Genomic DNA, 68,387 nt, shown 5'->3' with positions numbered 1-68,387 from the left:
TCAATGCTCAAACAAAAGCCGTGAACATACATCCCAAGAGTTGGATTCTAAGACGTCTGTAAAGACACAGAATGAAGAAAGTAAAAGGGTTTTTATGGAGGCACCAGCTATGATCCTGCATCGTATGTAAAGTTTATGGCTTTGAATTGCTGCCAAGTCAAAAGAACACAAGGAAAACTAAGTGACATGGACAACCCTACCTTCTCTTTGCATGTTTAGCCTCTGCCTCCGCCTCTACCCCTACCTCTACCTCTGCCTTTCTGCCTCTGCCTGTGCCTCTACCCCTACCCTTACCTCTGCCTGTCTGCCTCTACAGTACCTCTGCATCTACCTCTGCCTCTACCCCTAACCCTATCTCTACATCTCTGCCTCTACCTCTGCCTCTACCTCTGCCTCTGCCTCTACCTCTACCCTTACCTCTGCCTGTCTGCCTCTACCCCTGCCCTTACCTCTACCTGTCTGCCTCTACCTCTGCCTCTCTTCCTCTACATCTGCCTCTCTTCCTCTTCCTCTGCCTCTACTGTACCTCTGCTTCTGCCTCTGCCTCTACCTCTACCTCTCTGCCTCTGCCTCTACCTCTGCCTCTGCCTTTGCCTGTGCCTCTACCCCTACCCTTACCTCTGCCTGTCTGCTTCTACAGTACCGCTGCCTCTACCTCACCTAACCCTATCTCTGCATCTCTGCCTCTGCCTTTACCTCTGCCTCTACCCCTGCCTCTCTGCCTCTACAGTACGTCTGCCTCTGCCTCTCTCTCTACCCCTGCCTCTGCCTCTGCCTGTGCCTGTGCCTGTGCCTCTACCTCTGCCTCTGCCTCTGCCTCTACCCCTGCCTCTGCCTCTGCCTCTGACTGTGCCTCTACCTCTGCCTGTGCCTCTGCCTCTACCCCTGCCTCTCTGCCTCTGCCTTTGCCTTTGCCTGTACCTGTACCTGTACCTCTGCCTATTTTTGTTTCTGTTCTTCTAAATAAGAGCAAACTGATTAATTAATTAATTTACTTTTTAATATATAATCGTCTTAACTGAGTGTGGGTTCTGAGCTTAATTATTAAGCTATACCTCTTGCCAAGAGACAAAAAGCATTTTGAGGGTTTTTGTGAGATCTTTCTTAATGTCTCTGTAGCTGCAGAGTCAGGAATCTATGCTCCAATGTCCAAGTCACTTAACAGGCAGCAGCAACAGATATCCAGATATCCAAACACACTGAATTTCAGAGAGGTGCTGAGAGCTAGAGAACAGAGATCCAGAGCAACAAGGGCCAAGAGCAGAAATTCCAAGAGCCAAAAGAGTTTTCAAAGGCAATACCACTGGGTCGACATGAGCGAGTCTATCAGGAACAAAATAACAAACTGGAAAGGCTTCTACAGAAAGAGCAGACAATCTGGCCCAAGTATGTAGAGAGTGAAGCTGCTTTTATAGTCAGATTTTAAAATGTGTATGTGTAAAATGTATTATTGTGTATTCTGATTAAAATTGGACCCATAATGCTTGAACAACACACCTTTTAGGTCTGCTGGTCCACCCTAAATCATTTCAGTACATACAAAGGACGTAGCACTCATTGATGACACATGCTGTACATGTATTTTTAGGCCATGGTCTCATCATCCCCATGCAGCCTGTACTCCTGAACATCTTCCTGATAAAAAGACATGAAAAATGATGTGTCTCTAATGAAAAACATGCTCTCCAAGCATGCACACAGTATGTTCTCCCCCATCCCAACCTTCTGTTTCTGAGGAGAAAAAACATATTCCATCAAGAAATGAGCAGACTCATCTGTTGGTGCCTTGAAACATGGATCTCCAGTGAACTCTAAGTAAAGCTAGAGTTCAGTCGTCAGGCCACAGAGAATTTATTAAACCACATCTGGGATTGTCATTAGGGAGCTCAAGTACTGGCGAAAGGCAATGGGAAGGAAATGTGATTGAGTGGTGCAGAAAGTACATGAGGGAATACAGAGGAGCATAGAGACAAAATGGAAGGAAAGATAAATTCAGAAGATCCTGTTTTTGTGTCAGAGCTCCACGTTAGAATAACTCATCATAGCTTAGGCTTCTTTCAATTCACGCAATTATTTTCTGCTTTTTGTCTTTCAACAAAATGGAATAATTTGGGCAGCTACTGCTTGAACTCATGCTACGGACAACAGAAGTCAAGATTCTCAACATCTGGTCCAACATACAGTTCTAATGACAGTGCTTAAACCTTAGCCAGGACCAACACAGCACCACAACAGCGTTCACAGCTGCAGGAGCCACCACACACAGACAATGAAATCTATCCTTGGAGTCTGTTTTCCTTGTATCTGTCTCTTTTTTCCTGCTCCCCTACTTCGTTCTTTAGTGTGTGTGAGTACTTTTTTTCCTGTTGTCTGGAATGAAATAAAAGGTGGACAGAAGAACTTCAGCCTTCTGTGCTGGGTGAGGTCCAAGGACCCACTGAACAGCAGCAAATGCAAAATTAAGTGGAGTTTTGACTCGTCAGAGAGGTTTTGTTTGAGTTACTCAGTGACATTAATGGGAGGACAAACTGAAGAAGGTTCAAACCTAGTGTGACTGAAAACCTCCTCACATGTGGAGGCTTTTTCCAGTGGTTGGTGTTTGCACCACAGGGATATTGAACATTCTTTCATCTTTGCATGTTTCCAGCAGGAGTGTCTTTAGTTGCCTCGAAGGAGTCGATGTGTTGGAGTGCGGTGGAGTCGGTCCTGGCCTCTTATGTGAGGTTAACCAGCGTATGTTAGAGCAGCCCTGGAGTCCATATTGGTGGCCCACTCACATGTGACGGAACACACTGACATTGTGTTAAGCTCGTGGTCGGGAGGAAATGCCGGTGTTGCCTCAGTAAACCTATAGAATAGACTGTCAGAAGGTGAAGGCTGTATGGAGAAGGATTAAAAGCTGCCTCACATGAAATGTTCTGCTTTCTATAGAGCAAAGGTTTGGCTGTGGTCACACCCAATCGGTCACATTCAATATGGTTCTCAGTGCACGGCTGTAATTAAAGAGCCAGAGTTGAATCTTGACTTCCATAAGAAAAATCCATGAGACAAGATAAGATTACTGGACTTCATTCTACAGTATTTAGGGACTGTACATTTCATTCCGTTTTTCTGTCTGTTTGTTTCTCATCTTTATCTCATCTCTCTTTGAGCTTATTTTCAGTTAGTCATTCGTTTTTATATCTTCATTTTCTATTTCCTACGGTTTGTTTGCAGGCTTGTAATCTGGATTTTGTCACATTTAATTATTACCCGTTAAGTCCTGGGTTCTGGCCATTTGGGTCTGTTTCAGTTTCTATGATGAAATTTATAGATCCCACATTGGGAAAATTCACTTTCTGCATAGCTCACAAAAAGTATAAGGTTCCCAACAACTAAACTAAAGCCTGAAAACAGCTTCAGACTTGTGTTATTAAAAATAATTCAGAACTGGAAAATTTGTATGCACTGGCTGTAGCAAGTTATTATTACATAACAGTTTGTCTGATGTGCAATCTGCAAATCAATCAAAATGCAAATGACCATAATTACCTTTGAGTCTACGGTAGGTAGGTCTGGTCTGCTGGGTTCCGCTCCAGTGTGGTCACGCAGTGCACAATAGAGCCAGTGCAAATAAATGTAATAAACTGCTGGGAAACTTAAGCACTCGGAGAAAATAATCCTACATGTAAAAGTATTTTTCTGCACTTAAGGATCCTGATACCCCTGAGTGTGACCAGCTTCACTTTAATGCTGAAACGCAAAATCTAGATATTATCAGCATTTTAAACATCAATCGACGCATATATTTCCTATAAATCAATGTTTTTATTTCATGAGTTGTCATAATAGTAAATAAACCAGGAATGGTTATATAAGACACATCTCATGTTTTTAGCACTGAAAGATATCTGAAAATCTTGGTTGGATGGATGGATGGATGGATGGATGGATGGATGGATGGATGGATGGATGGATGGATGGATGGATGGATGGATGGATGGATGATAGACTGATGGATTAATGATGGTAGTGCTTCAGGTAGTGACTGTCACTGAATCAGCCCGTGTCACTCAGTATTACATTACAGGACAGGCACAATCCCAGTTGTACCTCAGGTAAAGCTCTGTTCCAGCTGAACTGTTGCCACAGAATGTTTGTAGCCTTCAGTGTGTCTCCACAGCCAGTGACCAATGACCAATGACATACACACAACAAACACTAACTTATTAAACAGTGTCTTTATTAACCAGCACAGTCCAAACTGGCTGATGATCACATAAATCTTGATGTTATACATGTTATGTTAAACAGAATACATCACTGTGGCTTTAGTCTCTAGTAGCTTCACATGCCCATGTAACTGTAGATGCAATAATTACACAATGATGTTACATATACTTAAACATACTTTACTAAAAAACTAGACTAGACTATAAAACGTCCTTCCAAATGAGTGCAGTTCTGTAATGTGTTTTCAGGTGAGGCCCCAGATGACATTCAGACATTTAGACATCCAGCTCTAAATGTCTGGGACTAAAGAAGAACTGGTCCCAAGAAACCTATATGTACAACTGTCACAAGGAAGCATCCATTAAAATGTTCACAACAGTCAGTGCTGATGTTACAAAGTTACATCTGTCCTATATGTTGTAACACCACTGAGACATGATGTAGTATTCACCTTTAATCTAAGTCGTGTGTCTGGACTCAGATTGATGGTTTTTATTGCGTTGGGTGGTGTGTATGTTTTGTGAGCAGTGGCCATTTACTGTCACTGTCACTGAGTGTCAGGATGTCTTCTATCTGCAGGACCAATCACTGTTTGCTGTGGTGTGTGTCATGTGAAGTCACGACAATGAGAAACACGCACTGTTAAAAATGCCCATGAATTGATATTGATACTGTAATACATACTATGATATTCCTACAGTATTTTTTATGGAAGAATTTTGACAACCGCAGCTGCCGGTATTTTACCGTAACTTTTCCTGTATGTCTTTTGTTTTTCAACATGTGGTAACCAAATTAAAAGGACGCACGCTAACTGACATATATCTACAGTAATCGCTTACTTTCACCATCTCTCGTGTAGCTCCGTGAATTCAGATGGAGCTGGCAAAGCCGATGGCTTCTGACGAGAATGTCAGCATTTCCCGAGCTCTGCTTTTGATCCCAGGTGCCTCCTCTCCTCCCAGTCCTCCCTAACTGCACGTTCGCTGCTCGCCTTGTTTTCTTCTGCTACTGGCACAGTGCACTGGCTCTACCCCTGCGCTGCCTCCTTCCCTCCCCGTCCTCCTCTCACTTGATCTGTTTTGCCACAAGTGTCTCTCTTCATTAGGCGCCAACGCGCTCGGCCGGCCTCTGCGACCTCCCGTGAACCCCCTTGTGCATGTCGGGCTTGCGTCTCGCTGCCGACCCTCTGCCAACGCCGGGAGCGATGCAGCGGCGGCCGACCGCGCCCGTGGAGCCTGATTTACACCGCTCTGGTCCTAGTCAAGAGACAGCAGCCAGCTCGTGCAGGGACCAGCGGCAGCTTCAGCCGAGGGGCCAAGCCTGAGGCCCATTTGGTTTTGGTTTCCTTTCGCCTGCCACTGTGCCACACCTAGCATGAGTTGGGCTAAATGAGAGCAGTGTGTAGATTTAAAGATTGGGTTTAAACTGTAACCAATATAAGGCGAGGCTGTACAAACTGCACTACAGACGCTTGCAGGTCATATGTCTGTCTGTCTGTCACTTTGTTCGTGTTCTAGCCGACCCGCCCTGTCTCACACTCATTTAGACATAAATTCTTTGTGCACGCTATTGCGCTGAATTCTTGAGAGTCGGGCCCGTGTTCATGGACAGATGCTAGCTCTTTACTTCTACATTCCTGATCGTCTACCTCCATCCTTTCATGCCTTGGTTCTCTGAAAGGGGAGGTTTTCACTGGACTCTGTCCTAGAGCTCTGAATGAAACTGGATGAAATTACAAAGAAGTTGTTCAGAAAAAGCAAGTACTACTAGTTCTTCAATAAATAAAATTAAACTGAGGTTTTTAAGTAATGGAATGAAGATCCACTTTGGCTTTCATCCTTTACACAACCACATTCAATTTGAAACAGAAACTCTGTAAAGTCAAGATTGAACACTCAGGTTTAACCGTGACCCTTGCAGAGAAAAAGAGCAGATCAGAGTGTCTGGGATTCATGTCACGGTACCAGTCAATACAGCACAGTTGATGTACAGATATTCGGCTTTATGACCTGAGTTCCTGATTGTCAGTGAAGAAACATTGTGCAAACCTTTGTTGTCGTAGAGGAGTGGTCTTCCAGCCCACATCAAATAGAAGGCTATGGGTGCAGCAGTGTGCAACTGGGACAAAGAGACACCAAACTTTGCAGAACAAGAACCTGAAAATGCAAATGTGTTTATCTAAAATGGCTCATAGTGATTAAAAATATGGATTATTAAGTTTCATTACGAGGACTATGCTTTGCTTATCTGAAATCTTCTTGTACATTACACCGAGGAAGGCCGAACTGGGCTGTAACGGTCCTTCAAGCACCGATTGACACCGTCAGCAGTGGATTCACTTTTTTGTTTGCCTTCTTTTCGTTTTCTTTTTTGTCAGCAAAAGTGCGTTCTATTAAAAGCTGCTGTTCAGTGACCTCTGGCAAAGCCTGGCCAACACATCGGACGGGAGGAAAGCACAACACGGAAGGTATGCTGCGCTTGAGTGCCATGCTGTTGGAACTGAGCAGTCTGATGCTAAAAATACCAGCCTCCCACCGCACTCACATTCCCAGCAGGCACGAGCGTTTGCACTGGACGACAGCTTGATGGCAGTTACTGTAAAATTGCTCTTAGTTTTTCTGAGTTTTCACACTTTCCAGTCAATCAGTTTGTGTGTTTGCATTAAGCTTCAAAGGACGTGGGCATCGCCCTGCTGCTGTTTGAAGCCCAAATGGTTGCATATTGGGCCTGAAGCCTTGATTACTCAACTACGTTGAACATTTTCTAAAAGCCTCTGCCTCAACATCTGGTGACTGGGACAATTAGCAGAAGCCAAACGCAGACGATCATGTGTAAGTAAGGAAGCCAAACATCTGTTGGTGAGAAATAAGCAGGAACACCAGAACCAAATAATGCAAGTTCAGTATGAGTCCCAGCAAATGCAGCATGTTAACAGTGTGAACTGAGAGCTCAGTGCTCATCATGTGTAACAAAGTCGTAATGAAGTCATAATTTATCTGTCATCTTATTCTTTCAGGCGTTAAATGGATGCGTGTGGCAGTGATGAGCATTCAGAGGGCAGGTAAACACAGGTCAGGTGCTGCTGAGTCAGGATGGCTTCTTGCTGGTGCCATGAGGAGTATGTTTGGAATCTACAAGCAAAGTGGAACAACAGCGTGTAGCGTACGCTGTGCAGGAGGGAAGGCGCCGGCTAAGGTCAGCTTAGCTAAACACTGATTAGAAGTGTCATTTAAGGGTCAACAAGGACTGAGACAGTCTGGGTTCAGATCTCACCCTTTGACTGATAGAATAATTTACAGTATTATATGATCATTACCTAAATACAACTAAGACTGTGTGGGCTCATCCAAATTGGTTATTAGACCCTGGTAACATGGTGGTGCTGGTGCCCTGTAATTAACCAAAATTATTAAGTTGTTCACTTATTAAATTTTAAATAAATGTCAATAATCAGCTGAGATCCAGAAATTATAAACATACTCAGTGCCTCCTCTCATGCGGTGGAATGCCAAATTGTATAATGCTGCTTCTTAGTTCCTCAACACAAACAACACAAGATCTTGGCATAAAGCACAATAACATAGCCAAACAAGCCAACAATTAGGCACAGTGGAGCTGCAGCAGTAGAACTCAGTGAACACAGAGCTGGGACAACCACTGGGGATTTGGCAACAGCCATTATGGCCTGGGTTTAGATTTCAAATGCGGGGAAAAGAAGAAAGAACTTGATATTTTTATATTAATGTTTACCACCAGAATTCAGCGTTGATATAATGTGAACATCCTGTTTGCATTTATGCAGAAGAAAACGTGTGTTGCCCTCATGGTAAAAGTGACTCATGCTTAAAAAGCCCACATACAGAGAATAGGGCATTAAACCCACATACCCATAGTGCAAATCAAAGCGGTGTTATTCTGGGTCAAACGTGAGGAATCTGCCAATTTCAAGCCTTAGAAGACTTGTACTGTAAACAGACCTAGAAAGCCAGCTCACCACGGATGCCATCCAGCTGACTGTCCAAACTTTGCCTACTTCCATTCTTCACTGCATCATTCTAAATCGGATCCTTTGAGTCTTGATTCAAAACACGTATTGGTCAGTAGTCTGGGTTTTTGGTCCACCACATGCAAACACAATCCCTGTCCTGCTGGTGTTTTGCCCCAGTGGTAGAAAAAAGCAGGACAAGAGAGACAAAATATCTCAAATGAGATGTGAAAGCCGCATGTGTTCACTCCAAGCCACTAGGACTTTTTTTCTCCTAAAGCTGAATGCTTCTAGACATGCTACACTGTGTTCTTTCATTGACCGTGTGTGTGATCTCTGCCCGTGATGGCAGGAAATCTGTTGGTTGTTTTACTGTTGCTGCTCCTATTTTTGTAGCTTTGATGTCTGTTTTGTACTTGTAGGAATGTCCATACGTGCACACGAGGAACTAAGACTTGGAAGATGCAGGGTCACAAACACTATTAACAGCAATTGTGGATTCTTCATTTAAATAAATTAAACAAATTACTTATACTGTATCTAAAAAGCAGGAATGACACTCACTACGGTGAGTTGACACGCATGCTGTTGGATCTGTCATCACAGATATGCATCAGTTGTGTTTGGACATGGTGGGTGGTGCAGAGCAGCTTTCAGGGCCCACTGAGCTCTGATCTCCTTGGGTATTGCTGCATCACGTTTTGCTCCACTGTGTTTTAGGTGTGTTGATGTTAACATCTACTGCATCTGTTGTGCTGTGTTGAAAATCTGTTCTGCTGGACTTAAAGCTCGTGCTTAGTCCCACCAGTCACAGCATCACTGTGCAAAGTGCAACATATTCTTAGCATGTTGATAAGTGAGCTACATAACGTAGACACGCATTAAACTAGAATATCATCCAGAGTGAAGCACACATCCTTTCTGTGTGGCCTGGTAGCTCAGTAGGCAGAGCATTAGTCTGTTCCCATCTCCCCTCACAATGCCAGGCATCTGAAGACTGGTGCTCCATTGCTGAGTGCCACCACTCTGTCCTGAATCTGGTCAATTTGCCACATTGCTGAGGTGTTGTAGCAGATCCAGGAGCTGGAGGTGCTGCAGCACAGACAGGCATTGGCTAAATGAAACAGGGTCTTGCTGAAGATGTCTTGTAGAGCAGTGGCCACAGGAACAGGATGAAGATGCAGCAGAGGAAAATGGTGGCTGTGCACCTGCAAAGGCAGGTTCTGGATATGATGATGATGATGATGATGATGATGATGATGATGATGATGATGATGATGATGATGATGATGATGATGATGATGATGATGATGATGATGATGATGATGATGATGATTCTGCAGCAGTTGCCAAAACAGGACCTGCCTGTGGACTCAGGACGAGAACAGGAGGAGAATGTGCACTGGCAGAAGCTGGACATCATATAGTGCAGCAGCACCAGAATTATCTCAGAGTGCTGTGGTGGAACTGACTAAAGGAGGACTAAAGGAAGTGGCAGCAGGATGTGGTCAATGAGCTGCAGTGCTGTACTTGCCGCCACTGCTCTGCAACCTGCCGCTACTGTACCATATGACCTTGAAACAAGCTGGGAAGCTGCAGCAATGGGCTTTGTTTAAGACTAACCAACGATTCACTAATGTTGCCTCAAACAGCACTCTGACACTGCTCCTCACTCACCCATCTAGCCATTCACATACATACAGCTTTAGCTTTAGCCGACACACCAGAGGCAACTTAGTCCGTGTCCTGCCCAATGACAGTTCAGCACGGGTCAGTTCCCAGTTCTCTGACATGTTGACAGCTGTGCTACCTTCGGGATCCATTGCCACCCCTAACTAATTTAATTGAAATATGCATGTACAGTGTTCGTGCACTGAAACTGTTATTCTGGATCTGCGGGTCAAACCTTGCGCTGGGATGGGTGACAATTAATTGCAGTTGTGATTTCAGGGCACGTAAGTGTTATTTGAGACCACAACTCATCAGCTCCTTATGCAACGGTCAGATATCCAAGACTCAACAACTATGGTGTGACTCTTTGGTCCTAACACTAAAACTTTTTGTGTTAATGCAATAAAGTCTACAACAATCTTGAATATAATATGCATCTGTGGAAGCAATACAAGCTCAATGATCAGACTAATTATTCTTGTTATTATCTTTTTGTACCTGTATAGGCTTAGTTTGCTTGGTTCATTTGTTTCTGCAAATATGTCATCTATCATTGTCAACCTGCAGCTGCCTTCCGTATTCAGGCTCATCTCTCTCCCTTCTGCTTGGTTTGTTTCATTCTTTCCTCTCGTGGCTTATTTCTCTTGGGTAAGTTACAGTAGTGGTTCTATGTTTACATTTTGTTTATTTCCAGCTCCATTTTTAACTTGTCTTGTCTGATCATTTCTATTTACGTTTTGACTGCTTGTGTTGTGATATTCTGATATTTTTGTTTTGTGTGTACTGTAGTAAGCCAATCGTCTGCACAACTAGTTTAGTTAGTTTGTATTTACAGTAGTGTAGTTTGTGCATTTCGGTCCTTTCTAAGTGGTCTGAGCATCATATAACAATTCTCTGGGGTTGTTTACTGGAGCTAGTTAGTTTGTTAATGAGTATGATATGTTTTTGCCGCCATTCAGTCTGTCCCCTTTCTGCTTTGGATCCTGGCAGGCAAAGAACAAGTAACAAGACTTTAGCTACTGCACATTAGCAGTTCAGCTAAAAAACGGGTATAGAAGCAGAGGGTGAGGTGCTCTGTGGCCATGTCATACAATTTGACTGGCACTTTACTCATGTGCCTCGAAAGTTTGAGCGCTTGGCTGATGGAGACCAGCAAAACAGCCTCTGAAATGCAGCGCTACCAGCTACAGAAGCCACCCTAACAGACACTAGCCACAAAACCATCCTAATGTGCTTTGCAGTCTTTGTTCCCCCTTTTGTTATTGTCCCAAAAGGTTAGAACTCCATTCAACGGTTTACCTGGATGCAGGCACAGATCACAGACCTTTAATAAACCTTTGTATCAAAAGGATCCAGTGCTCCTGTCTTCTTGCCTCTTGCCTTTGCCTCTGGAGGTCTAGCATTAGCTGAGGTTCAACTGAAACTTGTTAAAGTGGCAGCAGTTAAATATGTGCTTACTTTCCACTCAAAGGCAACAGCCCAGAACTGCTGAAACTGATGAACCAAGTTTTTCTTATGCATGTCTATAGAGCTGTGTCTGGAGCTGAGTTCATAACTGTCTGACTGCTGTTTCACTCCAACATACTCTATGGCAGAAGCTGAACAGCACATACAGTACAGAACAGCGCTTCATTCACCTGCAACGGAAAGCCCTGCAGAACTTAAACCCGAGGCAAGGTGACTGATGTAATGTATATCCACCACTTACATTGTTTAATTTCCCGAGTCAGTTGATAATATAGATGTTACAGCACATACAGAGTGAATGTGAAAGTGTAACGGGATGAGGTTCAGTGAATAGGAATGTGTTTTTTATAAGGAGACCATCCATCAATTTTATAGTATCATGAATAAAGTGTCTGGAATGAGCTTTTAAGAGCATTTAGACAAAGATTTCTGCTTGAGGTAGTCAGACATAAAAGCTGTGGGGAGAGAGTCCAGTTCTGAGAGAGTTCACATTTTGTGTTTTCCCTTTTCCATCTACAACAAACATGAAGCAAAATCACGCTCATCAGAGAACATTGTGTACATGTAGTAGTTCTAGTCATAAATAAGTGGTCTGCCTATTTTAATGAGCATTATTTATTTTATCATGCCCAACTTAGTCAGTAAATTTGTTTGAAATGCGAATGAGCAGTTTGGCCGTCTGGTAATGTGGTTATTAGTCCATAGGCTGTGAAGTAAGCAGGGTGAAAGGAGAAGGAGCTGACGAGCAGCTCAGCAGACTTCTAAAGATCAGTATCTTTGAGTCTAAGTACACAACAGAAATGTGGAGAAGGACTCGTGGTTTAAGCTTGGTTACATGGTGGAACATTTCTTTATGGAACAACAGCCTAATAAAGTTTCCAGGTAGAGTTAACAATCAGTGAACTGGATTATGGTTAAGCTGCTGTGTTCCTCTGCTGGCTGTCTACGCCTCCGCTCCAGCCCTGGGTTTAACGCTCTAATCACTCAATGCTTTTGCTCTTTCTTGATTAGAATGACATACAACAAATCCAAGCAACACAACCATCTGCGGTGACAGGTTGACGCCATCAGAGCAGTGTCAGAGCTGTGATGTCGTCTACAGCCAGACTAAAATGCAAACATCTGTTTAACACTAATGTTGTTGCTGAATTGAATCAAAACAACCGCCTCTGTAATAGACATCAACCTGGAATCATTCAGCACTGAAGGGTCAAAGTTTTGTTTCTAAAAGGGCTCAGTAACTTGTCCAAACACTAACAGCTGATTAACTCCAGAGATATTCTGCCATGTCAAAGCACGCTGAGTTTTTTTTCAACCAATCTTCATGATCTAGTGACCTTTTCAATGATTATAGCTTCATGTTCCATGCGGCTCAGATGAGCCAAGATAACCTACTGAGTTTTGTCCAAGACTGTTTTTTTAGTTTGGATCAGATTTTGTTGTATGAATTCCATCATAAAATCTTAACTATACAGTAAGCCCATGAAACATTATCAAGTGTACCTAACTTTATTAGCATTTATGTGTGCTACAGTATGAAGATTGACACTGCCAGGCCGAGATTTACGTTTGTATTTGGAGTTTGATGATGCCTTGTAGTAAGTTGCCATCTTTTGGAGTTTTGTTTGCCCTCCTGACCTTTCAGATGTATTGGCTGGAGGAGTATTATTGTTGTGTGATGTGTGAACGTGATTGTTTTTAATTAAGGTGTTGTTGTTTTGGGCCCCAGTCCTCTGGTCCTCAGTGTCATTTTTTGTAAATCAACCTGTGACCTTTAGAGAGAGAGCGAGAGGTTATGATTGGAGCTTTAATAACCATGGTGGGCTACTGAGCCACTGCTACACATTTCAATAGCACATGTGATATGCATGTCCTATATGAGACTATGGATGGACCTGTGAGGGTGGTGCATTAGTAAAATACCATAAGGTCAGTGTCCTTAGCTGATGCACAGACACCACAGTCAAAACGGTATTGGCAAAACTAACTAATTGCTTTTTACTGGCCAAGGGTTTTGGATGGTTCTGGTGCCAGTTTCCATATGGGAGGAAGTTGGTAATTTCCGTCATTGTACCTCAAACATGCATGAGAGCTGCAGTCATGAAGTGACCAGTTCATATCCAATGTCACCCCTAACCCAAACACAGCGTTTACTAGAAGGACCGAAGGAAAGGAGCCACACACCAGAGCGTGACTGGTGTAAATATTATTGGAGAACCTTTTGCCTCAGGCAAGGAATAGATAAGCAATAAAACCACAGTGTATTGGAATGAAGTGAGCACGGAGCCACTCCAGCATCACATGGACGCTAATTTATGACTTTCTGCTTGGCGAGATTGGAACTTGGCATCTGTTAGCACACTCACAAGCTGCCTCTGAGAAAGCCACAGAGCATACAGCACGCAAGGGCACAAACAAACCCTAACATGCTAGTTAAATAAATGGGGACTGAGAGTCCTCTGAGCTGGGGATCTCGAGTCCAGAAGACACAGGAACAGGGATTAAGCTTATCATCATGCTGTAAAGATCCTTGGTTGAAGGAACCTTTGGTTATTTGTCATATAAACAGTTTCTTTCAAAGTTTGAATCTTATGCAGAGTAGTGAGCTTGTGCCTGTATGTCCAAAACATGCTAATGGTGTAAGAACTGAGAACTGCTGGTCCACTCAAAAGCTAACTGTTCCCCCTTCAACTGTCAAAGTGCCCTTGAGGACTTTAGGACATTCAGCATATGATGATGTCACCACAATGCGTCACCGCTGGCCAGACAGATGATTGGTGCTGTCTGTAAAGAAATCAAGTGTGTGGAGGAGAAACATGATCATGTTGGGGCTTTGATTTCAATTGTAGAGACTTTGATAGTCATTAGCTGGTCATATAGTGTAGTGTAGGCTTCAATGACAGAAAAGATAAAAAAAAAAAAAAGTATTATTCACAATTACAGCTGTGGTAGAATGTTAATGAATCAGTCATTACTATCATATTAGTCACAGGGAACGTCAAACACAAAAAGCAAGTAAAGTAATGAACTAAATATACTGTACTAGAATAAAAACAATAAAGAACATTATAGTAAAATAGAATTATACAGTGTAGTCATGAATGTGCAGCAAATGGCACTGACGTACAGTACAAGTTGAAAAGAACAACTTAAAAACATCAAGAAACCTAAGATGAGAGATCTGTTAAATATAATATCTGAGAGGAAGCAGGTGGTGAAGGTACTGCAGTGACCAGTCTCTGTTGGTGGGGGGAGGGGGGAGGCAGCTTTGGGCTCCTGGTCCTGGTGGTATTCACCCATCTGCTGCCCCGCTGCTCAGATGCTCTCAACAGTACAGCTGTAGAAGCTTTTGGACCTCTTTGGTGACAAGCTGAGCTTCCTCAGTCTCCTCAGGCAGTTCAGACCATGTTGTGTTTCCTTGATTGTCTACTAATATGGTGGAGCAAACAGATGTTGTGTGAGAGTCAGAGTGTGTCGCAATGTGCACCTCATCCACTGCTGTAAACCAGTGTTGCACGTGGAGAGGGATGGGGTCAGAGTCCATTTGCTGGTGATTGTGGGGGGAAGTACAGTACGTTCTGTATGTTGCACTGATTAGCTTATGATCATGGCGCTTGCTGCATGGAGCTGTGGGCGTAGCTTGCAGTTGATGACAAAGACTGTGGCACAACAGACCTTCAGTGAAGTCCTGTGTCATGTCATCCCCCCACTGACGCAGTTACAGTACTGTATGTCAGTGGTACTATTTAACCATTGTCTGGTTTTGCCAGTTTTTTTTCCCAGTAACTTCTATTCTGTCATCATGGGAAATTGCAGAATCTTTAAAAGTGGCCGATGAAGTTTAGTCTCTGAAATGTGGAGGGTATAAAAGAGAAAAAGAGAAAAGAAGACAAAATGACTCATTCATACAATGACACATCTTTTCCACTGGATGTTTCTTACATGTTAAACACATCATTTGTTTAGTCAGTTGGGCTCCTCTGTCTTTAATCATCTGTGCTTTATCAGTTGGGACCGTTTTGCCAATGATGAGTGATGGCATGCTGCAAACTTAGGACACCTGACACAATGAGTCCAGAATCAATGAGCTTTTACTGGGTGTATTTATTTAATACAGTAACTGCTCTGTGCATTTTTGTATGTTAATGTGAAATTGGATCTTCAGCCTATTTTTGTATGTTCTTCATTACAGCCTCACTGTATAATGGGATGTGCTAATTCCCTCTGGCGTACACTCAAATGTAAAGATGAAAAAAATTATTTATACTTAATTTGTCTAGATATTTGATGCCACAGGACTTCATCCTCGACAAATAATCGGTGGCCAAACAAAGCAGACGTTTATATCTGATGGGCCAAACCCTGGATCACAGCAGGAGGCAGACGCCTGGTTTTTGAGCCTGCTTGGCTCAGACCATGTTGCTGTAGCCTGATGCTGTCTTACTGTTTGTCCCATCACAGCTGCCTCTGCCAACAGACGCTGCCATGCTTTGTCACAGGCTTCAGTGAAGAAAAGAGCAAGCGCGAGCGCGTTGTTCTAGTTGTTCTAGTTGTTCTTCATTGGCAATATGAGCATTTAACTGATGTTGACAGCTACAAGTATTTGTCCTTACGTACCTATTATTGACGTACCTATTGTTGTTGTATCATGTACATTTAGGCAATCATTTAGAGTAGACCATCTCTGTGCCCTTTTACCCATCCAACATACGAGGCACATGGTGCATCTGCTTCCAGTTTTCCTGACTGAAAAACAACATACAGAGCTGATCATCAGGCTCCAGAGTCCAGGATAGGACGCACCCATTCAGTTTAACCGACATCTGCCATCTTCTTTTTACATTCATCAGCTCTTTGTCAGTTGCATTTACCAGATGTTTGATATTTTACCTTAAGGTTTTGGAGAGCTAAGCAGCTACTGCCATGTTGCAAGGTGCTGTGTGGGCTCAGGTACTGAACCACTAAACTACAGTGTCAGACTTTCTAGAACCATGAGGTCAATTGGGCAGGTGTTGTTTAAAATTAGCCAAAAAAAAACCATTAGCGTGCCTTACAGTAGCTGTTAGTGTGCTGTTAGCTGCTAGCTTTAGTCAGACAAGGGCAAACTGAATGCTGTGACCTGTAACACCTATGACATCATGTGCGCTTCTGCAAAGAGGTGTGGCGATCACTTTTACACACAACAAACTTCTAAAAAACTATTTTCCATCAGGGGGCTGGAGATACACACCTTGAGATGGGCGGTGTTAACAATCTACAGAACTTTTTTGGCATATCAACTTACAGAAACCTTATTTAGACATTGTGAGACAATATTTTTTAGCATGAAAAGCAGTATAAGCAGTTTCCTTTAAGGAACAATTCAATATTCCAAAACATAATATTGCAGTACTTCAAACCTAGCAAGTAAGCACACTATAAACCGTTGAGGATAGTGACTCATCAGTTTGTGGAGTTGGACGGGACACATTGGGCCGACAAACAAGTGATGTGTTGACTGGAACTTCATTCTAATGCTGTGACGACTTTGTTGTAGTTTCTAGGAGGTGATTAGTTATTTGTGTACTTTTGTAGTTATCGAAATGATTGCTTTAGTGTTTTGTTTGTACAGACAAATGTGTTTTTGTGCTGAAGCAAGTAGATTACCTAATGGTTTCACCTGTTGCTAAGTGTCAAGTATCATAAGAAATAAAGGCAGATGAAAACTACCTTGAACAGTCATGATTTGCAGGTTTAATTATTTAGTTCTTCATATTCCAAGTCATTGTTCTATCGTGGAGACACACCAGGGGATAAACTGCAATGTGCTGCTTTATGAGATGTGTTGGGGCTATATTAAGGAATAATATGTGCTGCTTGTAATGGAATTTATAGGGTAAGAAAACTGCAAGGGGTGGGGGAGGCTCTCACAGGCTTCACTGTTTGTTCTGGGGCCTTTGAGATTTCAGGGAGCAAGGTTTAAAGAATTGTAGAGCCCAGGTATGGACTGACAGTGGGAGAGCATCCAGGCCCTTTGTACAGCATGCAAACAAAGCCACAGCGTGGACACGCATCACCAAAGACATGATGTAACATGTTTAAGAACGGTTGAGACCACCTCCCTGTGGGCCTGTTGTGTCCTGCAAGACTCTTAACAGAATCACACTGATGATTATGATACTGATGGCGATTTACAGGAGGCAGGGCGAAGGCTGCATGGGAAAGTTGTATCATTTAATCCCTTCCTTTCCACTGACGGGCTGCGTAGGAGGGGGTGTGATTGTCACCTTTTCCTTTTGACTGCAGTCCATCTTCCTTCCTGCAGCTGGACATGCATAAACTTTCCCATTAGCCAGCAGCTGTCTTTTTCAGCCAATCAGGCACCTGCATGATTACCAACAGCTGGAAAAGTAAAATGTAATGGGCGGTGAAGCTGCCGGAGTCCGGGTGAATACTGAGGGGACAGCGCTAAAGGCGGTTGAGGTATAAAGAAAGCAAAACACAGGAGAGAGGAGTGAGGAAGAACAGAATTAAACACAGAATGAACTTATTTTTAACTCTGACAGGACATAGTGTCCTTTTATTTTGTGTTTTACAAAAGTCATATTGTACGTTTATGGCATGTGTCCCTAATTAACCAATGTTTGGATATTACTGTGAGGCACAGGGAAGTTGAGGATCCTCAATACGTAAGTACATGTAAGTGAATTGGCATTATGGGCTTCACAAGTATTTGCATGAGCTTTTAAATTCAGACATCCTGCTTTTCTTTGCAGCCACGAGACTTTTTTTTTAATAGTTTACACATGTCTTCTATGAATAAAGGGCACTATGGGTAAAAGAGTCCTCATTTATTGACTAGTTGAAGTGGAAACATAAAAGACCTGACATCCAAGAAGGCTGAACAAGTTTACTGCTTTTGCCATCACCAAACATTTATTTCTCTAGTAAAGTGTTTTTCCTTTTCCCTTTAACAAATGTGCATTTTGAATTCCAACTTTTATTGATCGCTTTAATACAGCCGTCAACTAAAACTCCACATTGTCCAAACAGTTAACACACAGGCCTACACAGCAGCACCAAGGTCAAAATGACACGTTTTGTTTGCAAAAGGCTCTAGCTGTTAAAACATTTGAAATATGCAATAAATTAAATTTTGCCTTCAAACAACACAACTTGCAGTCATAACACAGTGGATAACAGTACAGAACACTGATCGCAGTGTGAATCAGTGCATCACTGATTGTCATTTTAGCCTGTTGCTGTTTGTTGTCTTTGTAGCCTTTGTCAAATTTAACCCAGAAAAAGAAATGCATGGATCTATTGAATCCATGACATTAATTTTTTCAAACTGTGCCTGAAAACAGAAATTTTGTAAATATTACGTAAAAACCAACATCAATCCATCACAGTCAAATCTATTGGAGGACGAGACATGGTCATTATTCATACTCAGCCTCTCAGGTCAAAGCGATCAATGAAAACTGTAAGCTCTTTAGCTCTGGTGAGTTTGGTTTAACAACACTTTAGCTAGCTGCCGTTTCGGTGGCTTTCTGAGCTGCACTGGTTTAACTGAGCTTCCTCCACTTAGTCCTAAAACCCACTGTGGTCATGCAAACATTCATCCCCACTGCCACAAGGCCTTTCAGGCTACCCCAGAGCAAAGACTGAGACGCATAGTGAAGGCAAATAACAGTTCAAGGCTTTTGAACCTTGGGAGAATTTAGACATATTTCATACTTAGTTATACAGTCTGTTTTACGTAAATTAGAGCTAATTGAAGTGTCTCTGCGATCAAGTTGTGTTTATCCTATGAAGCAGTGGCCTGAAAACACACCGACGAGTAATGTTTGCTTTAATTGAGTAATGTTATGTTTTGGTTGAGTAACTTTTGTTCTAGTCAAGTAACATTTATTTTAGTCAAGTATTGTTTATGTTAGTCAAGTAGTGTTTATTTAGTCAAGTATTGTTTATGTTAGTCAAGTAGTGTTTATTTTAGTCAAGTATTGTTTATTTTAGTCAAGTAACATTTATTTTAGTCAAATAATGTTTATTTTAGTCAAGTAACATTTATTTTATTCAAATATTGTTTATTTTAGTTACAGTAAGTAAATTTTTTTGTGGTGCCACAGATATAGTCGTCTGCCCCCAGAAATTTAGTGAAGTGAACATGAAATATACTGTAAATCTGTGCCTGTCACATGGTGTAATAGAATATGTGTGTCTGTGTCACATACTGCTGGACCGTAAACACAGGCAGGACAAATCTATCAGAGCAGACCAGAGGTTGGGGGACAGAGTTAGGGCGCCTGAAGCGCGTCAACCTTTCAAGCCAAGGTGTTGTTCTAAGGCAGGCAGCATAGGGGTGAGATGAAAGGCGTGAGGGAAGAAGACACAGTGGCTGGACTGTATCAGCCTAATCTGGATGTAAACACAGCTGCTGTGTGAACTCATGCATGGCCCATAAACCAACTCGCTGTGTGGAATCAGCTCTGACCAAGCCATGAGCTGTCCCTGCTCAAAACCAATTCCCATCGTCAGATTGTTCCAAAGGTGCAGCTTTTGTCTGTGCTGCACTCACTGTTCTCCCACCTCAGACCTTCATGCTGGTGCACAGACACAGTGCCTGTATGTGCATGTTGCCATGAATGATTGAGAATTGTGATCTTTGTGATGTTGAAGACAGCCCCATCGCAGCGCAGCGTTCTTATCATGGAGTCTGCCATGGGTGAAAGCCTTGAATGAGGTAACTCTTCAACACTGGAGGATGACCTCATCGGTTAGTGAAGAGAATGAGTCACAGGCAAAGCACTCAGCACCAGGCCCCAAGCAAAAGTACAGCATCATGTGCATCTTTCTGCTTATCCCACACGGTGTGAACATGCAAGTGAAAGGAATACTTTGAAAAAGATGAAGCAGGAAACAATAATGGAAGATCATTTAGATAAGCATGAGGTAGTTGGAGGAAGGAAGGGTGGGAGAAGTAATAATGGATGAGGAGCAGGAAAGACGATAGGCTTTCCCATGGCGCTTCAACTTTAAAACCCTAAAAAGACAACAGTGGAGTTCAAACATCAGGAGGCAGCTCTCAGCGAGATCGTCTCTATCAAAACACAGCACGGACAAGAGTAACATCCAAAACAAATCCAGCACAGCACTGCTGCAAAATGTGAGGAGGAACCAGCAGGAGCCACATAATGGATAGTTACCAGCGGTGGATAATCCCTCAAAGGTTGTGTAAATGTTGTCTTTTTAGGATTATTGTGTCTTCTTGGCTACTGCTTCACGTTGTTTCCTATTGTTTGTTAAGAGTGAGTTTGAGCAAACACACAGTTTAAGATAAAAACACAGATGTTTTACAGGAATAAAGTCGTGTAAGCATTTCATGCCTACCTTCCCAGAAGTCTGGGTTTATCCAACCCATGCTGGTACAAAGCCTGTGCTTGATGTGAATCAATAAATAGTTAATTAGATTAACACAGCCTGGAATGGAAAATCCCCAATGCTCAAAGATGGACCCAAAGTAACTTTGATTCATTACGGAAAATAACATTTACAGTTACTTTGCTTGGAGATAAACTGTTAGTGGGGGTTAAGGGCTGCACACACATGCAGTGTACTGTCCAGGCTAATGGTGCTTTACTGGTGGCATCTCTGTGTTATTATCATTTGTAATAGAACAGTGGAGTTCAGTACATTCTGTTGCAGCTTGTCTAGAGTTGCTACTGAGCTGCTGGTTGGTCATTTACATCTCAGTTAGCAGCTCCTCGGTCATTTAGGCAGATCAACTTCTATTTAGTAATTCACCAATAATAAAATGTGCAGCAGTGACTCGTTTCATGTCACAAATGGGTCTAATTTTCTATTAGCAAACGTAACTAATCAGCAGCTAAATACCATTTTTAGAATGGTATGAAGCATATAACATTTACCCTTGATTTGTTAAAATCAAAGTCTGACAAATACAGAATTCATGAAAAGGTTTTTATAACCTTTATAAACTAAAACCAAAATCCTCCAGAGCTGCTTTTCCAGTTATGAAATGTTTTCAGTTGGGCCAAATACAGTGGCCATTAGACCTTAGAACAGCTACTGCATATGGAAATCGTGTTTATTATCAACCTCACACCTTTTCTTGTCACATTCACATTGCAGAGAGAGAAGCATTCCAGTCCAAGCACACTGGAGGCCCAGATGCTGACAGGTGCACCTCGCTTTAATGATCATAAAGCTTGATTTGTGCTTTGCTCAAGAAATACGCCACAACAGGCCCGGATCAGTTTACCAAGAAAGGTCAAGACGGGTGACAAGGAGGTCAAGGCCCACAGTGAAATCCATACAAACCTCCAGCTCGACCCAAGCCTGACCTATCAATGCCGTTACATTAGCCTGTGGTGAAAGATCACATGAATAGAGCAGTTTATTTAGCAAGTGATAGAAAATAAGGGCAATGAGGGTTTGGATGACTAAGCCTCACTTGAGCTGAGATTAGCCCACCATCTCTTAATTCCTGTCATGGCTGGACATTTCTTTGCTCCTACATCAAAGGGGCTGTGCAGTTACTGAATAAATGTCCAGGTTTTTAGAGTCTAGTAAAGGAGAGCAGCATGTGTTGTGGGGAGCAGCGCCATGTGGTTTGCGGTAACTCTGAGGAAGGAGATTATCGCTTTTTGCCAGCTCCACATTGCTCAATGTAAAGCTGGGGTTTTGGGTTACGAGACAAGGTGAGAAGAGGTTCTGTAATTCAACTCTCGTGGACACGCTGCACTTATTGAAGTAACCTAAACCACTGGCTTTTAATCCTTCTCAGTTGAGATTGTAATAAACAGGCTCAGCTTGCACCACTTAAGTCAATCAGGTTTATTGCTGTAAAGGTTCATGATGAGGCTAATGTTGTGATGTTGTGGCTGCAGTAAATGGCCTAGAAACACAGGTTCTCGTGCTGTGAAAACTCCTACATTTTACACAAGAGCCAATTTTACATCAAAAATTTTTTTACAGCGTTCATATTTAATATCTAATTCTGGCAAACACAGTTTGTGCCTGCATCAATCAATGAACGTCAGAGGACTTTGTTTCCTTCCAGAACTTCTGTTGGCCTAATGCAGCATTTCACCAGGCTTCTCAGCAGAACAAGGCAGCGCCACATTCATTGCTTCGTATCTGCCCACTCTTCTCCACTAAAGTCAGTATTAACACTGAGACCCAAGTAGCCTGCAAACGCACAGCTTTATCTCCAGATATTTGGAGGCAGCCCTAGTTTGGTGCAGCTCTTGATAAGTCTGCTTCGAATTAGAGCGATTTGCTCATGCGATGCGGTGCCCAATTGTTTCTTTGCTGAGCTGCATTTTTCAGTTGGCTGCCTGTTACGGCAAATCAAATGAAAGTACTATGGCATAGTATTTATCTGATTATACCCAAATTAGCATGCACATATTAGATGGTTGCAGACTTCTCACTAAGGACATTTACCTAAAAACACATCTCAAATTCCTGTGGATCTGGATAAAGCACTCAACTGTCACAATGTCCAAAACCATAATCTGTTTCCCACATGAAAAATTTTACTGAATTGCAGACTATGTAGTGAAAGCAGTTAAATTCTGATTTATTCAGCTTGGGAACATTTCTCCTTTCTCAACGATGTTGCAGGAATAATAAAGCATAATAATAAGTATTTTTTTATTGGCTAGAAAACACTCGTGTGTCCTGCAGCTGGAAAAACAGCTTAAATTTAGACTAGTTGAATGATATGGTTGAATGGTTAAACATGGCAGTCTTCTTCATGTTTGGTGTTATTCTTGTATTATGATGAGTGGTAAAAACACCGGCTGCCAGCGGAGATGCTGCAGTGCAGTCCTGAATATTTAAAGTGCCTTCACCTGTGGGGCACTGTCCATTATCACCTGACGAACTGTAAGGGTTGACAGGAAGGCTTTATATGAAACAAGGCATTAACAGACAGACCCTGCTCAGATGTCTACGAGGCAGTGGCCTCTGATCTGGGAGGTTTAACATTTACAGGAAGATCAGTGCTTTGGAACATTGAGCAGACACGCTCTCACCCTCTGCCTTCGTCAGGATTCATTACTGTCACTGTTAAGAGACTAAAGCTGATCATAGAGTGGAAGAATGCAAAGGTTGATAAAATGAATGGAGAATCTGAGAAATCACAGGAAAACAGACTCCACTTGTCGTTTAGAAGGTGAAGAGTTTATTGGCTGGGTGTGTTATCAGTGTCCTAACTCACAGTCACTCTGCTTAGACAGATATGATAGTAGTTTAAACTGAACAGTGCTGGCGTGGGGCTGCAGTTGGAGCTTCACTCTTATTGTCATTGAGTGCTAATCTCACCTTGCACATGTCAGGCCATGCTTTCTGTAAGCAGCTCATTTACAGTTCATTTCCATGCATTAGATCCTTATGATCCAGCTGCAGTTTTACCGGGGTCCAGGAACACAACATGCTTGTGGACAGCTACTCTAAACTCCTGTGGAAAGACTACTGTGTCACGACACACCCTTGACTCGCTGACATTCTTCTGACCTCACGGTGGGAGAGGATGTAAATGAGCGAGGCAGAAAAGGAAGCGGAGCCACCACCCACTCTCATCCTTTTTCAGTCCCCTACAGGGACATTGTCCCGCGTCGCCGCTTAGCATCAGAGCAGCTCGGTCCGGTTGCTTTGTTTTCTGGGTTAAAGGTCGGGCTGTGTTCTAAGTCACGTCTGCGAATCCCAAGTGATGTCATGAGTCATGAGTCACAAATAAAAGTCTTCAGACAATTAGATCCTGAAAATGTGTTTGCTTAGAGGTCACAAAATTTCTTTATTGACTGCAACAGTATCACCGCAGACACCACAGATGATCTGGTAATCTGAATGATGGTAAGGCGGCTCAAACTATTAAAGTTAAGATAGTAAAAAGCTGCAGTATTAGGCCAAGTGTTTGTTTTTATGCAGAGGAACAGTGAGTCCTCGAGGCAGCAAACATACAATATGCCATGGTGGTAGCCAACGGTGTGTAATGCAAGCTTTTAATTGTATGCTTTGGACGCAGAAACAAAGAAAGCGTCACTTTGTGTTACACTGAGGGTGAAAAGACCTTGAGAAGGTTTCTGTAAACACGACAGGGGCTGTGTGGTGTGTGCTGTGGTGGAGAAAACATTGGCTTCCCCTCCAAAATAAACTTGACTCATCACCAGGAGATGGTGGGATTCTATCCTCTGCGGGTCTTTGATGGGAATTGGTCTTGGCCAAGGTTAGAAGGAGTTGGAGAGGAGCTACGTCATGTACGCACATTCTCACTTTCTGTCTATTTGAACGCTGTGATTGGCCAGAGGACAAACAAAGCATCTGCCTGAACTGCGGCTTTTCCTGATCAACCATATCACGAGTTAGTAGAATAGGACTGGACCTTGGTTCTGGATCTTGGTACTCTAAGCTGAACCTACTGCTGTTTCTGGACTGAGTTTTCTGTTAACGGCTCTGGGGTGAAGTCACCAGCCTTCCCTGCAGCGCAGGTTGGACCCATTCAACTGTCTGTTGTCTTTGGTGGAGTCACAGTTTGAACTCTAACATGTAGTTACGCCTCCACCCCAGCACACAGGTAGCTAAACACTTTGCTGAAGCTAGACCCGTGTGACCAGACCCACTCGAACAAGATCCTGCAGTTCTGTGTGAAAGCCTTCTCTGGGTCATAAAGCCACTGAACAGGCAGGAACAAAGAAACACACCTACAGTACACGCTGTCACACAGTGTGTGACAGAGCAGCAAAGTGTGAGTACTGTACTGTATGCACCACACGCAGGTGAATGTGACAAGCAAACAGGAAATGATGTAGCATGTGGCGAAGGTGGCCAAGTGGTACAGTATGTGACAGATAACACAAACATAAATGCACTGGTCACATATTTATTTGTCAAAATATCTAAATAATTGTGTACAACTTTTTAGCTCTATCCCCCAAAAACACAATGTAATAAATAAATTGTTTTTTGATACTTTTTCAGTAGTTCCTGTAATTTATTGTTAGAATTTGCTTTGAAATTTGAAAACATTCACACCATTCACGGCTTAACATCCAAATGAAGTGTCACTTACTGAGCTGCTCACTGCTCCACAGCAGTTAATGGAAAGAAGGTGTGAACAGTGGAGCATTCGATTCTTTAACACTCTCTTCACAGCATTACTCATTCTCTTTTCCCACCCACGTTTTTCCAAGCTCACTTGGGAAGAAGCTTTCTGCTTTCCTAAAGGCTTAATGGTTTCACAGTTTTAGATTAGACCTATTTGTGGTGTCAGCTTTGACAAATTACATTCAAGATTTCTTCAATGCCAGAAATCACCCAACTGCTAAGCAGCATGTCCGGAATCCCCGACTGGGTGTGCCCTCACTTTGTTCCCCACCCTGTCACCATATCATGTTAAATAATTCAAGCTGCACTGAAGTGTTGGGGGGGGGGGGGGGGGTTCTGGACGGTGGGGCTCTCTGGTCTCGGCTGGTACTGTAGCTGTCTCACAGGACCTGGTCACAAAGTTCAAAGTTGGAGCGCACACAGTTCTCCTGTTTCCTGCAGGAGCTGTGTTCTCCTCCAGCTGTAGGCCGAGAGCGCCGCAGGTCCAGTCCCTTTTAAACCTCTAAGCTGCAGCCATCGCACATCCCTTCCAGCTCCACGGGTCTACGTCGGCCTATATCCGCATCGGAGTCCGCATCAGGGCTTGTGCTCAACATACAGTGAATCACACACATCCTCTGTCTCGTTGGGTTTATACACGCAACATCATATTAAATCAAAATTAAAATTGCAGCATTTATTCTTGGCTGTGTTCAAGAAAATGTAAATCAGCACACATCTGTTGTCAAACAACCTGTAGGGGCTCCATTCACAGCCAGAAGTGTTTAGTTGGACCATGTTGATGTTGAACTGTGCAGCAAACACCGGAATGACGACGATCAGCTCAGGGCGGGTTATGCGACCAAACACTGGCCTGTGGGAGCAGTGACAGGGACCAGTGACTGGGACTAGTAACTGGGATCAGTGACTGGGACCAGTTACTAGGACCAGCACAGAAATCTGTGTGTGTGCGAAATAAAAAGAAAAAAAACAGCCATGTTTTTGCTAAAGGACACGCAGCGTTTCCATGGTCCTGAAACAAGACAGGACTTTGTAACTCTGTTAAACCATTCCCGTGGCCGTGCTCTGTTATATGGAAACCCGGGCTTGCTTTGTTAATCACCAGGAATGCACTCTCTGAGAACTTCCCCAAACCCTGACTGCTGACAAGTATGCCATCAAGAAGCCACAAGGCATGTGAGCGGCAGAGCACCTACGCTCCGGTTTCAGGAGACGCGCTGGCCTATCTGCACTGACTTGTTTGGGTTGGAGAGCCCGAGTCAGAGCAGAAAGGAGAGACCGGGCGAAGGACCAGCGGCCTCTGAACTTCAGAGCGCTGCTGTTACAGTTGGCCCACTGTAAACGGAGCGCAGCACGCGCACGCCACCGTTTCCACCAGGATGTTTTCTTTTTACTGGGCAACTCTAAAGCCTGACGCTCATTAATGCTCATAGAAGTTATGATTATTATGATTGATTTTAACTTAATAAGCTCCTGGGTATACATTAAATATTGCTAAAGCATACTTTATCATTACCTACACTTTGCTAGCATGCACCATCGTCTGGCAGCTGATCCTGCTGAGACCAGTCCACAGCGTTAGGTTCCCACCAAGAAAGAAAAGGACTGGACCTGGACTGGAAAGAAACGAACCCACAGTTAAAGCTGCCACTTCAGCACCTCCTCATGGTTTTACAGTTATTACAGGCACAGAAAGACAGAATGTATCTTCAGTAGACGGCTCTACAGTATATTATTACAGTACACAGTATATTAGTAGATGGATGCATTTGTTTGTGTATTACTGTGTGTTTATGAAGTACAAACTGTGTCAGTTTTTTTTTTCAATAGCAACTCACAACAATGTTTCAATATTTAAATTCTGTACATCAATACTACTGTATATGTACAGTATGAGCTGATCACTATTCAGTGATTGGGACTGGGACAAACCAATAGATGATGAAGCCTGTATGTGTGATGTTTAAAGGATGCAGACCATGCAACCATTTCACCAGTGAGTCTAATGAAGGGCTGTGATTTACAGTTTAGTGTCATTTCATTCTTTTTTACTTTATTTACACATTGTACAGAAACAGTGAATTAGTTGTTCTTAGTAGTTCTTTATCTATGTGGTGCTATAGTAGACCCACAGTGTATTTTGTTTCGTGTCGCCATAGTGACGGCAGATTTGGAGGCAGGATGTCTGCATGTGGTCCTCTTTGTCCCATGGCTGAGTGAAAGGAAGGATACAGGCAATTAGACGAAGGGATGGATGCGTTACAGCATCTAACAAGCAGCCAAGGCCATGTTAGCTATGTGAAGGCTGTTGAAAGATTTGAAGTTAGACCCAGGTCTAACTAACATCATTCCCGGGAATGATGTTAGTTGGTTAGAATTCAGGTTAACCTGGTGACTTCAGTGCTGGCAGACCTCCGTCAGCCACATTGGGGGTGGGCAGGTCTCACTTATGTTTAGCTGAGTCAGATCTCAGAGCCATGCTTGGGCCGTGTCTAAGGGCTGTGCCAAGGCCCAGGTGTGGGCTATTATTCCCCATCTGGACAATATAATCCTGGTCCTCCAGGAGCAGCATGGGGTCGAGGCGCGCAGACCAGAACACGCAGTGCTCAGATTAGCTTTACAGCATAATATTTGACCCCCCTTCTTGTGTTGCCATGAAGCCAGTCAATCATCAGAGAGTTTCTCCCTCGTCCACCCAGTTTAAGTTTGGTTTACACTTATTCCCTCCAGCTGTTAATGTTAAACTAATCAGAGCCATTTGTGCTACTTGAAAAGGGGAATTTTAGATTTACATCATTATTTGCATCTACAGTACTTTGGCAAATGTCCTCTCCGTAATATGTATGACTCCTGTGTGGCTGACGTATTTGGCGTTAGCAACAGATTGCCTATATTATGCATAAATGAATTATGCATCAACTGATGACTCACCACACAGAGCTTAGCAGCAGCTAATCCTGGCAGGCCTGCTGTGTTTGTGATAGCAGGGCTGAGCATGCAGCTAGGTTGCAGCTCCACATTTTAAAGATGACATTTCATGGAAACTCGTCCTAAATATAGATCCAGACAAACACAATAAACAGGCGGAACTACATAAACACAGTGCGATGACGATGCCGCCTTTGTTCCCAGGGTTTACGAGGTATGCAGGCTCCCTCACAGCTCGGCCGCTCTTAACACGTTTGGTCCGTGATTACCTGTGGGTTGTTATAGCCGTCTAGACGGAGGCGACGGGACCTGGGAAGTCTGCTCGTGGTTCAGATTTAGGCGAGAGGCTGTGTCGTATGGTCATATCATTCTTTTTTACTGTAGATACTGTAAACTACTTGGACTGATTCCACCCTGACTTTCTGAGCAGAGCTTCTGACCCATGGGCTGTTCTTTACAACATTTATTCCTCCAATTAAATTCGCTGTATGCAAGTTTTAATTAAAATGCAAAGTACCTGTTACGCAACACGGCGACATGTCATTCATTAAAGGCACAGAAAAAGTCACTGCTCATTAAATGCGCTGTCTGGAAGCCTCGTTGTTTTCCAAAATGATACAAAAAGTCTTTTTATGTATGCAGCACCTTGTTAAAATCTTCCAGAGTGAGCATCCTTTCAAAGCACATGTATTACTCAGCATCTCATTAATCAGGGCAGAGCTTTTTGAACTCAGCTAGGATGTGGTCACGGGTTTAATTGACAGGTTTAGAGCCAGAAAACTGACTGACTGTGAAGCCCAAATTCATAGCTTCTGACAGTAAAGCCTGAAGGAAGAAGGATACTGTAGCACACACCCATTATAAAAACAACGTCCTACAGTCACTCGCAGTGGGTCACACACGCGCCTACATTTCATGTGAGTTCAAACTAAACATCTACAGTAAATAAATACATATGTGTATTTGAAACTATTGTTAGTAATTACAACTTAAATGCTCTCTGCTGTTGACCTGAAGGAGCAGAACTAGTTACTTCACTGGGTTTGCATGGCGTTGGTCCTATGTTGTCTTTGTACATCTACTTTGCTTTTTAATTCATGTTGTTTATATTCATTTGCATGCTCAGCTTCTTTTGATGTGACACAATTCAAAAATCAAATCACTTTATTTTTTGGCACATTAAGCACTGTTTACATCGCTGCTAATAATAAATAATAAAATAAGGTTTTATACTAAGTCCCATTTTCTGCAGTGTTTTATGTCCCAATCTTTTTTTAGAACCTATCACACTTCCACAGGAAACCTAATGCTACAGTGTGCCATACAAGTTTTCTCTGGCAGGTTCTAGCACAAAAATTTATCTTTAGCTCATGTTGTTGATCTAAAACACAAAATATACTTGAGCAAGTTTCCCTCAAAGCATTTAAATTCATTTTCTGGTTTCTGTTATTGATTTTATCGGAACATTTTTGAACTCTTGGTGTCATGAACGGTACAATATTCCACTACGGAAGGAGGCAAAGTGTAAACACTGGTGCGGGTGCCATGGAATGATTCAGAGGCTATTTGAGTCTGTGAATGAAGGAAGTAGGAAATGAGAAATAGTCTAAGGAATGTGATTGGTTTTGCTGGCACTTCAAATGCAGCATGGAATACTAGAGCAAGATGGAAGATTTTCTGTTTGTACTGTTGAAACAAATTATTTTTGTTGCAATTTACTATAAATACAGCACTGGGTGTTTTGGCAGAGCATTAGGAAACAAACCATCAAGAACAGCACCATGTTGATCTTGCTTATTTGCCCAAGAGTGTTTATTAATATTTCCTAAAACAGATGCCTGAAGGAAGATTTGCATTCATTTTTTATTTGCCGTAACCCATGACAAATGATGAGCAAATTTAAAAATAATTTTGTATATAATCACAAAGTCTGAAGATCAACCTCTTGGATCTATTGTACTGAAACTACATCAACCTAATGTGAACTGGGCTGCTGGATTAAGACATTCGTGGACAGACGAGGGGAATAGGGAATTATCGCAATGCTACTACAGCAGTAACCCTAGTGAGTGGAACTACATGAAGAGAATGTGGGCACTATGGATACCTCAAGACCTAACATCTGAACTAGCGCCAAAACAACTAGTAGTTGTAGTAGTGCTCTCATGTCCGCAAGAAACAGCAAGTCACAACTAGAGATTAATGAGGTACAACACAACATAAATGCTACGACAAGGGGGAGCCAGGTGACCAGGTCAGGATCATCATTCTCCCCACAATCAGAGAGCACAATAACACCTGACCTAAGAATGAAGATCATGGCTAAAATAGACACCTGAAACTCCTGAGCCTGAGTCTGCTAAGATGTGATTACAGCACTACAACAATACCAATCATGACCATTACTGAAACCAATAAACTGATATACAGAATACACATATCCTTAGGTACTTGGCTATAAGATCAAGCCATAAGTGTGCAGTATCCTTCATGAAAATGGTGTTTGGAGGCTAAGATCAAGGAAATACTGAAAGAGGTTAGACTATTAGCAACATGACCATACCTGATGCTTTGGAGACTGTATCTCTTCAATCCAAGAGAGGCTCGCCAAGGCTGGAGACTAAAGAAAGGCATATGGGAGAAGAAGGCATCACATAACAGCAATGCCAAGTAGCTGGTGGACTTGAGAGCAAACCTCAGCAACCTCCCCAAAGCTCTAGTAAAGATCACAATGGTAGACATCCAAGAGAAAGTCTCAGGTATGAAGCACCAGGCCCTGACATCATCCATGCCTACTGGCTGAAGAAGCTAACCTCATTCCATGAACGCCTTGCAGCAGAAATGTACAAGCTACTTGTGGAGGGAACTCACCCTGAATGGTTAACAAGATCTTGAAGAACCCCCAGAAGGGAGCATTCATATCCAACTACCACACAATAACCTGCCTCTGCACAACATGGAAGCTCCTGTAATGCACCATAGCAGTCAAGATGAGTAGGCACGTGGCTCAACAAATAAGCCTTCGAGGAATGCTGGGAACTATAGTATACAAGTTCAACAGGACTCTAAGAACCTTCATTCAGAGTGGAAAGTGGAAAACAACTGTAGAGGCCAACTTCGACCCGACAGGCCAAGTCTACATCAAGTGCGGCATACACTAAGGAGATGCTCTGTCCCCGCTGTTGTTCTGCATAGGCCTGAACCCCCTCAGCCAGATTGTCACCAAGACTGGTTATGGGTACTGACTATGGAATGACGCAATCATCAGCCACCTCTGGCTGACATGGATGACATCAAGCTGTATGCCAAGAATGAATGAGATATGCGACCAAAGCGACGCGCTGATACATACAGTACCACTAGGATATACAGCCAAGACATCGGAATGTCATTCGAACTGGATAAGTGTGGATCTACCATCCGACCACATACAAAAAGAGGAAAGGTAGTCAGGCCTGAGGGGGAAGAACTACCAGAAGGCAACATAGCAGATGTGAAAGACAGCTACAAATGCCTTGGAATCCCACAGGCAAATGCCAAAGCCAAAGAGGCCGCAAGGAGAACAGCAACCACAAAGTACCTCCAAAGGGTAGGACAAGTCTTGAGAAGTCAGCTGAAAAGGAAGAACAAAAGTCCAGGCAATCAACACCTATGCCCTCCTGGAAAGACAAACCCCTGCATGATATGTACCAGCAGCAGATAGAAGAAGCGGTTGATATTGACAAATCCTACCAGTGGCTCGACAAAGTTGGACTGAAAGACAGACAAAGAGGCACTAATACTAGCATCACAGGAGCACGTTCTAAGAACCAGATCAATAGAGGCTGGGATCTACAATACCAGGCAGGACCCCAGGTGCAGGCTGTGCAAAGATGTCCCTAAAACAATCCAGCACATAACAGCGGAGTGCAAGCTACTGTAGCAGACAGGGCATACATGGAATGCTATACAAGTGGTCGGCATAATGTACAGGAACATCTGTGTTGAGTAACGGCTGGAAGTCTCAAAGTCCAAATGGGACACACCTCCAAAGGTGGTTGAGAATGACAGAGCTAAGATCCTGTGGGACCTCCAGATACAGACTTAGCTAAACTAGAGAATAAGGCTGTAATGATAAATGCAGTAATCCCAGGTGATAGCAACATAAGGAAGAAGGGGCACAAGAAGGTCAAGAAGTACCACGGGCAGAAAGAAGAAATAGAGAACATGTGGAGGGGGAGGGCACAAGTGGTCCCCGTTGTGATTGGAACACTAGGGGCTGTAACTCCCAAGCTGGGAGAGTGGCTCCTGCAGATCCCAGGAACAACATCTGAGACCTCTGTACAGAATGGTGCAGTCCTGGGAGAAGCTAAGATTCTGCACAGGACCCTCAAGCTCCCAGACCTCTGGTAGAGGAACCAAGCTTGTAGGAGTAAGACTGCTCCAATAGAAGGCGTGAGTGGGGAATTTTTTTATATATATATCACATATAGATGAAGAGAGCTTTATGACATGGACTGAACTGTAGATAATCACACCTTCACCAAATCTGGACACAAACTCAAGCCTATTAAATAAAGACACTTTCTACACTTTTTACGCATAAAATTCAAGAGTTTTCTACAGTATTAATACTTTGAGTAGAGAAAACAGTATTTTACATTATTTTTTCCAATGCATCATGTGAATACAAGCAACTAGTGAGCCCACATGCTTGAGACAATCGTCCAGTTTAAATTTTCCCCCATCTTCATCCGTCAGTTTAATAGGTCAGAGTTTTTTTTTTTTTTGCTTGTTGGAATTATTAAAGTACATAACATTTACAAAACAAGTCCTATTGTGCATGATGAGTGTAGATCTTTACAGTTGCTAAATGATGCAAGGTTTGGCCAGGGATGTCTAAATTTTGAAGATAAAAGGGACGAATGGTAGTAACATTTCTCTCTCTTTAGAGGAATTTGTGACATTTCAAACTGACAATGGACTTCTTATTATCATCCTACAATTTTCCCTGCCTGTTCTGCGTAACTTAAATGGACACATTTGAGTGTACAGAGCTTATAAACATATCTAAATTTTCCATTCAATTGTCACTGTACATGAAAAGCTGGGTATATATATTTATTTAGTTTAAGATCTTCCTCACAGGAAGGATATGGCCAGTGCTGTAAATGCTAAAGTGAGTGTTGCATAAATGGTTTATGTCATTATTAGTATGTCGGCGTGCAAAAAAATGTATAACCTTTAACCCTTAACACCCACAATTGTTGGTCAGACAGTTAATCGGAATCAATCCTAAGAGAGACATCAAGGCTACACAAGGCAAAGTCCCATCTAAAAGAAGAGGATCATTCAGAAAAAGTTGACTTCGATCAATCCTCCTGTCTCTAGTCCAGTCTACTAAGAACTAATGGACTTTGGCTGGGACTATACTGTATGAGTCAAACATCCAAACTCTCTGCTTCAAGTTAGCCATGCACATACAGTAAGTTCTGTTTTGGATATTCATTCACTTTCACTTCTGTCATGTATTTACATGTTCACTTGGTGAATGGATTTGACAACCCTGCACTCCTATTGCACTCAGCCACTTTAGTTTTATAGTTATCCAGTGACACACTTGTGTTTAAGTTTCAGTTTTTAGACTCCAGACAGACAGACCACTGGTTTAATTAATATGCTTGAAATTTATGTTTATTTATTTTTGTTCAGAGGTTTTGCATGTATAAAGCTTTGTGAAAAAGTTAATAAAAACATTTTGAGGCTCAGTTTTTGCAAATTACAATTTGAAGTCACAATTTTACTGTGTGTAATGTGGGAGAGCGTATGAGTTAGAACTTAGATAATAATTTGATAATATTTTGGACAAAATTAAAATCGATGCAGCCATGTTAGCTAGCAAAATAACAGCTTTTGCTGTATTTACCAAAATTTTATTAAACTGTAAATTCCAGCTACAAATATTATTATTTTTTGACTACCTGTATATCTCTGCATACCTCTACCTGTATAACCGCAAATAAGTAAAAATCATTAATGCCGCATGGCACACAGGATCTGTGACTATCGGCCCATTTTTTCCTGAAAAAACGGTGTGTGAATGGTTAAAGTGAGTAAATTCACACTGACAGATGTTAGCCTGGTTCACATCTTCAGTGGTTAATTTCTAATACAGATGACACAGCTAGGGGACCTGACTGTATATTTATAGAATGAGATGCTTAAGTGACCTTTTTATTAGTCAGATAGAACCTAAACACTGTTTACACCTGTCACTGTTTAGCAAAGGTGCCTGGATGTGACTGAATACCAAAACCGGAACATTTTTTCAGATCATTCTGAATTCTGACTCAGATCTGTTGAACAAAGTTGAAACATAAATATTGGGCTGAAATACAGTATGTAGTCAGACAAAATCCCCACACAAGCTGTCAGCTGTCACACTGTGAGCCAAACTATTAGGTTCCATTAGGATGGAGCTGGAAGCCAGGTCAGTCCAAACGCTTACTGAGTTTACCCCCTGGTTCACGACACCATCACATCCTCTCTGTTTAGGAAACAAAAACTTCCACAAATGATTCATTTGTTCTGAAATCGTCTCAAAGCAAACAGAGGAGCGCACACGTGAGTTGTGTGCTCTCCAGTAGGTCAGTGCAGCTATCGTCATTTGATAATGGGAGTCCCAGCCCAGATCAAGTGCTTCCATCTGTGGTGACCAGAGAAAATGTTATGATTAATTAATAACAAGATTGAATGTGCCAGATGTTCCCCACGAGGCCAGTTGCTGTGTCCAGTAAAGAGACCCCGTGGTAAAGCACTGTAAAAGCAGATGCAGGCTGAAGGCTGATACTCCAGCAGCTGCCACGTACTGTACATGAAGCACACGCTAATGCTCAACAGAGGCTGCCAGCTATAGAACCCAGGTGATGCTGCCGCCATCACTGTGTTATGGATTTGATGCTGGACTTTTCATGAACAGAGAACAATGCAGTGTGAGCTCTTTGCCGTGTGGAAGCTTTCTGACGCGCTCTGCCCACGTTGCAGGGAGCAGAACCCGATACGAGATGGCTCCGCTCCCTGCTCGCCTCGGACTGATGAAGAACTGGCCGCAACCTGCACCGTGTGTGCGTCACTGTGTGCTTTTGCACTGTGAATCATCACTGAAGAGCAATCAGCTGTTTTCTTCCTGGTTTCTGAGTCATGTAAACATATTTTATTATACAAGCACCCAGCTTCTCTCAGACCAAAGTTTAGCATCAAGCATCAGTTCATGTTTCGTGGCCATTGTTGAGCCTCTCTTTTATACGCTCATGGTTTGTTTCTATCTGGCCGACACACTGCTTAAATAAGCACTGGTGTATTTATATATTAGGCTGTAAAACAAACAGTCGATACTCAGATTCCTTGAAGGGTCTGGTTAAATAGACAAGGCTCATAAAGGAATTGGCCCAAGACACTGAACACAAGCTTATTTGACTAAAGGGAAGTGGAGGCAGTTGGACAGAGCTAAATACTGAACAGTAAGTGTTTCCTGTGGAGCAGAAATGACCTGTGCATGGTCCAGGCATCATACATACACACCTCTAACCTATGAAGCTGTAAACAGAAGATGCGTCAGCTCTGAGCTCAACAGGCCTGGTCGTTCTGCTGCTGGATGGACTGAGCTGACTCTCCTGTGGCCTCCTCTCCTGATGGAGAAGTGGAGCTGAATCTGACTTCACTTGATAGATGGAGTAGCGTCCGCTGGCTCTCTGGGATAGTTTGGCATTGCAGGTGGCTCGTGTTGCAGAGGGATGATATTTCCATGCATCAGTTTTACCACAGATCTGTTGGGACCTTCCAAACTTCTGTTTCTCATTCAAGAGTGTGTTTATTACGTACTGCAGAGCTTTTAAAGACTTGGTACATTGCTTTTATGGTGGAGGCTTGTTGCAGCTGTGCAGACTATGTGTTGATGGTAGTTTAAATCTCCTTCGTATAGCTTTTGCTGTCTAAAACCTACATGTACATGTAATATAGAATTTTGGTTTCATACAGTAGTTGAAGACATTGTATAAGTCCTGTAGGTAAACTGATGCAATAAACTCAAAATGAAAGCCTTCACATTCATCAAATGCAGGTGGAGCCGAGATGAAAGCCAGTCTCTGTCCATCAGACACAGACAGAGCATGAAGACCGCAACACTCAGCCACCATAAACACAAGAACCACTAGTAAAACTAATACTAGCAGAGAGAGCAAAAAGTCCCTTCGATGAGAAAAAAACACAATAATGTAGGAACTTTGCACTTCTTCTGATGTGACGTTGAAGCACTGCCTGCAGTTCTCATCCTTAATGGATTGAGATAATGGCTGGACAAATCGTTCCCAGGCACCATCTCCACTCTGCCCCACTGAGTTCAGGGATCCGGGGAGTAAAATAATCCGATTTTTCTTTCCTTTATCTTCCAAACTGCACAGAAGAAGCAAGCAGGCTTTGAAATGCCATGTCTAGTTGTCACGACCCCTTTTGTGTCCCCTCCGCCCATCCATGGACCCAGCTTTACACGCCATCCCTCTTCCAAGGGCTCACTGTCACGGCCTCAAATAAACCTGCTGAAAGTGCCAGCCATGTTTTCCATTTTCCTGTCGTTCTTTTTTTCCTCGTTCTTTCTTCCCCTGTGTTTATCAGATTCTGGCCTCTCCCAAAATGAGGAGTCTCTCATGGTTGAGTGGTAGAGTTCATGCTGAGGTTTGTGGAAATTCACCAGGTCTCTTACAAACTGATGTGGTGAGAAAAAGCCTGAGTCTGATCACTGGGACGTGAGCCACGCCAAGCTCCCCTGTGTCAGGATTGAGTATACAATGCATAATAAGCACTTCGGCTGCGTGCTAAGTTGGTCCGGTCATGACATCTTTAAGCCGGGGGTCGTGCCAGCTCTCCTGTTACAAAGACAAATTGTGCATGCAGAATTTCCTGGAGTGGATCCGAGAACGCTCCCCCAGCCTTGCAGCCTTACACGCAGGCTCTCTGCAGAGGCTTGCACTTGAGGGATTTAGTGGCATAATTTAGTCTCTGCCCTCGGCTCAGACCCCACCGGCACCCGGAGAAGGAGACGGTTGAAGCAGCCACCTGAGCGTAGGTGTAGGAGTCACTAAAGATAACACTGACCCCACCCTGGCAACCGGGAATCCAAACAGGCTGAGACACCTTGAAAAGAATGCTGCTTTGGACGATCCCCATTTATCAGCAACAGGTGGATCTAATAATAATCACTGTTCAGTCAGTGCTAGGTTCTTACAGATCTGTTAGTTTACTCTAAAATATGTTGTGATCATTTACGGTTCTAATAAAATAATGAACCACAGAAACCTAAAAATAACTAAGGTAAATAAGATTACAGTTTGTGGTACTGGAGAACCTCCCCTGGTACCGCCAAAATAAAGGACAATGACCAAAGGTTGACAAAGAGTTCTCTGCCTTCTCTGTCTCTGCCTTCAGAATTTTAAGTTTGGGGATTTGTCACTATGAGTTTTAGTGCCTTCCTCAAAATCTGTTCAAGTTCAGATAAATTAGTTAGTTGTTTTGACCTTTAAATAGGATACTGTGACGAGTGATATTACACCATAGATCGGTCATCCAGGCCGTGACCTTAATCTATGGACCTGAAATTGATTAGTCGGGTGTCTTCCCACATGCCTGGAAAATCATGCTGCTTTCCTTATTGGAGCCTGTTACTCTCATTATTTCTCCACACTTTGATATTTATTTATATAATTATAGAAATGTTTAACATTTCCAAATAACATATAGTGTTTCGTAAGGAGTGATGTGTTTGATTAGTGTGGCACATAGTGTACTAGCCCGCTAGTGTTAGCTGCCATTCGGCAACAGGTAAACTCTCGCTACTGATACTTTATGTTGGTTTGTTTCCATTGCCATGTACTGTGGACATGGCAATGTGTATGTCATACAGTAGGTACATGTACTGTACATGTTTATGCACAATTCATTAGAGTAAAGACATCAGTGAGGAAGCATCACTTGTTACTCTCATCACTCATAATTTCTCCCCTACTTAAAGGGCGTAACAATACATTGTCATGTCATTAGAGACAAAACTGAATCCTGGCATAGAAGGGAGACCTGCCCAAAGGAACTTCAGTGACACACACACGTCATGACTTATAGCCTTAACTGTGACGTATCCCTGTGCTCCCCAGAATGAGCTCTCTCACCCGGTGGACTCAGTCAGTAAATGACCCATAGACAAAGAGCATCACGTCATCTCTATAGCCTCAGCCCACACCTCATCCAGATTTGTTTCAAACTGTACTGTCAGTGAGCGTCTATGAACGTGAAGTGTAACATGTAACCGGACAAACACATGTTCTCATCTCTGGCCATTGAGCATCGACAGGTATTTCTGACCAGATGAATGTCCTCGTTAATCTGCAGCAGGTTGTGCATCATTCATCAGACACTGTGTGTCTTAGGGAGTCTTGGCCTGGCTGCCTTCTGCACATAAGCTATTCATCCCCAGTTGGATCTGTGGGTGGTCCAAGATGCTCGATAATTCCACAAATGATGAGAGATGCTGTTGGTGATGGAGTCGTATCTTTAAGTTAGCCCAAAAGGGTACTTCTTCCTTCTTTGGATGTGCAGATCAAAGGCAGTTATTGATACAGGAGATGTCACAGACTGTACAAACACTTCTACTGCTGGTTGTTGGAAGGAATTCCACTTTTAATCACGTCAAGGCCTTTCTCTGCAGCCATCTATTGTAGTAGAGCGTTGATTGTAAGACTTTGCTAGTGAGTGGGTCCAGTAAAGCCGTGTCCAGGACGACCCACTGCTTTCATCTCATGTCCTGGTCAAAGATGAAGCAGCTGATGTTTTGCCCACTTCAAGCTGGGCCGAGCCCAGAACCGACGCATGCAGTGACAGCAGCTCGGAGCTTCAGCTACAGACACTAGTTGCTGTCGTCCTCCCTCTGAAGCTTTTGTAACCGTGTTGTTGTAGGTCGTCCCTAATGGCGGCCACCTCAACAACATCCTGTGAGTGGTGTTGCTCTGATACTGTGGCAGCACCTTGTTTGAGCTGTAAAATGCCCCATGTATATTATCTCTCCTTACTTCTGACTGCTACTGACATGTTGGGCTTGTTGGGCTTCTCGTGGTCCTCGCTTGCGGTTTTCTATGTGCGTATCAGTTTTCCTCCTCTTTTGTAAGCTGATAGTCACAGATAGTAGCAGACCACTGGTACTGCTTTCTTCCTTTTCTCTATCTTTTTATTTTTCCCTTCCTTTATGCATTTCCCCTTTTGGCAGCATAACACAGCAAACCCATCATCTCAGGTTCCCCTCGCCAATCACGACCTGCAATTGGAAATGGATATCCAAACAAAGCGCAATCTATCATCTCCACATCGTGGCTAGTAGGGGTTTTGGAGCAGTGTTTCTAATAACAGCCACAGGGGTTCACATGGAGGCTGGACAGACCGCAAAAAGAGCGACGGGAGCCCAGCAAAGCGCACCACCCTGGGGGCGGACCGAGGGATGAGCTTCTTCAGAACTAAGATAAGGCTGTAACCTCGTAGCCAACGCTGCAGAGTTCATGGACCTGGTGTCAGTGACCGCAGTGCTGTAGCTGAGAAGCAAAGCAAACATGTCACTGAACCCAGAGGGAGCATTTAGAATTAATTACGCTTCTTATAATACATAGTGGACGTTAACAGGTCAAAGAGCAAACAAAGCTTTTCTTTGCTGAAATCCAATGTTTTTTTCTGAGGTTTAGAAATGTGAGCTCCGTTGTGGGTTAGGGTTTAAACTGCTGACATGCACTGTTACTGTGTGAAGTAACAATTTGACTGAAAAGCTTCACATTACATTGGAGTTCTCTCTCAGTTCCCTCGTCTCTCCTCGTTCATTTAAAACTTTTCAGGAACAATGTGAAGAAGCTGATGACTTTTAAAAACTGGTATCAGAGACGGACAATCAGCTGAATCCATCCCTGCTCCCTGTTACTTATTTACATTATGCCTGTGGCTGGCACTTTTTCATTTATTCATACCTGCTAACATGATATTTGTGCTGCTTGTTGCTTTGCATTATAAACACTGTACAATAATAAATTCCCTGTTGGCAGCAGGCAAAGCTACATGTATGGTCTTTGTGAATCTACCCTAGATGGTGCTAAGTGACTTGTTGGAGCACAGAGAAAAACACAAAGACAGGGTTTAAACATACGCTTCTAAATCACAGGAGAAACATCACAGACTATGAAGTTACCTCTGTCTTTTCACCGAAGACACATTATCTGCCTGCTGCCTGTTTGTTTTCCACAGAGCGTTGCCCCTATGCCCGTCTCTCTGCTCATGCAGGTAGCCTGAGGCAGGAGAAAGGAGCTCTTTGATGAGTCAGGGGCCAGGGAAGCGGGCAGCCACCATCGCCTCCTTGTGCATGGGCTCATTCTGTAATGAAATGGCCTGTGTGATGAAGGTCCAGACAATGGGCCTATTCTGTTCCCTGTCCAGACCTGGCTGAGTATAATACCTGTGATTCATTCCCTCTTTCTTCCCCTCTTTCTATTTTTACTCTTTTCGGGTGTTCTTGTTTTCTTTCTTTCTCTTTCACGTTGCCTTTTAATTATGTATCGTTTCTGTTGAAAAGTCAAACAGAGACCCTGAAATGCAGATTGTTCTCATATATCACATGTCATGAAGTCAACATCATCCTTTAATCCAGTAAAATTATGTTGTCTTAATGTTCTGTTGTGTTGTATTTCATGGTTTATGGTGTTTCATTTAGATTTATACAGTATTAGTCACTTTCACTCATCTTGTTCCATATTCATCATAACTTAGAATATGTATGAAATATGTTTGGTGCCTCTTCATCTGACTTAAGCAGGACTTTGGCACAATTCATTATTTAACACTATTTAAACACAAACACAAATAAGCGCTAAGCAGCTTAAAAATGGAAGCCAAGCGCTGCAACAACTCGGCCCTTGATCATTAGCCACCAGTAGGCGCAGACCTCTACAAAAGCAAACGCTTCAGAGGTTTTACTCCACTGAGAACAAATAACATGAGCGGAGGACTGATGTTAACTGGCGCTGGGCACCGTGAAGGCTCTGGGTGGACCATGAACGCCTCTCCATACCGGAGCTTGAGTCATGAGGGACTCCGTACTCAGTACTGCATTGGTTCTACTCACCTGCCATCGGTTCAACCTGCTCTGGCCGTCCTGGTCCTCCTTCCCTTGGCCATGTTGTATGATCGTCCAAATCCAAACTTAGATGCACAAAATAAGAGTGTGAAGAGACACTAAAGCCTCTGACAATGGACTGAGGGTTTCTGGGACTGAAGTGGGGGAGTGTTAGACGCTGTTCTCAGTAGACTACATGGCAAAATCAGAAAAAAATCAACATATCTGTTCTGTTTACACAGATTCACATGAATATTTAAAATATATAATATGAATTAAAAAAGTTGAAAAAAATGTGAAAAACTGCATTTGATACTATGTGGATTCTTATTTCATGAAAGTGAATCTTGGCAAATGCAAACCACACATCTGAGGACATCTGACACTGAATTTCCTCCACCAGCACAGAGGAAGAGCTTTTGATGAGAAAATCAGACGGTGACACACATGGAATCGTCTGGATCCTGTTTCTCCATCTGCCTGGAGGTGTGTCGACCCAGAGATGCTCAGGCCTGCGTCTCCCTTCCAGCGCTGCACGTCTGCGTGAGAGACAAGAAGTGAGGCTTAACTGTGCCTCGGCCAAGTGGGACCACATTCAAACCCGCCTGCTGGAGACCCTCTTTGGAGAGTTTTTATCAGCATGTCAGACGGCCATGAAATGGACTAATTAAACGGCAATGCTCTGCTGTTTCTGCACCACTTCTGCAAACAGTGAAGCATTAAGCAGCCATCCAGACAGCGAGTGGAAGCTATTCATACGTGGTCCCGGGCTGTTTTTGGCAAAGTTCACTTTTTTCTTCTGATTTTAGAAAATGTGATTTGTCCAATTAGAATCAGGAACACGCTTAAATTCCTGGTTTGTCTGCAAAACGCAGCCCATGTCCTAATCGTGGCAGGCTGCACAGCAAAGACGTCCTTGTGTCGTATGAATAAAATGAGCTGGAGGTAAATTGCTAAAATTGCTTGCTAATCTCCGAGCAAAGGACGCCTTTGTGTATGTGCTGCAGTTGGTGTAACGCAAGCCCTGGATCGCCATGAACATGATAGAAGTCTTTAACAGGGTTAAACACATGCAAATATACGGAGAGCTGGAACGGCGCAATCTGATCCTAAATTGTACCGAGAAAGGTCAAGTGTGCACCTGTCGTTACGGGGAAGGCTGGCGGTGGTGATAGGGCGGCCGGTGCTGCCTCCATCTGCCCTCAAAGCCCGTCTCTCAGCTAGGTTGGTCTCAGATGACAAACAGTGGTAAACGGGCCTGACAGAAAGTAACGGATTACCAGACGCTGCACCGCGTGTGTTCCTAGGGAGCAGCAGCAGCTTCAAACACACTTCCATTGAGCCGGGTCCTGTGGGAGCGCTCCAAGGAAAATCACTGCGTCACTGTCACATATAATACTCTTGGCATTTCTGTGCCTGGAAGCGGTTTGCGCTGCAATATTGTGTCTATTCATTTTGTTTCTGTCCGATCACTCTTCTTAAACAAGTCACTTTCTTGAAAAAGGACCAGCACGCAACCGTGCATGGGTTTGGGTCATAATGAGTCCAAGGGTGGGTGCTCATCCACAAGCACCTACTGAGATGCTTCGTCTCATTGACTGCTATGGGTGAAAATACTAACATGCAGATACCTACAGTCCTTTGCCAGTGGTTTTAGCCCAGCGCACAGTCCACACTACCAATGAAAATGCATCCATCCATTATGGTAACTGCTTTTACTGTTAGGGTCAGAGGACATGCAAGCGTCCTTCTTATTAGCTAATGTATAAAGTAATTTGTTTTGTTTGTCCCAAGAGAAACCACTCAATGTGCAAGACAGAAGCACGAGTTGCCAGATTTACAGAGCAGTGGAACCTGTGGGAGGAGAATCCTGAGCTGACATGAAGGTGTAGTTTTGGATCCCAGTCAATTCTCAAAACGAATTTATCTTCCTGACGTTTAACAAATTGAAAAGCTTCTTTTCTTTAATTGTCATGACATCTGTAAACATTTGTTTGTAGATCTATGTTGCAACTCCCAGCTGAGCCATTCACTGTGATTTTACACTGTGTGTTTACTGACATAATTACAGCATTAGTGCTGTACGTACATCGTATTTGGTCTCAGCATCGGCTTCCTCTGTCTGTAACTGTATCTACCTCCACTTAGCATTAAGTGTTTTCTTTACTCTGAATTGTTTTCTTTTGTTGTAGCAAACTAATACTGGTTGTGTTTCTGTTTGAGTATCCCATGAAGTCATGGAGGCAGTATCTACACTGCCAGGCCCCTACTTCTGCATGAAGGGAACACAGCTTTTAACAGCTACGCATGTCTGGCATCTTTCCAAATGTTGCTCCATCCTTTTCACTGACAGTCGTCTGTAACAAAGCCAGAGGACTGAAACCCACAACTGTGCTGTATTAACACAGAGAAATCGTTTTGTGTCAATACAATGGCATTCAGAAATGGCTAAACGATGGATGAAGAGCCTGGGGACTGACAGTAGATCAGCCTCCAAGCTCACTTCAGTGAAGTACAGTGTTTGTGCCCACTGCAGAGCTTGACACCATGAGGTCTGTCTGTCCCATGAGTGCCTGGATTCCTAGGTCAAACAGTTGCACCCTGGGGATCCCTTAAATTGGTGAATGATTCCAGGTGCATTGAGGTTAAGTTACACAGCAGCTGTCCAGCTGAAAAAACACGAGACACTACCACAGAAGCTAATCTGTCATGCCAGCGCACAAGGCTTATACTGTACCATGAGGTCCAGTGTGGAGTAAGTCACAGATTAAATGAGCGAGAGTTGATGTAACAGAAGGCCAAGCACTGGCTGAATGCTCGGGGTTTAAACCTGCTCCTTTCTTTTACTAAATTCAGTTTGAAGCGCTGCTTTTACAACCTCATGAGAGGTTTGATGCTCGTCTGATTTAAACACAATCTGTTCTCACTTTGATAGGAAAACACGCTTTTTGGCTTTTTGGTTCTCACTTTGATAAGATAAGATAAGAAAAACCTCTAATAGTCCCACAGTGGGGAAATTACTGCAAGTACAAACACACACACACTCACACACACACACACGCACGCACGCACGCACGCACGCACGCACGCACGCACGCACGCACGGACACGCACACACACACACACACACACACACACACACACACACACACACACACACACACACACGTTTGTCAGATTTGTCATGTTGTTGACACCCTGCAGGATGAACGGCTCAAACTAGTTGGACGTTCCACACAGTACCTGCAGCGTGTGCCCAGAGAGAGTGGATGTCAGTGTTAGACAGGTAGAAACAAGCCAAGGTGTATCGCTTTCATGCCGAATTAGGGCTAACATTCTGTGGAGCTCCTGGTTGGAGCTCATGCAAGTCAAACATTTGTACGTGAAATTTTTCAAAATAAAGATTACACCTTCAGACGACCTCTGTTGTGAACTGAACTCAAGACACATTAGAGCAGGTTCACAGTGGCGTGTGTCAGAATAAAACACTACTATGATGTTTTAAGATGTGGTCATTACTCCACATTCATGTGACAAACAACTGCATGACTTGAATGTCCCCCATGTCTTACATGTCCCCCACAAAGGAAGTTACAGTAGGCTATAGGACATCTTATGCGAATAACACTACAATTGAAGACAACACATTTGCAGTCCCTCATGAAATCCTGAAGCGTGAGCCCAGCAGATAAACACCTCTGGTAAACTGATTCCTCCATATTGCAGATTTTCCAAACACTTCACGCAAAGCCGGTTTGGCCTCGTCGTAATCCTGCCTGTCCCCAGCTGAGAGGGAGTACGCGTCTGGAAACCGCAGGTGGGACGGAGGCCAGGAAAGCATCGATCTCTGTTCAGAAGGCCTGCCTGCTGCCTTTTTAGCGTGCACGTTCACTCCGTGACTGACAGCTCCAACAATAGGGGTCCAGCCCGAGGCACGTTGTAACTGTAGACGTGTAGTGATCTGGCTCACGTCCAAAGCGTATTAACTCCTCCCGTCTCATTCCCTCGTCTCTCTCGCGTCTGTGTTAGTCACACTCACATCTACACTTTAAGAACATGTGCACTGCAGTCCCGATCGCCCCTCTGGTCCTAGACCATGGAATCTAGATTTATGTCTAACCTGTTAAAACTAGTCTGATTCTTACATAAAACCTGCATGTAACTGTAACTAAGATGAATTAGAATCTTTACAATGAGCAGTTTGTCAGAAACTGAACATAAGTAACACAACAAACACACCAGACACTGGACTGTGCTCATGAAGCTACTGTACACAGATGAACTACAGTAAGTATCATGACTGAACCTGAATGACTATTTATAACTTATATATAACTTATATATAATGTAAAACCCTTTTTTCTTCCTCCTGTGTTTTGGACAGACTCTGGTTTAGGACCTGAGGATCGCTTGGTCCTGCCTTTAGCGCCGCAACCAGCTTCTGCCGAGCACACACTGGGACCACACTGTGACAGGTGTGTCATCGTGATTGAAGCCCCAAAACAAGTAACCCGGAACTAAGAGACAACGGTATAGACTAATAAAACAGTAACACAAATACAGGCAATTGCAGTTTTTTGAGAATGTTCAATAGCTAAATTAAACTAAATTGGCTCAGGCACCCAGTAACAAGGTGCTAACTCATTTATGATACTGTAAGTCTGAACCGCGAAAGGTGTCTACCAGTCCATCCAACATGCACCGTGGATTAGCAGCTAATGCTACTAAGACCAAAACAACAAAGCACGTGATTTTTGCTGGAGGGGGAGAGCAACCAACCTGAATGCAAAAGAAAGCAACAGCACGCAGTACGAGTTCAGAGTGACAGCTCAGCTCAGCAGCTCAGTGTGGACGAGCCTTGGGCTCCCAGTGCTGGGCGTGATGTGTGCTGTCTGGCTGGGCACATGGAGCTTCTGGGAGAAGCCTGTTCAGCTGCTATTAATACAAGCACCTCATGGTCAGAGAGAACGCGCCGCCTTCAGGTCACGGTTTGCGCTTTGTTCAGAAAGCCCGGCTTTACTCTGTGACTGACAGCTCCAGCAACACAGGTCCAGCCCCAGGCAGGTTGTAACTACAGCCGTGCAGCGATCTGTGTCATACCCAACGTATGTTCAGTCCTCTCTCCACCTCCTTCCATGTCTCACACGCACATATCTACTACAAACATGTGCATTGAATTCCGTCTTCTTCTCTCCCTACATGTTTTAAGTATTCCATCATCAGCTGTTTTTACCAATACCAATCACCAGCGAGTGGCTTTGAGGGCGGCCTGATGGAAAGCAGCCGGTGTACAGTAGATGTGGATTTGCAAACCTGTACAAACACACATTATGTAATACACAAATTAAAATGGCTATTTATTTTCTGTGGTTTTGAGCTGTTGCAGCAACACTAAATAACCTGAAGGAGCCACAGAATGCTAATCAGCAAACATTGCTGATACGTAGCTCAGGGAGCATCCATCACCCATCCAGCAACGTTCCAACTGTTTCAATTTAGCTCTAGACCCCGAAGCAGGAGCTGTCATACCAGTGTACAGTCTGTCATTACCTAGCATTCATCTGACACGGCCATGTGTCTGCAGATGGAATTTGAATCATTACCTGTTTTTTCCTCCATTAGAAGGTGACAGACTAGGGCTTGCAGGTCTGCAGAGGCTCGAGGCTTTCGATGTAATTTAAATCTACTCTAATAGAAATGCCATGCCGCATCAGTCACAATAAGCATAGCTGAAGTCACGGCATCCTGATAAAATCCTGATAATCTGAACATTACACTGCCCAAAAACTGCTTATCTGCTCTACAGCAGTTGAGCTCAACTCTAAAGTCACTGCATTTAACACTGTGCGCGAACAGTAAATTAATCAGTTAAAATGAACATAGTCTTGAACATAGTTTGTGTGGGGAAAGTGTGATTTATTACCCAGAGAACAGGCTTAAAGCTCCTAAACCACGTTCGCACTTTAATGTGATAGTGTGTGTGTGAGTGTGTGTGTAGGTGTGTCATTCTTAACCTGATGTCTCTTAAGCTTGTTTTTAATGCTAAGGACAAAATAATTGCACAACACACTTACATAAAAGTCCATAAGTGCCAACTTCTTAGGTCTTAATCCTCACTACATCAGCCTTTCAGGGTCATGTTTGGTTGGAACTAGTACTGGAAGGTTTTGAGTGGAGCCGTGCAGCCAAGCCAGAACACACACAGTTCAGCTTGGGTAATTTTACCTGAGCTAAACGGTGTCAAACAAAACCATGTCTTGCCTCCAGGTGCGTCTTACGTCCTTCACTCCCTCAAACCCACTGGAAGACAGAGCAGACAATGACCGACATGTCTCCACCGTTTCACTGCTCTCGGCTGAAAACGACATCATTGGAAGATATTTATAGAAATACCTGTGGTTGATGAGTGATGTCCAATCCGCCCTTGCTTATTCTTCTCTGTCATGCACCACTTCTTCGCCTGCCACGGGCACATAGCTGCAGCGACTACGGTTGTAAACAGAGGCTGCTCTCTCCTGGTCTCACCCTCCCAGCTATGGTTTTTCAGGTGTGTTGCCAAAGCAGACCAATAACAATATGTACACTAACTAGCAACTCAACCGCCACCTGAAACCGTGAAACCATGTCTTAAGTGTGGCTTCTAATGTGAGTAACAAGAACTCAAAACAATTACAAGGGTGGTACAGTAGTTTGACTTTCTGTACAACCTGCTTTAAGAGCTGATAGTGTGACTTAGCAGGGGCTGCTGAGTAAAACTGGAAAAAAGAGCATTGAAGCTTGAAAAATTAGTCTTTCTCAGTTGCTTAAAGACATTTCCACCCCTGACATGCATCTACAGATCTAGGCATCTAGGCAGCTTCTTCCATGACTTAAAAGAGTTAAGCACGGATATGAGGTTCCACCACCATGATGAGTATGCAGCAGAACGATGTTAGAAAACCTCAGGTTGTTTGTAAACCAGTCACAAAGGAAGCTAGAGTTGATTATAATATGACAGCAACACTGGAGAGGAAAAATGTCCTCTAATGAGGAAAGAACAGCAGAACCAGGCTGAATGTGGGCGACCATCTGCCTCGACCGGTTGGGGTGAGGGGAGAGAGAGAGAAAAGCAAAGCAACAACAACAAACAACAACAGAGCACAGCAGGATGGTTGGACTAGGGACTGGACACAGGCAGGATGGTTGGATCTGCAGCTGCCCATCACAGACGCTTAGTTCGATGATACCTGTAGGTGAGGACAGAGTTAAACATGGATCAATGATGGGAGGTTATTGGACAGAAGACATAGAAGGAAACAGAGGAGCTCAGTATAAATGAAGTATCCCAGCAGTCTATTTCTATTGCAGCTAAACTAGGGGATGGTTCCTGTGACTAACAATCATTGCCAGTGACCTGAACCATCTCTAACTCTAAGCTTTATCAAAAAGGAAGGTTTTAAGCCTGGTCTTAAAGGTGGAGAGTGTGTCACCTTCCCGAACCTGAACAGGAAGCTGGTTCCATAGTAGAGGAGCTTGGTAGCTAAAAGCTCTGCCTCCCGTTCTACATTTAAAGACACTAGGAACCACAAGTAGCCCAGCACTCTGAGAACGAAGTTTTCTGCTGGGAGCATAAGGAACTAGGTCTTTAAGATAAGAAGGAGCTTTATCATTAGGTGCTTTCTACTGTAGTCGAGTAGGAGAATTTTAAATTCTATCCTACATTTTAAGTAGCCCTTACATAGCACCCAATTCGGATGTTATTACTCATAACGAATGGGCTGATGAGAACTTATCACCCCATTCGTATGGGCCAGTAGGTGCCTGCTCTACCTAACAGCTAGCAGCTAGCTAAGTTGCTACGTTCAGCAGCTTCGGACATTATTGTGGTTAGGGTTAGGGTTAGGGTTAGATAACGAGTGGGGGGTTCAGGTTACAGTTAGCTAACACAATACCGCTAGCTACTTGCTAAGTTATGCTCGCTAATAAATCAAAATCAAAAACTTTGATCGTCCCGTCTGAACAACAACCGCTCAACAGCACCCCATACTGACTCTGCTGGTTAAATCATCCGAGCCGTGATCTACCTTACGGATCAATGACGATGACCTGCACCTATTGACCACTGTCAGTGAAACATAATCATGCACCGTAGAAAAGCACGCTGTGCAGAGATCACAGTGCAACTACTGTGAACACACTTAGTCTTGTGTGACTTTTCAAAGTGCTGAGGAGCAAGGTTTCCCTGCAGAAGCAACTGTGCTTCAGTCCACCGCCCAGTTTTAACCAAAAGCAGCTAGGCTGTAGTTGAGGCTTTCACCATTCAAAACGTTTCTGCTCCCAGTTAACAGCATTCCACAGAGAACATTCCACATCATCCACATACCTAATGATAACAAATAGCCCATTATTACAGACATATAAAGACACTAATGATCTGTCAAGAAGTAGACAGACATGCAATTAAATATGCTACATAGCATTTTACTGCAGGCCCTGCAGACGGTGCGTCCAGGCTCCACAGGGGAGCTGCTCTGTTTCCTTCACTCAACCATGTCAGTGGTTAGACCTTTAAATGCCACCATACGCAGCAACTGAGGCATCACAAGCCTAACGCTGCTCTAGCTGTTACTGGGAAGTGAAAGCAAGGACTGATTAATCAGTAATCAACAAAACAAATAATATCATTTATAATGAGTTATAAGAAGAGGTCTTACAAAAGAGAAGTTACCTGACATGATAACAATTTAAAAAACACTGGGTCATGTTTGGTAAAAAATTGTCTAAGAAATGCAAAAACACAATATTGTCACACATGTACTGATGTTAAGATTTTGGTCACTCTGCTGTATTCTAAATGTCTGGGTTAAATTAATCGCAACCCAAGCAACACAGAGTAGATCTGCGGGAAACCTTGTACTAATCTGGGAAATCCTGGCTAAACCCCTGTGGGTGTGTTGGGGCGGTTAGAACCATGTGTACTGCTTGTACCATCATAAACGCAGATACTGCTCCAATCACGGTGCCTTTCACACGGCTCCAGCCAGAGATGGACCAGAAGTACAAATCCTGATCAGTTCAGAGAAGGAAAATGATACTTCTTTCATTTCGTTTGGTGCTTCTATGTCCTCTGATCTACTCAGATTAGAGGCCTCAGCTGCCATGGAAAAATATGTCTTTGGCTGTTCCACACAAAAAAGGAATGAAGGAATTAAAGATCTCTGAGGATGGAGACTGTTAGACACAGTCTCTACCTTGTGAGAGACACACCAGGCCAGAGGAGACAGAGAGTGCTGAGAAAAAAGGGTGAGAGCTGGAGCGAGGTAGAGTGATGACAGATTAGGAAATGAGGACATAGGAGACACAGGATTCTGCAAGGTGAGTGTGTGCTCTGTGCACATTGTAAGGAAAGCAGAGCTCACTCTCTAACACACACACACACACACACACACACACACACACACACACACACACCCTGGCACAGCGACAGCTTTTCATCTTGTGCCACTCCCATGTCAAAGACCCTGTCATGCCCCCAACCTCTGTCTATAATTAGCCTAATGGCTCACCTTCCTACCACCCACGGAACAAGACAATCATCCACCATAACTGCACAACAGACATGTTCAAACAAAGAACACCACGTTGAAAGATAGAAAAAAAAATAGAATTTAAAATTCTCCTACTCACATACAAAGTACTCAATGATAAAGCTCCTTCTTATCTTAAAGACCTTATAGTTCCTTATGCTCCCAGCAGAACACTTCGTTCTCAGAGCGCTGGGCTACTTGTGGTTCCTAGAGTGTTTAAATGTAGAACAGGGGGCAGAGCTTTTAGCTACCAAGCTCCTCTCCTCTGGAACCAGCTCCCTCTTCAGGTTCGAGAAGCTGACACACTCTCCACCTTTAAGATTAGGCTTAAAACCTTCCTTTTTGATAAAGCTTATAGTTAGAGATGGTTCAGGTCACTGGCAATTATTGTTAGTCACAGGAACCATCTCTTAGTTAAGCTGCAATAGACATAGACTGCTGGGGGACTTAATTTATACACTGAGCTCCTCTGTTTCCTTCTACCTCCTCTGTCCCATAACCTCCCATCATTGATCCATGTTTAACTAACCTTGTCTCTTTCTGTCCAGTAGTTGTGCTTCTCTCCTCTCCCCCCCACCCCACCCCCACTCTTTCTCCCTCTCCTCCCCTCTCTGTCTGTGATGGGCAGCTGCGAATCCAACCAATCCTGCCTGCATCCAGTCCCTGGTCCTACCATCCTGCCTGTGCTCTGTTGTTGCTTGTTGTTGCTTGTTGCTGTTGCTGTGCTTTTCTATCTCTCTATCCTCTCACCCCAACCGGTCGAGGCAGATGGCCGCCCACATCCAGGCTGGTTCTGCTGGAGGTTTCTTCCTCGTTAGAGAGGGAGTTTTTCCTCTCCACTGTTGCTGTCAAATTAAATGCTTGCTGTATGTGGGATTTGTTGGGTTTAGTTGTGTGAGGTTTTAAACCTTACTTTGTAAAGTGCCTTGAAATAACTTTGTTGTGATTTGGCGCTATATAAATAAAATTGAATTGAATTGAATTGAATTGATCAAACCAGCCACTCAAGCGTCACCTGAGCCTGGTTTCTGTTGGATTCTGCGGGGTTCTGATGGAGGTTTTCATTGATCAATATGTTACCCATTGCCCATCTATTCCCTAGCAGCTGGAGCGTGGGGGGTTGGGGGGGGGTCATTCAGAACTGTTATGGAACCTGTGGTCTACAGACAAAACAGATATGGCATCCGACGTCGTGCAAACTAAACAAAGCTAAGCCACACTACTAACCCGGATACTAAAATACCAACCAATAGATACCAACAAACGCTCACTCACAACCTAGGATACAAATACCCCACTTAGACAAACAGGAAGTGAGCTCAGAAAACAAAACCAAACACGAGAAACACGTGCCCCCTGGTGGCCTGAAGGGCCATTCATAACAATTTCTGTGTTACGCTTTCTCCGATGTCACTGTGCGAGATATTGCTGGGTTGAGCCCATCTACTGTACCTCCGCCCCTGTTTCTAAACAGACTAGAACAAGCAAAGCAGTCGTCCGCAAACTACGTTAGACCACTGGTTGAAACCTCAGTCCTCAACTCTCAACCTCATCCTGTCACATGGTGGTGAACCCCCTCCATTAAAGAAAGGAAGATGTGTCGGAGAAATAAGCGGGAAAGGGAGGCATTCAGAAACCTTCCAGTGACTGTACAGTACATCAGAGTCTTCATCACTACAACATCCTGAGACAAAAGCATCTGCATCAGAACAAGTTTAGAAAGATTTTCATAGATCGGTTAAACTGCTTTGCTCCCACAGTAACATGTGTCACTCTGGCGTTTACTGATCCATACTGAGCCTCGTTGCCTTTCCATGGTAAACATCTACTGTACAGTGTGACTACTGAAGGCCTCAGATTCACATGAAGGCTATAAAATCCCGTCACTCTCCCTCAGTTAAAGGTCAGTGTGAGGTAAAATGCTTTGCATTTAAATTATAAACTGATGGGACCGAAATGCCACAGAGAGTTAAGATAATGACTTTTAAGCTGGGCTTATTATACTCAGGAAGTTGTAACATGCTACATCTGCCCGGGGTCACACAATCAGCCTCTCTTTGTGCTCTGGTAGTGACATCTGTTCCTTATGCTGAACAAGCATATGGGAAACACTAATGAAACAGAGAGATGAGATTTTGGATTCATTGAAAATTAAACTGCCAATATCTGTAATTGGCTTTTAAAACGCTTAAATCCCCAGACAGAGATCACGCTGACGTATCGGAAAAAGCTCCACTGTGCCACGATCGTCTGGATGCGGACTCCAAGCGTGCATGCTTTACTTGGCCCTGGTTTCTATCCATTCTGGTACAATCTGATTGTGTAACTATATCTGTCATTAGATTTCGCGTGCCAAGAGCCAATGATAACACAGCTAATTTATTACATGGAAAGCTATTGGACGGAAACTCTGTAAATGCGAATAGCAAATGTTAAAGCCACTTCTGGCAGCCGCCCTCTGCCCTCCTCACGCTGACCCTATTGCTTGTGGTTGCTATGCAACAATATCTCACCCCAAACAGAATTTGCAGAATGATGCCTGCATGTGTGAGATGTCAGTCAGAGTTTGGGGTGAAAAGCTCAACAACACACAAACATGTTTGAAATGATGAGAGCAGTTGAGTCGGGCTCTGCAGTGCAGAGTGCCTGTTGAAATAAAGATCTCAGACGGCGTAAATATTGACTTTACTAAGCCAGTGTTTATCTTTAGGCGTCATGCTTTTCACTTGATGTGAGCATGACGTAAAAATGTTTGCATGAAGTTACTGTAACATCCCCGCAGACCTTTAACAGTTGGCCACGAAAAGGCCACATTCTGCATGATGATGACAATGCTCCCACACCTACAGGCTGTGGTTTTAAATCAAGGTCAAGTCTGTTCTGTCCTTTGTCTGCTAAGTGAAGTAATGGCACAGAAAAAGTTTAAACGCCAGGAAGCAGCATTCTGTAAAGAAGTTTGTGACTGTTTTATTTCTCTTAGCCAAGGTTCAATGATATAAATACTGCTGTTGGATGGAATAGCATTAATATACAGGATTCATACTGTATGTTTGTGACAGGCTTCATCTCATGGTATAATGAATGAGCAAAGAACATTATAAATATCCAGGGAGAGAGGCACTGGGCCGGGAGAAAGATCCAGGATCCAGCAGGGAGACGGAAAGATGGATGTTTTAAATGATTGTGTTTCTTACTTTAGACACAAGCCATGGAATGTGCTCTTGGCTTCAATTCTGCTTTCAGACTGAGTTTTCAATGAAACCAGGGTCCGGATGGAGTGGCCTTATACCAGGACCGCTGCAGCCCGTGACCTGCAGACGGGCATGAGCAGTGGCTCTAGATGCTCCAGCTTGACCCACTCCTCATGAAGCAGCTTTGCTTTGACCCACTGCAGCCAGCAAAGGCCTGTAACGTCCTGCTATTAGCTGTGTGTTCTAAACTAAACCCGAATTTTTTATTATAACTAAAATAAAATATCCTGATATTTTGAGATACTGATGATCTACAGAAGGTGTCGTAATTATTAAAGCAGAAGCCAGAAGTGACCTCAAATATTTCATGTGAATATTCATCAGTTTCTCTTTGCTGAAACCAGGCTGATCTGCGGTAAAAACCCGACTGTTAGGGTCCACATGTCTAGGATGGACACAGGAGGACAGATTGCAGGACAACCTGGGATTTGCACAGCTTACTGTTTGACTTGAGGCATGTGCAGGTTGATGCTGTAAGACTGCACTACACACACAACACTGCAACTTGCAGTACTTTTGTTAAATGCAAGTCGCTCTTTCTTGCTTCAGCAGGAAATAAGCCACGTGACCATGTTCACCACATGAACCTTTGATTCTTCTGTCAGTCGCTGGAAGACAGTTTGCTGGTGTGAGAGTTTGGCACTGAGCCACGGTCCTGGGTTTGTCTGATCAGCTGATCGACAGCTCCGCCCACGACGCTGTTGAGCGCTAAGCTGCAAAAGATGAGTGAGGATGAGGGGCAGTACAAAAACAGGACGAGGGAAAGAGTGACATCAATAAAAGAAACAGGTTTGAGTCATAGCTCTTTAGCCCAGTTGTCTCATGTTCTTTGTGCTTGGAGGTGAAGTAACACTGAGGTGTCGTGTGGGCTGGGAGGCGTCGTGATTCAGTGGGAATCTTGAACCCTTTAATTCGCTTTCCTTTGCCTTCTTTTCCCCTCGTTCCTTCTTGTCCACAAATCCTCGTGTAACTCTGACTTCACCTTTCATGGAATGTCCCAGCCTCCACCCCTCCAGCTCGCTCACTCTGTTGGGTTTATACTGGGAGGGATTCCCACACTTGACCTCACATGGCTTCATTTTAGGCACTTTAATGGACTCGTCCCTCGCTGCGTGTCAGAGTCATTCCAGACCTTCGGACCACTGTGGAATATGACTATGGAGAAATCGGAGTGACAAGGACGTGCGTGTGTTTTATTTTACACCAAGAGTAGCTAAACTAAAGCAACAGTAATAGTCCATAGTACCCGTTGCAGCGTGCTGTTACTGTATTACCTGCAGTGGACCAGATGAAGCGCTGAGAGAATCACTGACAGGACTGGGAACATGTTCTAAACTCTCACAGCGATAGAGTTCAGTGAGTTTGTAATTTTTGTTGTTTTCCTCGGTGGGATCACAATCACTTTTAGAGAAATCCCTGATGCCTTCCAACTACCTTGTGTGTATATGCGCATGGATCACTCCACGACCACATTGCCACAAATGATTAAAAACAAGAAATGAATATGACAAATCATCTTGATTGGGCCATCAAAACATGCCACACTTGGTTTGGTGTAATCAAACAAATGTGTCACGTTGGAATTCAATCTGCCTTTAATTTTTATGCTCGGGATGAAACCCATTGATTTCTCCCAGGCCTGTGTGTTTGTTATACTTTTAAGAATCGCGTGGCTTGATGACATTTTTGAACAGCTCCAGCTCTGCCTGAGTCACAACCCTCCGCACGCCGTGAGCTGCTCGTGGTTACGAGCCCAGCGCTACAATTGTATTTTGGTGTATGGACAGTAGAAACCTCAAAGCTACACTGGTAACTTCTGGTTACTCACAATTACAATTTAATCAGCAAATTAGAATCAGTAAGACAATACTAGAACCCATCCACACATATGATGGTTGTATGGTAGCTGATGGTTGCATTTATACCACAGTTATGTTCTGACTAGTAAACAGCAGCTTCATTTTATCCCGTTGACAGACAGCTGAAGTCAGTCATGTGCCAAAAGTGTCATAGTTTATTAAGAGCTGGAGCTCTTGAAAAAAAAAAACATCAACTGTCACATAAAAGTCTGCACAGACTCACAGAATGACAGAGGAGGCCAAGTGGCTGGGTATCAGCATCCCAGATCTGGATGTCTCAGGGCTGATGCAAGCAGCCTCCTAGAAAACAGTCGACGTCACATCTCTCACCACGAGAAGTCCTCGTGTGTTTGCGCAGGGAAAGCCCCAACGAGCTCTGCGGCCATCTGCCAGTGATTACAGTTTGGGAACAGCAATACAACAATGGCCACTTGGGCACGACACAAACAGGGGGAGAGCCCAGCAACGAGCGCACAACAAGTACTGGGAACCTAAATCCCCCAAGTCAGCTGTTCGTAGCAGTGAAACCCAGAGATTTGGCAAGCCAGTGTTCATGACGCATGCAACGTTCGACCGGAGCCAAGCAGCACACTCCTGATGGGATCAGCACCATGTGTGGTGTCACACCGGGCCTGAATGGAAGCTCAGTATATGTGTCCTGTCACAGCTTATTTATTCTGCCATTAATTTGGGTCTTTTTCCCGCAGTGTCGTTCTAGGCTGGAACCCTTCTCATCAGGCTCCTCGTGGATATTAAAATCATGCATCCTCGTCAGTCTCCTCTTCATCAGGTCAAATGCATTTTCACTTTTCACACACAGCCAGCCTGCACGCAACCATTTGCCGGTTATCTCCAAAACCTTTCTAGTTTTAAACCGACCTCAGCATCCTCGGGTTCGTGAAGGGGCCCCGGCTAGCAGGCACCGGGCCCAGCAGGTCTGGCATGAGTCCACATCCCAGGCTACCGTCTCCTCCTCCTGCTTTTAATACTCATGAGAAACCATTACTGATGACATTCATGCACCTGACTGGAGGTCATGTCCCGTATATGTAATGAATGGAGATATGAAAAAAAACATGGTTCTCCTCCATTATGGTTTTACGGTAACTGCTAATGAACCGTGCAGCCAAGCCAGTGGGAATTCCTCTTGGATGCTTTTCATGTTTTAAATTATGAACTCTATATCACACAGTTGATAACAGGCTGCTTGAGATAAGAGAGATTTCAGTTTGATATCAGGTCGTTTATAGGAAGTGCTAGAGAGTAGGAACCACCCTGGTTGAAGAGACCTTGAGGCAAAACAAAGTTGTTCACGTTCTAAGGTTTAAAAACACAATGCAATTAATCTTCATTAATCTTATATGATGACGCATTCAACTCAGCCGCAGGGCTTTTAAAGATGCCAGTATTGTCTATGTTGAGGCAGAGAATGTCTGGGAATGTTGACATTTGCATCATATGTGTAGTGAGGTTGTGGCCTTTTCAGGGCAGTAAAAATGTAACACTTCGGCTAAAACGTCACTGGATACTTTCCTCTCAGGCCATTAAATGCCCCGAGGCTTTGCTATGTCTCTTAGTTCCCCATGCAGGGAATTCTGCATAAATCCTCATACTTTAAATAACTGTGTAAACACCGTTTTGTCATGGGAAAAGACAGAAACATATACAGACTGTCAAAGACTGAGGGGAAGGTCGATGATAAATCAATCCACCATTACTAATGATTATTGTGTAATCCTGTCTGTTTGTAGTAAGGAGAAAGATACTAACTTGCACCAGTGAGCACCCATGGCTCAGACATTGACATGGCTGCTTTTTAAATACCTGACTGTTCCCTTCAACCACAAACTGGACCGGACCCACAACACACACCCCTGTACCTGGATGAAACCTACACAGACACAGGGAGGACATGCAAACTCCACCAAGACAGGCCCCTGGGTGAGTCCAGCTTTGTATAATGAACAGAAAGCAGAGATCATGATGTACCTGTTCTGTTTACATGCTGGACGGAGCACTATGGAACACTGTATGTGGATGTGGTCCACCTCCACTTTCCTGTTGGTTGTCTATAGGGATAGTTTTACATTGTTTGACATTTTCCTAATCCTTGTGCCACGCTCTACGTCACAGACGCTGTGGGTCTGTACCTGAGCCGTACTCTCACTGACAGACACCTTGGCAGTGCTCAACAAGACTCTATTCTCTTTTACTGCAGACCATGAAGTAAAGACATGAGCAGTGTAAGAGAAGCTCTTCAGATGATGAATTACCGCAAGCTCATTGGTCAGACTCTGACTTTATGTCTGAGTGAGTGACATTTTCTAAGAGCAATGTTTCCTACTTCACAAACGTTGCAACAGCCACAAATGCCACAAGAAACCTGAAGCAAGATCGACCTAATCAACACCACTTCTGTGCCCATTAGGTGAAATGTGCTGCTAATTAAGTTTGTGTCAAATTAGGCACCACAAGAGTCATTTCTAATGCACCAATAACGGCTACACGGTGCTGTATTGTGTGTTGAAGATGAAGATGTCATGGAGGCAGCAGCTGGAGAACCTGCCTGCTGCTGCTTCAGAGCTGTCGCTGACACAGAGCGTCTACACTGACATCTAAGTGTTTGATTCCTAATAAAACTAAATCTACTATCTAAATATTGGCCTTTATTAACCTTCACCCTTGTGCTGTGCATGAATCTTAAATGTTAAATATTAATGTTTATAGGGTCTTAGAGGTTGACTTATGCAACATCCAGCTAGCTAGCTAACGTGGAGCTCTTATGAATGAGGTCTGACCCAGGTCCCCTGAGCAAAGAGGATGAGGAGGCTCTTTGACTAGTTAAATTATTAAAATGAGCAAAACATTAGTGCAGTTTCAGAAGTTGTTAGGATTAAAAATGCATTTCAATTAACAAATACAGATTGTGGAAACTGTCAGAAATGTCAAAGAGGCAGCTGCTTAAGACTGCCAGACAGACTGATTACGTACCAGGGATCTTTCAAGAACTGTAGGGTCACTCCACTTAGAGACAATTGGAGACGATGACCAAACTGACAGAATGGAACCACTCCATGAGCAGGAAATCAGGACTGAACAGTTAAAAAAATAATGTAGATGAGTCAAGGTAAGTACAGTAAATAACTAATTTTAAGTTAACTAACAAAAGGTAACTTAAAAATAGCAAACAAACAATCATTGGAATATACAGTAGGAGAATCATACTTTTATATTGACACGCAGGGACGCTGCTACAGTAGCCCCCCGAAAAAAAAAGGTTTATTGATATAGTTGTATTGACTATTACCACTTATTCTGGTTGATTGGTGGAGTTGGTTAGTGTATGATACTGGTCATGCTAAGGTTGTGAGTTTAAATCTCACTGCAGGGTTATTTATTATTTGTTTTTATGACAGCCCATCAGTATTCAGACAAAATTACATTCATTTCATTTTCAACAGTGAAAAACATACACTATTGAATTAAAGTGAGATGCCTTTTAAGGTGCGTGGGGAAAGTGTTAAAAGATTGAATCTGTAAACCTGTCACAGTGAGAGCTCTGCACTTGGATCTTGGTAGTTGGAGTGAGCGCTCTTACCGCTCTCGTCAAATAGCACATCTTAGATGTTTTTCCGTTTGTGAGCTACTGTAACTTCATCGGTAAGAAGGAAGAATGGTAGCAGCTAATGTTCCACAACTTGTACCATGAATAATTATGTCTTTGTAAGTATAAATTAACTTTTCAAGTGTACAACCTTTGCAACTTACAGTAGTACATGTATAACGTTACCATACGCCAATTGTTAATTGATCGATTTCTGTTTATTTCAGTTACAATGTTATATACTGTAATGCCCACGCCTTGTGTGGACTTTTTTTTTATTTTGTTCACTAACAAACTCATCTAAAGTATGAGTAGTGGGCCCCCAAAGTTCGTAGGCCTTTCGTTCTAACTCCCCCCTCTCTAGTGGCGCCCCTGGTGACACGTGAACAAACCTACTATGGCAAGAACATGAAAACAGGAGATGAACTGAGCCAGTACCAGAGAACATGAAGTCTCCATTCATACAAACAACCCAACCGAGTAACAGGGTAAACGAACAAGGTTCTACAGGCGCCTTAGGTCTTGCCAGGGTCCAATAGGCTCTGGGTCAGAGACTTTTCCTATTAGCATTAGCATGTGTTTGAGTGTGTGTGGGTTTAATGCATGGTTGGGTGGGTGTTTGATGAAACCGTATGTGGGTATATGACAGTCTGTGTGTGACTGTGTCTATGTATGTGGTGCGTATGAGTTGTCTGATCTCATCTTGGGACGCATGGTCCTGTTGCCTGGACGGTCTCTTCTGCTGACTGACCCTAACGTACAAAGTTTAGTGGTCTTGCCGCTGGGGTGGGCTCTGCTGCGTTCCTACGGGGGCAGGTCCTCTTCAGGACGCGGGAGACCTTCCCTCGTGGGCTCATTGCGATCTGTGGGTCTCTGGGGCTGATCCTTCTGTTGGAGGCAGTGCTTGCCTTTGATTTCGCTCGGGTGGGCTGGATCAGTGGCGTGGTTTGGGTGTGGACAGCTCAGTTCACAGCATCTCCGGGTTTTTGCTAATCGGGTATGGCAGCTAGCTTTGGCTTTTACAAATGACACTGTTCATGCACCACTGCCTGTGTCACCCTTTTGGCAAACCATGTTACAGTATTTTGTTGTTTCACTAACTTAATAGTGGAACATACATCAAAACTGATACACAGGCATCTCAAGCTCATTTGTAAGCACTGCTGTCACCTACTAATATCAGTTTTCTGATCTTATGGTGGTTGTGATGAACTATTACTGTACATGTAGATAATGTGTAATTACATTTGCATAGGTTTATGTATATTTATGTTCAAGTGCATCTGTTTTACTGATTATTATCATCATATTAACATCGTAATTACTTATTAATATTTTATTAATTTATTTAATTTTGTTGGTAGGCTGCTTTTATTCGCTTTAGTTTTTGATGTCGTTAGTTTTTGATGATGGACCACAAAGATCATTAGTCAGGAGGATTCTAGAGACCAAACCAATAGTCTAGTCAGAGATCAATAATTTAGCTGCCGAATGAGCAGAGGAGAAAGAGAGAACTGTTGGAACTGCTGTCTCCCCACAAAAATGTGTTTTCTTTCTCTGCTCTGACATGTTCGACAGCAATAATCACAGGAATGAGCCAAAAAGTAATGCACATAGTGTGTGTATGACATTGTTTATTGGGTGATTTTATCATCTGAACTTTCCTCCATGTCTGAGAGCAAGAGTTGCTTTAACTCCTCAGTTTTCAGTTGACTCAGCTTCATATGCTGTAACATCATTTGATATATTTGTGTAGTTGTATTTCACTGAAACTAAATAACTACCTTATAATATTGTGCAGAAGGATTTTCCACTTTGTCGGTGAAAGCGATACGAGACGTAAATGTCACGATCGTCTTTCCTCAGCACGTTCCTGGGTTCACATCACACAGGCCTCATTTTGTGCGGCACAACAAGGAGGTTCTGGAACAGAGGGCTGCAGAAGGTGTGTGCGATTGGAAGAATGGCGCTATTGTCTGTGCTCGGCCGCACAGTGCAGAGTCTTGGTAACCTTTGGAATCTGGCACAGCGTCAGACTGGCAGCAGCATGAGGCTTGGAAACTGCCTGTACAAGGGGGAACGTGGAGCCTTGTGTCTCGTCTACAAACCCACACACGCGTCAGCTGTAGAATGGGTAAAAGAGTAACCAGACAACGCAGCACTAGTTCCTGTGACTCCTCTCTAACAGCTCAGCAACCTCCTCCATCCGATTACGTCAGAGCTGGCGTAAACTACCGCGTGTGATTATTTTAAATATTGAATATGTGCAGAACCATTAGCAGCACTCCATCAGCATGGCCGCCGTTTGTCTATGTCTGTCCCGTGATGGATTTCATGGTCTACTGAGTTAAAAGCAAGGCTAAAGCCCCAGAGTGACTGTTTTGTCTGGAAGTGTGGGCTCACTCATTTTATCATTGACTGACCTGAGACAACCCTCCACTGTTAGATTTGGTTACCAACCCAAAAACACGATGGTTGTCCTCTCACTTTTGTTGCTTTAGCCTTGATACGGTGCCAGTTCCCCTTATAAAACTTCCTCTGGCTTTGTGCCAGGCTCTCTTGCAGCGCCTCAGATGACCCCTGGCAGAGTGCAGCGCCATCTCATCCCACACATGCAGGTGTTCCTACTGGTTGTGGCCATGTGCTCAACCCCTTCTCCCCGTAAATGGGCACTCGCCAAAGGGTTCACACGGTCAGGGGGTCCGCATCAGAATGGCTGATCCATGGCCAGGATTGGACTCGGTGGGGGGGGGGCGGGCACGGCACCGTGGCATTGTGGCCATCGTCTGAAAACAATGACACAGCAGAACCAATCCAGAGACACAGCTGCTAGCACCAGGGCACAATAGAACAGCATGGAAAGAACATAGTGTTACTCGAATGTTGTTTGGGAGTCTGTGATTAAAGGAAAAAACAGGCTTATTGTGAAAATGAACCACTGATCAACACGAAAAATATAAACAGACACTTTTACTTTCTTTAGTTGAAGAGGAGAAAAGGTGTTCTTGATGATGTCTGTTAATGTGGGCTCAGGCTCCAAACTATTACAAATGTTACTCTCAGTGTAACCAAAAGTTTCATTTGCTTGAGTCACGTTTGTTTCACAGTTGCAGTAAAATAAGATCAGATGTTGGTTTGTTTCTCTTTCTCTTCTTTTCTGAAGATTGACTGTTGATTGGAATCCCACACAGATTTTGAGGCTGATGTTTAAGATGTTGTTTAGATGTTGTTTTCCAAAGACCTGATAATTTATCACTCAGGACGGTGACCGTCCCATTAGCTTTAAAGCAGGTGTCCCCGTTCCTGGTCCTCGAGAGCCACTGAGCCACACAGCAGGACAGTGGCTATCGAGGACCAGGGTTGGAGACCTCTGCTCTAAAGCATCTGTGATAAAAGATTTCTAAAAGAAACCACACCTTCATCCAAATATGAACCCGTCTGCGACATCACCTACAGGATCCTCCACTGAATCTGCAGTGGATTGAAACTCTATACCTGAGTTTGTCCTGTCTGTTCTACTCAAGCTGGCTCCCAAAGTGCTGGTTGGTCAGATGTCAGCAGTGATCTAACAGGACCAAGTGAGTCTGACCTGGTAAAGTGACTTCGGCTGGCTGCCCAAAAAGTGAAATGTGAAAGAATATGTTACTAATTAGCATCTTTCAGTTATGAAGTTAATTAATTCATTACTATGGTTGTTTTCTCATGACAAAAAGCTGCCAAACCTAATTAAGATTGTGACACACACACAAACACACAGTCATTGCAGCCAGGACATGAGATATTATTTCAATTATTTCTCGTTGCGATGCAGCTGTGTGCACTGTCTGAAAGGCATGTGCTCGTGAAATGCTCTTTGTTGTTTAGATGTAATCTAATCTAGATAGAAGCATCTGAGCAGCACTGTAACCACAACACTTCCACCGATAACTGCTTTTTTACATTAATGCAACCTGACCAGCGTGTTATTTATCATTTTTATGTAACGAACGAGTGGCAGTGCTCTGGTATCTGTAGATTCTGTTTGTCCCTAAATGCCACAGACCAGGCATCCAACTCAGAATTCAAATGTTTGAAAGATGAGACATCCTGGCTGCTGTTGGTGCTTCATCTGCAGGGTTGGGAAACAGTGCTGAAGTTATTTGGATGTTGCTTCGTTCCTCACACCCTGTGATGCTTGCCATTCGACACCCCTTGGTGGGGCTGCTTCCATCTACTGGGCCTCCTGGTAGCTCTGGCCACTGAGTGGTGAGTGGAGTTTGTGAGAACCTGTGCATAGTACACAACAATGCAAATACACTGTCTGCTTCCAACACTTACATCCCTGATGCCAAGTGACAAGTTGACGATGAACTTGTTTTGCAATGGTTGATGTGCTGACAAGAACTGGACCCAAATGTGCCATTGATCATCATTATTTCTATGGTTTTCATCAGTTTTCTCCCACACAGAGAAATACAATAGACACACGTGAGGCCTGATGGATCCGTGTTGTTTCACTTTAAAAGTATTAAAGGATGTTGGACGCATGCACATAAAGATTCAGATGTTATGGAATTAACCCAATGCAGCGGTGGATTCTGTGTGTCTGCGTTTTATTACAGTGGAAGGAAAAGTACAGTAAACTGGGTTTTTTGTTTTTCACAATCTGTTTAGGAAGGGTTTCTATTCACCAGCTGAGTTTCAGAGGATGTCGGTTGAAAGTGATTCTCTAAACATGATGAGATCTTGTGTCTAGGATTAAAATTCGATTTAGAAGTCACTAATACCATATTTATTTTATACAGTATATCTTACACACAATGGTGGATAAACACTGGATTTAAAAAATCTTAGGTCCTTATGGGATTAACTAAAACTAACTAACTAACTAAGATTGGCCCAGTGTGACTCTGGTGCTGTTACAGAACCCGTCTGGAGTGGAGGACTCCTGGCTCACCCTCCATGCACCTATCCTGAATTTCCAAGGCAAGACCTTCAGATTAAGCAAATTGTATCAACCTAAGCGCCAATGAGCAGCTGTTCCTCCAAAATTATTTAGAGGCGAGTGGAAAAAAAACTGGATGAGGATTACTTACATTAATACTGAGGAGGTTTTATCCATCAGTGACTCGGGATCAGTGTGTTTGGGGAGAAACATCCCACAAATAGTCAGAAGGTCAGATTTGAGGTTGACATTTCAGTTCAAAATCTCTATGCTGTCTGCAATGAAACCCAATAATAGTTCAGAGGCATGTGAGGATTTTTCACCTGTGGACATGTACCTGTACCAGTATCTTTTGGTCAGGTGCATCTGCTGACGCCACGCTGACACACACTTAATGTGACGCTGGCTCGTCTTACCTGAAATTCTTCATTTCTATCCTATAAATAAAAGTCTGAGGACCTAAAATAACACGCACGTTCTACGTTGTGGCTGAGGTCATACAGTGTGGCTCAAATTAAATTTCTGTTTATTTAGTACTTTATGCTTGTGTTCCACTGCCTTGTCCAGTGGATGAATTCGTACGTGAGGAGGTCGAGAGAGGAAATCAAACTAAACATCTATTTAGAGGTGCAGGAACTAGGCCATAGGTTTGTACTGTATGGATTATCTCTTTGTGACATCTTGTGCCACATACTGAGTTGATGTGGAAAATTAACTCCCTGCTGTAAAGCTGTAAGGCGGAGGAATTCTGCGTTTCAGCAATGTTTTTCATTGCTTGACTACACCAGGAGTTTTTCTTTTGGCTGTTCCTCTCTCAACATCCCACACAACGTCCGTCGGTGACAACAGTTCTTCGGATGCACTTGTGTAAGTCACAGGAATGTGACTTAACCAAACAACATCTACATTTCTTCCTTAACAAAACAAAATGTTTGGTCTGCAAGCTAGCACACGGAGGGAGCTGAAACCTGACTTAGCAAGCTGGAGACACAGCATGTAAACAGTATGACAAGGTCCTGCACTCCCAAAGAAAGACTGTTGTTCCAGTGCCGACAGGTTCTTGGCTCACACCCTGTCAATGACTGATTGGGTTCTAGTCAAAGCTCTTTTTCTGGCAAGGCTTACAGGAAAATACAACAATTTCGGGTGCTGTGAATTTGTTGGAGTATTTCATTACATTGCGTTGGTGTGGATTAGATGTAAATATGAGATGACTCATTTGAGTTTGACTTACAGATAAAGCAAAACTGCTGCTTGTAAAACATGAGCAGATTTCCCCCAGTCTTGACCAAAATCAGATTCCTACCTGGTACAGTAGAGCTGGCCCTGACCCAGAGCCCAAACCCTACTTAGTAACAGTAACAGTGACATCATTACTTACCATTGTGAAGATCTGTGTGTTATTTTTGTAAACACAGAAAACTAAATCACATTTATTGACATGTAGCTAGTAGTAGTAATCTAAGCTTCTAATGCAGGGAAAACCCTGGTTGTCAAGAGTCACAGCCCCGCTTGGCCTGTCGGTACCCATCAGCTGCCTCAGGAGTCCCATAGGACCCACCTTCGGCGTCCACCACCAGGTTTGGGGATTAGCACCACAACAGGGTCCAGAGACCCTGCGTCCAAAGCTCCGAACGGCTGTGCTGGAGAACTATGTTCTCCACCTCCATTGTCAGACTCTATGTCTCCAGCCCTCTGGCCGAAGCTCTCCCGGAGGTGTGAGTTAAAGGTCCCTCTGACAGAGAGGAGCCAGAGGTTCCCAACAGATTCTCACAATACGTTTGCGCCTGCCAATTCGTTCCAGCCTTTTTCCCTGTGCAACTCACCAGGTGGTGATCAGTTGACAGCTCACCCCCTCTTTTCGGGCGTCTAAATCATATGGCTGAAGGACAGATGACACGACTGCAAAGTCTATCATTGACCTTCGGCCTAGGGTGTCCTAGTGCCATTTGCACTGATGGACTCCTTATGTTCGAACATGGTGTTTGTTATGGCCAAACTGTGCTTAGCACAGAAGTCTAATGACAAAACACCAATCGGGTTCAGATCAGGGACGCCGTTTCTCCCAATCATGCCTCTCCAGGTATCACTGTCATTGCCCATGTGAGTATTGAAATCCCTCAGCAGAACGATGGAATCCTCAGTTTACGTAACATTCCATGTCTCGATAGCCAGATTGGTTACCCAGGGATTGGGTCGTCTAGGCTCCCACCTTCGACTGTTGCCCAATCCACTATGCACCGGCCGCCTACGGCTCCTCCTGCGGACAGTGGGTCACATGAGGATGATCCCACGTCGCTCCTTCGGGTTGTGCCTGGCCGGTCCCTTCAGGGAGCTTCAGGGTGGGGCCCCGGCTGTCATGTCTCAGCATTTTGTCACCATCGTTATTACTGCCTTCTTCCTGTTTTATTTTGGAATTTCCTGTTTTGTCTTCTGTCTGCCTTAGTTCTTGTTGTACTTACCTAGTCATGTATTTCACCAGCCGTGTTTAAGCCGTCATTAGTCACGTGACCCCATCCGCTGTCTTGCATTAATTGTTAGTCTCTATATTTTAGTCTCCAGTATTCACCTCATTCCTCTTCCAGATTGTAGCGTGTGCTCACCTCCATCCAGCGTTCATTCTTTCCAGTCTGTGTAAGATCCTGTTCCATTGGCATGCTTATCTGTCTTTGAGTGTTCCCTGTCGGTACCTTCGCCTGTGTTTTGGATCTTCCGTTGAGACCATTACCTTCCTGACTCTGAATTTTTATCTGCCCGAGCTGCCACCATTAAATTGATGTTAACACTAGTCCTGTCTTTGGCTGTGCATGTGGGTCCTTCAGCGTGCTCGCTTCCTGATACTGGGTGCACCAAACTGGGCGACGTCTCGCCCAGGGTCATTCAGGCAGACAAACTTCTCCACCATGATAAGAAGCAGTACCTCAAGTGTCTGGGTGTTGTGGGTTTGTCTTGTGTGCCTCTGCAACATTGTGCGGACGATGAGGACAGTTCCTCTGGACTGGACAATCGAGGTGGTTGTCCCTCTTCACAAAAAGGGGGGAACTTTAGGGAGATCACACTTCTCAGCCTCCCTGGGACAGTCTATGTCGAGGTACTGGAGAGGAGAATTTGGCCCATAGTCAAACCTCGGATACAGGAGGAACTATGTGGTTTTTGGCCTGGTTGTGGAACGCTGGACCAGCTTTGTACCCTCAACAGGTGGCTCGAGGGTTTGTGGGAGTTGGCCCAACCAATCTACATGTGTTTTGTGGACTTGGAGAAGGCATTCGACTGCGTCCCTCATAGCATCCTGTGGTGGATGCTCCGGGAGTATGGAGTCCAAGGCCCTTTGCTAAGGGCTGTTTGGTCTCTGTACCGGAGCAGGAGCTTGGATGAGAGCTACAGTACTACCCCAAGTGTAGGAGTTCAAGCATCTTGGAGTCTTGTTCACGAGTCAGGGCAGGAAGTAGCGTGAGATTGACAGAGGGATTACTGTGCTGGCTGCAGTAATGCGGTCGGTGTACAGATCCGTTGTAGTGAAGGATCAATTTACTGGTCAATCTATGTCTCTACAACAGAATCTATACTTCTTACTGTAACTGTGCATAGATATGAAAAGATCTCATTTCACTCAGACATTGAGTTTGTGGGTGGG

General features: G+C 43.6%; 1 long non-coding RNA gene across 3 annotated transcripts; it reads right to left on the bottom strand.

The window, feature by feature from the left end:
- Positions 1–24,105: 24,105 nt before the first annotated feature.
- LOC114847850 (uncharacterized) lies at positions 24,106–51,676 on the bottom strand. Of its 3 annotated transcripts, none has more exons than XR_008693449.1 (7): positions 51,216–51,676; positions 47,943–48,775; positions 47,775–47,849; positions 41,559–42,088; positions 40,893–40,998; positions 40,629–40,810; positions 24,106–27,069 (listed from the first exon to the last, which is right to left on the bottom strand). It is a non-coding gene; the product is annotated as an uncharacterized LOC114847850 (long non-coding RNA). The 3 variants fall into 3 exon arrangements; XR_003784284.3 differs by lacking the exon at positions 24,106–27,069 and adding an exon at positions 27,078–39,987; XR_008693448.1 differs by lacking the exons at positions 24,106–27,069; positions 51,216–51,676 and adding exons at positions 27,078–39,987; positions 49,029–49,162.
- Positions 51,677–68,387: the final 16,711 nt, after the last annotated feature.

Source organism: Betta splendens, chromosome 21 (genome assembly GCF_900634795.4).
Source record: "Betta splendens chromosome 21, fBetSpl5.4, whole genome shotgun sequence".
In the NCBI taxonomy this organism is placed as follows: Eukaryota; Metazoa; Chordata; class Actinopteri; order Anabantiformes; family Osphronemidae; genus Betta; species Betta splendens.
Note: the sequence above shows the minus strand (reverse complement) of the source record. Positions and strands in the feature narration are given on the sequence as shown.